Source organism: Cajanus cajan, chromosome 8 (genome assembly GCF_000230855.2).
Source record: "Cajanus cajan strain Asha chromosome 8, NIPB_CcT2T_4, whole genome shotgun sequence".
In the NCBI taxonomy this organism is placed as follows: domain Eukaryota; kingdom Viridiplantae; phylum Streptophyta; class Magnoliopsida; order Fabales; family Fabaceae; genus Cajanus; species Cajanus cajan.
The window spans coordinates 56,623,354-56,695,442 of NC_138524.1; the positions used below are offsets into that span (position 1 = coordinate 56,623,354).

Sequence of the window (72,089 nt, forward strand, 5' to 3'; positions counted from 1 at the left end):
CAACTATGGAAGCAACCTATTGGGATACTTGAAGTAGGCATCTTAGGAGCACAGGGGCTTCTCCCAATGAAGATGAGAGATGGCCGAGGAAGCACTGATGCATACTGTGTTGCCAAGTATGGTCAGAAATGGGTCCGAACTCGAACACTTTTGGACACTTTCAGTCCTAAATGGAATGAGCAATACACATGGGAGGTTTATGATCCTTGCACTGTGATAACATTGGGAGTTTTTGACAACTGCCATCTTGGTGGAGGAGAAAATGGAAGTGCTGCTCGAGATTCACGAATTGGAAAGGTAAGGATTCGGTTATCAACACTTGAAGCCAATAGAATCTACACCAATTCTCACCCTCTACTTGTTTTACACCCACATGGTGTTAAGAAGATGGGGGAGCTTCAGTTAGCAGTGAGGTTCACTGCACTCTCATTAGCTAATATGGTTCACATCTATGGCCAACCCTTGCTCCCCAAGATGCATTACTTGCATCCTTTCACAGTTAACCAAATAGACAACTTAAGATACCAAGCCATGAACACTGTGGCAGCGAGGCTAGGCCGTGCTGAACCGCCTCTGAGGAAAGAGGTGGTGGAGTACATGCTGGATGTTGATTCCCATATGTGGAGCATGAGAAGAAGCAAGGCTAACTTCTTTCGCATCATGTCACTTTTCTCTGGTGTGATGACACTGGGAAGATGGTTGAATGATGTTTGCCATTGGAAGAACCATGTTACATCAGTCCTAGTTCACATTCTTTTCCTGATACTAATATGGTACCCAGAACTAATACTGCCAACTGTGTTTCTCTACATGTTCTTGATTGGTCTGTGGAACTACAGGTTCAGGCCTAGGCACCCACCTCACATGGACACCAAATTGTCATGGGCTGAAGCCGTGCACCCTGACGAACTTGACGAAGAGTTTGACACATTCCCCACTTCTAGAACGCAGGATGTAGTGCGAATGAGGTATGACAGGCTTAGGACTGTGGCAGGTAGGATTCAAACAGTTGTTGGGGACATAGCTACACAAGGGGAGAGGTTTCAGTCTCTATTGAGCTGGAGAGACCCCAGAGCAACCAGCCTCTTTGTGGTGTTCAGCTTTTGTGCAGCTGTGGTTCTCTATGCAACACCATTCAAAGTGGTGGCTCTGGTCACAGGCTTATACTTCTTGCGACATCCGAGGTTTAGGAGCAAGATGCCTTCTGTCCCAAGTAATTTCTTCAAGAGGCTCCCAGCAAGAACAGATAGTTTACTGTGATCTTGTTTTGCTTAGAAGAGATAGTTTGTTATACTTATACATATAGTTACTGTTTGCAGTGTATCCATTTCCTGCTTTAATATCCTTGTTACTTCAAAATAATATAGTCCCTTCAAGCTCCATATCCTCAGAATTTGACTTGGCAAACACTCTAGAGAACTACCAATTCTTCACTTTGCATAATTATCAACATTAATGACCTAAAACATGTGATCACACTGTCTCTCATAATATTATGTTGCGGGTTGCATCAATTGTCCCGTGGCGGAAGTTAGGTGGGTCAAGTCACTGTCGAATCATGGCGCTTGGGCTGCTGCGCTCTTAAGTAAAAAGAGTTGCGTCCTGACTATCAACTATAATTTTTGGCCTAGTGGTAAGCGCTCGATCCAACATATTATAAGTCATTTTCAAATGCAATTGAGATAACAAAAATAGCAAGTATTTTTTTTTACAAGAATTTGAAAACTCAGAAGAGGAAAAGGAGGTTAAAGATGTGTAGAAAATGCTTAATAAAACCTTTTGAAATATCATATCTATAATGAGGATATATGTTTCTCGACACTAGCTGTGAGACCAAGTCACCAGATCAAGAGAATAAAGTGAAAACAATTTTTAGATAATCAAATCAAAACACGATCTAAAAACAACTTTTAGATAACTAAGTCAACAAGACAAAGTTAATTAAAATATTTATTTGATAAAAACTAAAATATTTTTCTAAAATTTCATTTAACAAATATATTAATCATTTTCAAATATCTAATCAAAATATATACAATAGCAATACTGCATCACGCAAGATTCACAAGAAAACGTTGTAGTAATATTCCATACTATATGCATTACAAAATAATCACAAGAAAACATTGTAGGCAGACCCCAATTAGGCTCAGTAACATCCCAAAAACATGACCAGAACCAACTCGACTAGGACAATAAAGTATATGCCAAACCACGACATCTCGAGAGAACAAATGGAAACGAGGGAGACAGCAATAAGTGGCGAAAAATAAAGTTCTTAATGTTAAGATGGCCAGCCACTAAGCATGCCAAACAACAATAAATCAAAACTTGAGAGCCATTTTGCAACCAGAAAGGCTAAGATCAACTAATCAACTGTCTATTTTCTTTACTATGTTGTTCTTCATTTGTCTTTAACACAATGGTCTCACCCAAATATCTGATTTATAAAACTAATCATTAATTTTGTTAGTCCCTTAGCCTCAATTAACTTAAGAGGGGGGGTGAATTAAGTTTACTAAATTTCCTCTTATAAAATTTTTTTCAATTACTTCTTTATCAATTTATTTCCTTAGACAAATTTGTATGTAAAGAATGAATGATGATGCAAACTACACAATTATAATTAATAACAAGAAATTAAAAGTGTAAGGAAAGAAGAATTGCAAACTTGATTTTATACTGGTTCGGCCAATCCTGCCTACATCCGGTCCTCAAGTCTCCCACTTGAGATTTCCACTACTCTTGTAAACCTTACAAGAAAATGAATCCTCCAACACCTCGGAACTCCCTTTCCTTGTGTTGAGATTCAAACACCAATAAGGAGAAAAACTCTTTCTCCTTTACAGATCCAATGATCTATTAAGTATTACAGAATGACTCTCTTGAAGAGTGGATATTACACTTTCATGATCTTTGATGAACTCTTTAGAGATTTTGCAAATGATTTTGGCCAAGTGATTTTTAAAGATTATTTTCACAATAGAGTTCGTCACTTTTCTCTGAAAAATTATAGGTATTTATAGACAATTGTTTCTTGGGTTATGTCTTTTCATGAAGAGTTGTAACTCTCTATAATTTTTTAGAAAATAGGATCCGGTAATCGATTACAAGACTTGGTAATCGATTACAACGATTAAAGTTCAAAATGATTGAAACGTTGTATAATTCAAATTCAAATTTTGAAATTTTCTCTTCTGGTAATCGATTACAATGACTGGTAATCGATTACAATGACTGGTAATCGATTACCAGAGACCATTTAACATTTCAATTTTGAACATAGAAGTTTCCATCCTCTGGTAATCGATTACATGCCCTAGTAATCGATTACCAGACTGATAATACCAAAATTAGCTTTATGAAAACTTAAGATATAGAAAGCTTTTATTTTCCAGTTAAGAATATTTTTGTTTAATCTTTTGAATACTCTTTTGCTTTCTTTCAAACCACTTATTCTTATATTAAAAAAGATTAAGTTTAGGTTTTCTTGAAATCCTTATTTTAATGGCCAAGTGAAATTTGCAAATTCTAACAGTTCATTTTACATACTAAGCTAAGCAGTCAAGACTTATCTAGTTATTACTTGAGATCTTGCTTCTTGATCAGCTTGCTTTAACTTGACCTTTATTTTCTTCAATGCTTTGGCATCATCAAAACTTTGTGCATATTTTCTTCCACAAATTTGATTTTGGATTTAGTTTAATGCAATGTCAGTGTAAAAAAGAGCAAGAAATTCTACATTTTCAAATACAGCTATAAAATCAAATCAATATAATTCCGAATTTGTTCCATAATCATAACTAGATATAGACATGATAAAAAAATAGATTAAGTAAATTAGAAAATATATTCTTTTATTAGTTAATTAATGCATTAGTTTTAAATATAAATTTATTTATCTATGTTAATGGTAAAAAATTGAAGTAGTAAAATTCTAAATTCGAAAGTAATAATGTATGTGTAAATTATATTTTCACGAAGTCTAAACCTTCATTATTATCTGGATCTGGAAGCATACCAATCTATGCAGGCAAAAAAACAGAATAAGTTTCTATATATTCCTGAATCCGTTGGTGAGTCAGTTACTTACTACCTAAATATAATATTTTAAAAACTTATCTTTTAGCATCGAAAATTCTTCATTAATGTGTCAATAAATAAATAAATTCAAATGTAAACAAAGATATTTAATATTTGTATAATTTGTAATCTCATTGTAGTAATTAACATTAAGTTAATTTTGTATAAATAAAATTACAGGTTAATACAATTGAAGTTTCTCTTTGCAGTAAATTTCTTTTGAAAAAAATTACAATTTAATAACGTAACTATGTAAATTCATATATATTAAAATAACAATTATGATTGTGTTGGATATTGAAGACATGTTGATTGTAAAAAGAAAATACAAGCATAAATAAAATAAATTTATGTGTCATTTTTGTATTTTTTTTATTATGTCACTTTTTCAATTAAAGTGGATAAATAAACTTAGTATTTAAGATAAAATATGTTATTTTTATTATTAATATTCCTAAAACATTTTAAAATGAATATTACGACATTAAAAGGGTCATTTTTTTATTAAGTCACAAAAGGAATATATACTTTATATTAAAGCAAACAATTATTATTTCAAAATAATTACAAAATTAAAAATTAATCGATGAGCTTTTAATTATTATAAAAATTAGAAGTGAGACCTGAAAGAAACATTAAAAAGCTAAATATTAACATAGAAATTATATAACATATATTTGAAAGTTAATATTTTATAAATTAATATTTACCCCAAGTGATAAAATTAACACTGAAACTTTAACTTTAACTTGGTATTTACATTTATATATATATATATATATATATATATATAATATTGTTATATAATGTTTTTTTTTATATCAATTATCATGCTTTGCAAATCAAATTTAAAGGAATATTGTATTATGCTATAGTATTTTGGCAATTACAAACTTATTCATCCCTTAAAAAAATTAACTCGTACTCATGTTAATTAATTTTAATAATGTCACTTGTGAAAAAAATCAAGTAATAGATGTCTCAATATCACAAATTAAAAAAGTAACAAATGTTGAGAGATATAATTTATGATAATTGGAGCAAAATAATTTTGATTAAAAAATATAAAGTTAAAGACCCTTATTATGTCAGTACAAAAACGTTATAAAGAATTTAACAAGGACTAAATAGAATTAAAAAGTTAATTATAAAAATTAAAAAAAATATGTTTTAAATTATAAGACTAAAAAGTAAAATAAGTAAAATAATAAGAACTAATTTTTTTTTTTTTTTTATTCTTCTCTACTTCTATTCTAAAACAACTAACATAAAAACTACTTTTTTTCTCATCTCATTTTTTCTCCTATATATCAACTTTTACAAACAAATAAAGAAATACCTTCTCTAAAAGGTATATTGGTACCAAATATTTACCAATTTTACTAATAATTAATTTTTTTTTAAACAAAAGACCTCCTTTTTAACTATATATATTTTATTTTTTCATTTACATTATTTGAACTCAAAATCTTACTTAAAAAATTGAGCAAATTATGTTATTCTATATGAGAAATAAAAGTGTTATTCTCTTATGTTAAAATATATGACTTAATTCTTTTATTTTGATATAAGAATGAACAGTGTTGTAATATTTATATATTTTAAAAGATGTTAGCATAAAAAATGTTTCGAATAATAACTTTTCTTTGTCAATGTATGTAATCTAGTGTCTCAAAATTGATAATGAATGACTAATTTAAATAATAACTTTAAAGTTAAAGGAAATTATAAAAAATAGGTGAAATATCATATATTAAAATTTATTAAAAAAAATAATTTTTAATATGAGAGAATAATAAGGACAAAATTTAAGTTTAAGTATAGTAATATTATTTTTTGATCAAAGTTTTAACTTAATATTATAAATAAATATATATTAATGAGAATAACATCTTTCACATTTAAAAGTTATACTCAAATTTTATGTATAATATAACTTTTTAAAATGATATATACTAGTAGTGTCTTAAAATTAATAATTAACGACTAATTTAGTGGTAATAGAATATGAGCTCAGCATTATGAGTAAGCATGACAATCTAATCCGCTCGCGTGGGTATCCGCTCGAACCTGCCCTGATTTAGACGGAGAAAATTCATGTTTATCGGGTTCGAGTTCGGGTATGAGGGCGGGCCCGCCTCCGCCCCCGTCCCGCTTAATAATATAACTAAAAAATTGTTTTTATATATATAAACCAAAATTATAAATATTTAATGTAAAAATTTGTATTATTTTATTTTTGTTTTATTTTTTTAAAATTGTTCATATTTATTTAAAAAAAAAAAGAAAAAAAAAATAAAGGTGGGGTGGGGACGGGACGGAGAAACCTGAACCCCGCTGGGAACAAGGATGAGGACCCAAATTTTATCTCCAACAAATATCAAAGGCAGTTTAAATTTATAGGAAACATAAAACTCGCCCCTGCCCCGTTATGCCTATTCCAGAGAGATTTGCCCAATCGACCTTTCATTAGTTTAATTTTAAAATAAATTATATAATATTTAATCTATACCGTATAGTTGTATTGTATCTAACGGATCCTATTATCGCTGGAGACTAGAGGTAGGCCCGAGACTGGGTTGTACGAAAGATCCAAATTCCAAAGTTTCGTGATTCTCGCGATTAGATGTACCTTATTATTATTATTAGGCTTAAATATGGTTCTAGTCCCTCAAATTTAGGGTAAATATTTTTTTGTCCCTCAAATTTAAAATTGTTATTTTTAGTCCCTGTAATTTTAAAAAATCTTATTTTAGTCCTTATATTCAAATTTTATTAAGAAATTTATTAAATATTATTACATAAAATCTACCTATTCGTGTCCCTATTAGTGAAAATATTACATTAAATTCGATTAATATTGCATAACTGTCTTAATTAGTCACTTTTAAATATATTATTAGTAACTTAAGGGACTAAAATAAGATTTTTAAAAATTACAGAGACTAAAAATAACAGTTTTAAATTTAAGAGATTAAAAATAATTTTATCTTAAATTTGAGGGACTAAAAAATATTTAAATCTTATTATTATTTAAATTTTAAAATTTAAATTAATCGAATCCAAGGCTTTAACGTGAACGCGTGTCACCCAAAAAGAAAAAGTGAACATGTGATTCTCGCTAATAGATCTAGCTATTCATTATTTATAAGTCCAAGGCTTCATTCGATACAACACATTGGTTATGGAGTGCGAACTCATACCAATTAAGCACATACTTGCAAAACTCCCAGGGAGTTCTACAACATGCCACCAACGATGAGTAAGTTCTTCATTTTTTTTTAATTTATAATTATAATTACCTTTATAGCTGATTGAGTTTAAACCATTTTATAGTTTTTAATATGATTCTCACTGCAATGTCCCCCAAGAGTTGTAAATTCTTAGATCTGAGATACATGCTCAGTTAAAATTCATATATTTTGTTTGAATGTGATTATTTCATCATCTTTGTTATTGTTTAACTCAATGTAGTTGAACTAGTTGTGAATTCTCAAGATCTGAGATATATTGTGTTCCTGTAGGTATGAGAGCCTGTGGTTAGCAAGAAGATTTTTAAAGACACCTCTGCTGAGAAATATGTGGCAAGGAGTATATATGGGTTTTGTTGAACTGGCCGTTCATGTTGTTTGAGTGAACACATATCCACTTCTTTTGTGTGATGCTCCCAAGCAATGAAATTCAAATCACCTTGCTTCCATGGTTTGAATGATATGCAAGGCCGAAATTTGTAGTACCCGTTGAATTTTTTGTTAAACTTGCAACTTCTACAAATTGGAACAACATAATTCATTTCATTTGAATGTAACCCCAGCAACATGAACCCTAGTTGCACAGCAGTTCAGTTTTACTTACTTATTTACTAGTATTGATATTGACAACAAATTAACAATAGATAAATACTGGCTTTATTGGTTATTGTCCCAGCGAATAGATGAATGAGCAAGTTCAAAAAAGGGAGATAGGTTGGCCTTTGAGTTAGAGCTCATAGGGGAGAGTGTCATAGCCCTATCTTCTGTATGTGTTAATCCCAATTTCACCAGGATGAAATTGGAATAGAAGTACTTGAGATAACTTAAAGACAACGAAAATCCATATCTGGTTTTCTAATGGTGTGAGATCGCTCAAGACAATTTTCATTTCCTGCTGCTTCACATCTTGGGCAGGGAGGGAGCATGTCAGTTTTTAGTCTTAAACACCATTTATGGGATGTGAAGTGGAAAATGGAAATTATCTTGAGCAACTTAACATTGTTAGAAAACTAAATAAACACTTTTCATTCTCTACAAGTTGTTTCAAGTGGGGAACCTGGTATTATCACTTATATTTGTATTACAAAAGGTCTGATTCTATCTCCCCTCCCCGCATTTTAGCTCTAACTTTACACCAAACACCGTTATTGCCTCTCACTTTCTTGAACTAGCTCACTCGTACATTTTCAGGGAGAATAACCAGCAAAGCAGCATCATTCATTTGTCATCGTCATATCAATAGCAATATTAGCAAACAAGTGAAACTAATTGGCTATGCTAGTAGGCTTCAAGCCATTGCATTTACATTCAAAATGTGAGAGAATTTCTTATTCCAATATTTAGAAGCAGGAAGTTATAAAATTCAACAACATAGGAGTATTGCAAATTCCCACCCTGCATATCACTCAAACTATGAAAGTAAGGTAGCAGAATATCATTGCTTGGTAGCATCATAGAAAGAAATGGAAAAGGAGCGTATATCGGAGATGAATGGAGGAACAAACAGGTTCAATATGAATCAAAATTGTCATTGAGTGGCTGGGGAGTTTGTGTACAAGCAGAAAACAAAAAGTAATTATTGTAGATAGTTGTTGGGAACACAGGGCTCAGAGATTTTAGTCTCTACTGAGCAGGAGAGACCGCAGGGCATCTGGCATCTTTGTAGTATTTAGCTTTTGTGCAGCTGTGATTCTCTGTGCAACACTTTTCAGATTGGTGGCTCTGGTAATGAGTTTATATCTTTTGCAACATCCAAGGTTTAGAAGCAAGCTGCTAGTGCAGATAGTTTACTCTGATCTTGCTTTGCATAATTTTAGTTTGTTATACATTGTTACAGTTTGCAGTTTATACATTTTCTGTTTTAATATCCTTTCTTACTTCAAAATTATTAGTCCCTTTAAGTTCCATATCATCAGAATGTGACTTGGCAAACACTCTAGGGACCAGATTGCGATAGTGTATGAATGATTCATCCTTTTATAGCATAATTGCAATGATAGCTATCCGTGAGACATGTTTAGACAAATGCCTTCATTTCTGAATTAAATCATTGAATACAACATCAAATACTAGGGCAGAATTTCACGTAATTATGATTTGGTTAAATTTCATTTCTGGTCTCTCTATCATATCAAATCTGCAATTTGGTCTTCTATTTTTAAATTCACAATTATAGTCCATCAATTTTATAAAACTCGTAATTTTAGTTTCGTCGTTGAATGTTCATTCGTTTATTAGTTAAAATTGTAACAATTGTTGTGATCTAACATTATATAGATAACATAATAATTAATATTTAATAATATTTATGTTAGATTGCACTTTTAGTTTTCATTTTCATTTCATTTCCATCTCATTTTATCACCTTTATGAGATCAAAATGAGAACTAAAAATAAAATTTAGCCTGAATATTATTAAATATTAATTGTTATGTCATCTACTTAATGTCAAATGTTCAAATACAATTTTAATGATTAATAGATGAACATTCAATGAGGGGACCTGTGACACCCTCTACCCCAACATACATATACAATAGTTATAAAAATAAAATTTTTCATCATTAAAAATCAAATCTCCAACCATATAAAGGTAAAGAGTTCACATTCATAAACTTAATCCAAATAACATGTTAGTGAAATTACAAGAAATAAAACTGAGTTTTCAAATAGTTAATGGAAATAACATCCTAAACTAAGCCTAGCTATGTCCCAATGTCACATATCCTATCAGAGTATGTCCAACTGAAGCCTAAGCCTCATCACCAACATCTTCACGCCGATGATTACTTACAACACAATTTAAACACCTACAAATAACAAGGGAGTGAGAAACATCTCATTCAGGTTCAGGTGCAGAAATAAAGGTTAGATAACACACACATATACAAAAAACATATTACAAGTTACAAGCACCAATCACACATAAACAATACACATACATAATCAGTACCACATGTACACTCATTTATCATGCAATGATGTCATGAACTCGACTCATAAATGCATGTGGCGCCAGTCACGTGTCTCATAATCACATTTCTCATTATTTCATCACTGGTGACCCAAGGTACATCTTGTTAGCTTGTTACATCACCAATGACCCTAAGGTACACCTTGTTAGCTTGTTACATCACCGATGACTCTAAGGTACACTTTGTTAGCTTGTTACATCATGAGTGACCCTAAGGTACACCTTATTAGCTTATTACATCACCTGTGATCCTAAGGTACACCTTGTTAGCTTATTACATCATGAGTGACCTTAAGGTACACCTTGTTAGCTTATTACATCATGAGTGACCCTAAGGTATACCTTGTTAGTTCATATATGCACATGATGCATGTCACACGTTCACGAACTCATGGATTCATCATTTCACTTGTCACGGAATTTCATGTCTTATCACATTTCACATTCTCATAGTCATAGTGTTCACATTAGCACATTCTCATTCACATCATGTCTCATGTCATTTGTTCACATATCACATAGTCATTCATACTCATAATTGTTCTCATAGGGTTCTCTCAAGAACCCACAGAGCACTATAGTTCATATCAAAACATATTTATTCTCAAAATTAATTACATATTCACACATTACATCCAACATGAAACACAACAGAACAATCAGAAGACAAAACAAAAAACATTCATATTTTGACTGTTCCTAGAAGCATGCATCAGGCAAGGGATTGGGGGCTAATCCTACTACCTAACAATTATTTCCACACTCCCGAACGAAATTTCTCACTCCCCCCTTACCTGGATAAGTAGAAGATGAAGCTAGAGCAAAATCTGACTGATCTCCTTCTCTGAATTTTCCTTGGTCTCTAGAGAGTGTGTCCAGAAACAGTGCTAGAGTGCTCTATTTATAGATTTCAGGAGTGGTCAGAACAGTCTGTTTCGAATCCAGAATGGCCCGTTCTAGATACTTTCAACATGTGTAAACTTGGCATCTGGAACGGCTCGTTCTAAAATTAGAACGGCCCGTTCCCAACTAGGGTTATAGACCATTTTGGTGGTTTGGAACGACTCGTTCTAGTTTGGAAACGGCCCGTTCTGGGCTACCAAAAATAAGTCTTTTTAGTAGTTTGGAACGACCCGTTCCAATTTGGGAACGGCCCGTTCTGGACTACTAAATCACCCTCAATAAATCTTATAAAAATTACTAAATTACCTTCCATAAAAAGTATGAAAATTGGGATGTTACAGGACCAAAATTGCAGATTTTATAAAATTGAGAAATTAAAATTGTGAATTTAAAAATAGGTAGATTAAAATTACAAATTTGATATTATAAAGAGATCAAAAGTGCAATATAGAATTATGATTTTGATTGTGCTAGACTACTAAAAGAGGGCTAAACTAGGTAACTTAATTCTACAAGGGAAATAACTAGTAAAAAAGAAAATAATGCTAAATTCATTCATTTTCTTCATATTATTAATTACATCATAATGTTATCTTACATAACCAATAGCCACAAACCTAATTGGATGACAACCTTACAAGTGTCATCATCTAAGGGAATTAAAAGAAAATTTAAAAAATAATACAATATAATATATTTAAAATAAACTAACTTCATCCAATAAAATCTTTAAGCCATTTTATTTTGGGTCTAGAGCTGGGTTTAAAGATTTTATTGAATGGAGTCAGTTTATTTTAAATATATTATATTTTATTATTTTTGTAATTTCTTTTTGATTCCGTAATAGTGTTTGGTTGGAGGGGAGGGAAGGAGTGAGATTTTTTTAAATTTGTCTTATTTGGTTAAAATATTAGGATAGGAGGGGAGCAAAATCTTTCTTAACCCAATTTTAGCTCCCCTCCAATATTGGGAGGATTTGGAGGGGAAGAGATTTTAAAACATGTGTAGTATAAGTATAAAGTATACTTATGTTCTTAAATTTAAAATTATAAGGATACAAAAATAAATTGGTTTTTAAAATTCTTTTCCTATCCTTGTAAACTAAACAAGCAAAGAGTTATCTCACCTTCCCTCTACCAAACAAAATTTCTAACTGCTCCCCTCCACTAAAATCTCTCCTCTACCTTCCTCTCTCCTTTCTTCCTTTGAACCAAACAAACTGTAAGAGATGACAGTTGTAGGGTTGTTATCCAATTAGGTTAGTGATTGTTGGTTATATAAGGTAACATTATGATGTAATTGAGGATATAAAGAAAATGAGTGAATTTAACATTATTTCCTTTGTACAATTAGGCCATCTAGTGTAGCTCTCTATTAGTAGCCTAATTGATTGTCAATGATAAAGATGCATCCCGTCTGTATCATGCAAGATTCACAAGGAAACATGGCAGTACAGACCCCAGTTAGGCTCAGTAACATCCCAAAATGAGTCCAGAACCAATTCAACTAGTAAAAAAGTTAAATGCTGAACCACCAGATATAAAGAGAACTAGTGGAAACGAGGGAAGCAGTAAGTAGCATAAGATAAAGTTGTTAATGCTCAAATTACTAACTGTTAAGCATGCCAGACAACAATAAATTTAACGCCATTATGCAACCAGCAAGGCTAGATCAACTGTTTATTTTATGATATTTACATTGTTTTTCATTTGATGCTGTTTGGATAAACTTTTTTAGAAACATTTTTAAGAGAGAAAAATAGGAAGGAAAAATGGAATTAGCTTCTCTGTAAGTTAAAATTAGCTTAAGCACAACTAATTTGTAGAAGCTCTTTGCTATTTGTGGAAATGTTTCTAGAAAAGTTTATCCAAACCCACTCTTAATACAAGCCTCACAAAAATTTATGATTTAAGAAATCAATCATTCATTTGCCTTTTAGCATCCTGAGGCTCACAGAATATCTAATTTGTAAAGTTAGTGACTAGTAACAACCACAACCCAATTAAAAACCTTTATCAACAATTCGCACGAGAAAGATTGAGCCGCAATCGGCACATAATACATTTCTTAACATGATAAATGATTTCTTTGGATGTTAGTTTCCAACAAAGAATGATCACGAGAATAGGACCAGAGTACTACAAAACCAGAATACCCAAAACAAGTATAAAATATTCCCTTTTTGTAAAACATTTCTAGTATACGGTTTTCCCTTGTTTTATACTTCTACAAAATATTTTTCGTTATCATCCCATTGCATTGGAAATTTCCTACAAATTTTCCAAGTAATCGGGCAACCTTAACCGGACAAAAGTAGAATGATTTGGAACAGGATCACAATTTAAGGAAATGGAATTGATATTGTAATAGTCTTTATGAATCTTTTCTGGATTGTTTCCTTACACGGAATTGAAAAAAACAAAACTCAATGCAAAAGAAATGACATATGCAGAGAAAAGAGAAAGCACAGAAAGATATGAAGATTTACCAGAGAGAAGAAAATGACAGTACACCACCCCTCTCTCCTCTAACGAACTTCTATTTAATGCGCTCCTGCCCAATCATAACCTTTGAGCCTCACATTATTTCTCCTCACGCGCCTGTCTCCACGTGCTTCTTCCACCCTCACGTTTTCTGACCTGCTTTCGTGATCTTTTCCCTCCCTTTCCTGACCTTCACTTGTTACAATTCCTCCTCCTTTAAAATTAACCTTGTCCTCAAGGTTGAAGTTTGGATAGGCTGTATGTAAGGCAAACTCATCTTCCCATGTAGGAGGTGATTCTTCTAACCCTTCCCATTGAATCAAGAACTGTTTTACTGTCTGGTTCCCTTGCATAATTCTACGGACTTGAAGCACAGCAGCAGGATAGATAATAGGGGGAGTCTCGGAATCGATAGTGATTGCTGGAACATATTGTTGAGTATGATCTCCCCTGCAAGGTTTTAGCTGAGAACAATGGAAAACTGGATGAATTTTTGCTGTTGGTGGAAAAAGCAGCTTATAAGCGACAGGGCCAATTCTTTCAATGATAGGAAACGGACCAAAGTACTTCATTCCTAACTTCTGATTCTTGCGAAGAGCCACTGAGTTCTGTCGGTAAGGTTGTAACCTGACCAACATCATATCACCAAGCTTAAAGTCCATGTTCTTTCGTTTTGGATCAGCATATTTCTTCATGTGTTGCTGAGATCTTATTAAATTCTGTTTTAGTTTGCTGATCATTGTCTGTCTCTTACTAAGCTCTTCTTGGACTGTTGGAGGATCATGAGAATTAGCAGTGTACTTAATCAATTGTGGAGGATCTCTCCCATAAACTACCTTAAATGGGGTCATACCACTACTGTGATGATAAGCAGTGTTGTACCAAAACTCAGCCCAAGGTAAAAATTTGACCCATTCCTTAGGAGACTCATAGGTATAGCACCTTAAATACATCTCCAAGCATTTATTGAGAGCTTCTGATTGACCATCCGACTGAGGATGATAAGCTGTGCTCATATGCAATGTAGTTCCACTTAATTTGAATAAGTGTTGCCAGAATTGACTTACAAACACCTTATCCCTATCTGAGACAATCGTCTTAGGGAATCCATGTAATTTTATGACAGTTTTCAAAAAGGCTTCAGCTACCTGTTTGCTGTTATGATCAGCTTTCAAGGTGCAGAAGTGAGCATACTTGGATAGCCGGTCAATCACTACCATGATCACAGTATAGCCTTGAGAATTTGGAAGGCCAGTGATAAAGTCCATAGCCACATCCTCCCAAATCTGATTTGGCACTGGTAAAGGTTGTAGTAACCCCAAAGGAAGAGAGTTGACTGATTTTGCTTGCTGACAGATCAAGCAATTTTGAACAAATTGTTTCACATCCTGATGCATTCCAGCCCAATATAATTGCTGAGCAAGTCTATTGAAAGTTCTAGTGATTCCAGCATGACCACCCAGTGGAGAATTATGAAATTCTTTGAGCAACTTTTGAACTAAATCCTGAGATGCAGGTATGACTAGCCTATCCTTCCAGTAAAGTAAGCCATCATGGATTGCATAATGTGGAACAGAATGCCTGTTGGCTACACAATCATCAATGATCTTCCTCACTTCTTCATCTGTAGTTAGAGCTCTTCTTAATTCTGGTATGAAGTCTAATTGAGGCTGACCATGCCATCATAAAGGATCTGGATAAAGAATCAGCAACCACATTGTCTTTTCCAGGTTTATATTCAATCCTAAAGTCATACCCTAGTAGTTTATGTATCCATTTCTGTTGTTCAGGTGTTTGAATGGCCTGCTCAGTGAGACTTCTCAAACTCCTTTGGTCCGTTCTAATCACAAACTTATGTCCTAAAAGATAATGTCTAAACTTGGCCACAGCTTCAGTAATGGAAAAAAACTCCCTTACATAAGCAGATTGTCTTTGCATTCTCGGATTCAGCTTCTTTGAGAAGTATGTAAAGGAATTATATGTGAGAGAGAGAGTAAGAGAGAGAGAGAGAGAGAGAGAGAGAGAGAGAGAGATGAGAGAAGATTTGCAATAGGCAAAGAATGTAATTCATTAACTACTAAAAACAGAGTACAAGACAGGTATTTATAGAGCCAATTAAGATTGGTCTATAATAACCTAATTATCTATAATAACAGAAAGATAACCTAATTATCTATAATAACAGAAAGATAACCTAAGTATCTATAATAACCGAAAATAACAATAAAGGAGTAAAACTATACTCCAATAGCCCCCCGCAAGCTCAAGTAGGATGAGGAGACTCAACTACTTGAAGCTTGGACCGAAGTTCACAAAACCGCGAAGGTGAGAGAGCTTTGGTGAGCACATCAACACACTGATCAATAGCTGGAACATGAACAACTTGAAGACACTTGGCAGCCACTTTCTCGCGAACGAAGAATAGGTCCAATTCCATATGTTTGGTGCGTGCATGAAGAACCGGGTTGTGAGCGAGAGCAACAGTGCTCAAGTTGTCACAGAAGATAATTGGAGTAGAATGAGTGACTTTAAGTTCAGATAGCAAGGTTTGTATCCAAGTAACTTCAGTTGTAGCGAGGGCAAGACTTCTGTATTCGGCTTCAGTACTAGAGCGGGCAACTGCAGTTTGCTTTTTGGACCACCAGGACACGAGATTTGGTCCAAGGAAGATGGAGGCACCAGATGTAGATCTCCTGTCGTCAGGATCAGACGCCCAGTCTGCATCACAATAGGCATGGATTGAGAGAGAGGAAGGAGAAGAAGCAGGTTGTAGACGGAGACCCCAGGATGTAGTGCCCTTTAGATACCTGAGAATTCTTTTGACAGCTGCCCAATGATGTGTAAGGGGGTGGGACATGAATTGACAGACTTTGTTTACAGAGAAGCTAATTTCAGGTCTTGTAATAGTAGCATATTGTAATGCACCTACAACTGAACGATAGAGAGAAGCATCCAAGAAATCTTTAGAGCCTGCTTTTGATAGTTTGCTTCCAGAAATCATGGGAGAAGAAATGGGTTTTGAGCCTTCCATATCAGTACGATTTAATAGGTCACGAATGTACTTGCTTTGAGTAAGAATGAGAGAACCATCAGGCTGAGACTTTACTTCAATGCCAAGAAAGAAATCAAGATCACCGAGATCTTTGAGGGAGAAGATTGAATGAAGTTGAGAGACGAGTGTATGAAGGATTGAGGAATTATTGCCAGTGATTATAATGTCATCAACATACACTAGAATGTAGATGACATTATTGCCCTGAGAGTAAATGAACAGTGATGGATCACATTTGCTGGCATAAAAGTTTAATCGCAGTAGAGTTGATTTGAGCTTGTCAAACCAAGCACGAGGTGCTTGTTTGAGCCCATAAATGGCCTTGTGAAGTTTGCAGACGAGATTTTTATCAGAAGCTTCAAATCCAGGTGGTTGTTGCATGTAGACTTCTTCTTCAAGTGTTCCATTGAGGAAGGCATTGTTAACATCGAGTTGTTGAATGGTCCAACGATGAGTGAGGGCAAGGGTGAGAATGAGTCTGACAGTAACTGGTTTGATAACAGGGGAGAAGGTTTCATGATAGTCAAATCCAAATTGCTGATTAAATCCTTTGGCAACAAGGCGTGCCTTGTACTTTTGGACCGTACCATTAGGATTTTTTTTGACGCGGAAGACCCACTTGCAGCCTATAGCAGTGCGATGTGGTGGAAGAGGAACAAGAGACCAGGTGTTATTGTAAAGAAGAGCATTGTATTCTGTTTGCATGGCAGCAGACCAGGTAGGATTAGATAAGGCTTGTTTGGTGGTTTTTGGTTCTACCTGAGTTAATAAAAGGGTGGGTTGTAGGCGTGGTTTAACTATACCATCTTTGGCTCTTGTGGTCATAAGGTGCACATTGTGAGGGTGAATAATAGGAGATGAGGAAGGTTCAAGGTTGGAGGATGTTGGAATGGATAGAGTAGAGGGAGAGGTACTGGCAGCAGTATTGGGGCTGTAAGAATTAGAGGTTGGGTTTGGTGAGGTTGCAGGTGGATTGGGAGAGGTGGGTCTGGTCGCATGAGTGGGTGTGGGAGTGGGATTTATAGTAAGAGGGACAGAAATAGGATGTTGGGAGTCACTAGTCTTGGAAGAGGAGAAAAGTTCCTTGTAGGGAAATTTAGTTTCATTAAACACTACATCTTTGGAGATGCAGAGACGTCCATCAGCAGCAAGACATTTGTAACCTTTGTGAGAGGTAGAGTAACCAAGAAAAACACATTTTTGGGATCGGAATTGAAGTTTGTGTTTGTTGTAGGGCCGAAGATGTGGGAAGCAAGAGCAACCAAAGATTCTAAGAGAGAGATAATCTGGTGGTTGATGGAAGAGTTTATGATAAGGGACAGCATTTTGAATGGATGAGGAGGGGAGTCTATTGATGAGATAAACTGCAGTGAGAAAGACATGATCCCAAAACTGCATAGGTAATTCAGCTTGAGCCATCAACGTGAGACCAAGTTCAACAATGTGCCTGTGTTTTCTTTCAACAACTCCATTCTGATGGTGAGTGTGTGGACAGATTAGACGGTGTTGAATTCCAACTTCATTCAAATAATTAGTGAAGGAACGATATTCACCACCCCAATCAGTTTGCAATGCTTTGATTGGGTGGTGATATTGATTTTTAACCATAGCGTGAAATTGTTTGAAAATATTAAAGGTTTGAGCTTTAGACTTGAGAAGATAGATCCATGTAAAGCGTGTGTGAGCATCGACAAAAGTTACATAGTATTGATATCCACAAGTGGACGTAACCGGAGCAGGTCCCCACAAATCGCTGTATACTAAATCAAAGGGTGTATTGTAAATGGTTCTAGACAAATTGGAAGGTAATCTGTGAGATTTACCAAGACAACAAGGAGTGCAGAAATTTGATTTATTATTGTGCACAAGTTGAATGTTGAAGTTCCGAGAAACATGTTTCATTACATCAACATTGGGATGTCCTAATCTAGAGTGCCAAGTAGCAAAGGAAACAGGGCTTGTTGCTGCAGTATTGACAGAAAAGGTCCTGGCCGGTTGCACTTGCTGGACAGATTGCGTACTGGGAGTAGGAAGGAGGGCAGGAAACTTGTACAGGCCATCAGAACCAACTGAGCCTTGGAGAAGAACTTCTTTAGTGTCCTGTGATTTGACCAAGCAAATGTGGGGGTGAAATTCAAAATATACAGAATTATCCTTGGAGAATTGACTAACACTGATTAGATTTTTTGTGATGGAGGGCACAAATAGAAGATTGTTTAGAGCGAATTGAAACTTAGGGTTGATTGGAGAATGAAAAGTGGTAACACCTGTGGAGTTAATGTGAAGCCCTTGTCCATTGCCAACATGGATTTGATCAGGTCCTTCAAAAGGAGTGAATTGATGAATATTTTGAGAAACGTTGGTAACATGATTTGATGCCCCAGAATCCGGATACCAATTGTTGTTGCTGGAAGAGGAGGATGATGCAATCATGGCTTGAGGTTGTGGCTGGGTGGAGGTGAATTGGACTTGAGGAGTAAATTGAGGTCTAGGTCCAAGAATTCCATGCTGATAAGGAGAAGATAAAGTAGGTTGATTGTTGTACCATGTGCCTGGGTTAGTATGCAATGGGATGTTTGTTCTGAATAAGCACTGCTCCAATGGCTGATCTTGAAGCATCAGTCTCCAGCACAAATGGAATGGAGAAATCAGGAAGCATCAGCACAGGTGCTTGAGTAATAGCAGCTTTTAGCGCTTCAAAAGCATGAGTTGCTTGTTCATCCCATTTGAAACAGTCCTTTTTTAGAAGATTAGTTAAAGGTCCAGCAATAGAGGCATAGTGCCTAATAAATCTTCTATAATAACCTATGAGTCCCAAAAACCCTCTCAATTGTTTAAAGTTGGTTGGAACTTGCCATTGCATAACTGCCTTAATTTTGTCTTGATTCATGGCCACACCTTTTCCTGATACCGTATAACCCAAGTAATCCACCTCTTGTAAGCCAAAACTACACTTTGATAATTTAGCATACAATTGCTGGTGTTGTAAAATTTGCAGGACTGTCTCTAGATGCTTTAGGTGTTCTCCCCATGTTGGACTGTATACTAAGATATCATCAAAGAAAACTAAGACAAATTTTCTTAAAATACCTTGAAAAATGTCATTCATGAGGGATTAAAAGGTGGCAGGAGCATTAGTTAAACCAAATGGCATTACTAACCATTCATAATGCCCTTGATGAGTTCTAAAAGTTGTCTTGTGCCTATCCTCCTCTTTAACCAGTATTTGATGATAACCAGACCTTAAATCTAGTTTAGAGAAGAATTGTGCCCCATACAACTCATCAAGTAACTCATCCACAGTGGGAATAGGGAAGCTATCTTTGACTGTTATAGCATTCAAGGCTCTATAATCAGTGCAAAATCTCCAAGTATCATCCTTCTTCCTAACCAGTATGATTGGTGAAGAAAAAAGGCTTGTGGATGGAATGATAGTTCCTACCCGTAGCATTTCCAGGATCATTTTCTCAATTTGCAACTTCTGGCTATGAGGATACCTGTAGGGGCGTACCTTCACAGAGTTAGCACCTTCAACTAAAGGAATAGAATGGTTATGTTGTCTCTCTGGGGGTAGTCCTGTTGGAAGATCAAAAACAGTTCTGTATTGATGGAGCAACAACACAAGTTCAGGCTCCATATTAGTTGGAAGATCCAGCCATTGATCGTGTGGAGTTGGGGGGCTTTGAACTTGCAAAGAGAATAACTCAGCAATAGCATTTGTGTGGCACATTCTCTTGAAGTGATTGAATTGAGCTGGCTGTGGAAGGGTGGGATGATCGCCATGAAGAGTCACAAATTGATCCCCAACATAGAATTTGATAGATAAGCTGCTATAATCAGAGACATGAGGTCCCAAGGTTGCTAGCCAAGCGGCTCCTAGCACCAAATCAGCTCCTGAAACCGGTAGTAAGTATACAGGTAACTGCAACATGTAACCTTGAATTTTGACTTGTAGATCCTTGATGAGTCCTTTAGCTACCAAGGCATTACCATTGCCAACCAACACTTGAAAGTTAGGTATAGGTTCCACTGGAAGTTTCAAACAGTGAGCAATTCGGGGCTGAAGAAAATTATCTGAGCTTCCACTATCTAATAGAACCTAAACCATCATCCTATTAATAGACCCTTTAAATTTCATAGTGCCTATTCCTGAAGAGCCCTTTAATGCATTGTACGAAAGGTGGTGTTCCAAGATTGGTGAAAGTTCAGCCTCCACAGTGCTCTCCGGAGGGTCATGTTGAACATCAAGTAAAACATCTTCATCAACTTGCAAAACAAAATACTGCTTATTGGGACACCTATGAAACATGGTAAATTTATCATCACATGTAAAACAGAGCCCCTTCTCTCGACGCAATTGCATTTCTGCAGCAGTAAGTTTTTTAACAGGATTGGTTTTGGTGTTTGAAATGGATGTAGATGACTGAGGGACAGATAACAAGGGTGGTAAGCTGGTTGATCTTATGGATTGTGATGTAATTGAGCTTGTGTTTGTGGCTTGTGTTTTGGGATAATAGGGAGTGTTATGTAGCTTGGTTTTAGGGGTGTACTTCTCCTCATACAACTTAGCTAATGAGACACACCGTAGCAGAGAAGTAGGGTTTTGGGCAATAACATCACATTTGAGCTCTGGTTTTAGGCCTCCTACAAAGCAATCTAGGAGATCCTCAGCAGTGATGCCTTGGACACGGTTGGCTAGGGAAGTGAATTGAGTATAATAATCATGGACAGATGAAGTTTGGGTGAGTTTAAACAAAGTAGCCTTGAGACATTCATACGGTGAAGGACCAAATTCCGTTTCTAATGCACGAGTAAAAGCTACCCAAGTTGGAAAGGAATTGACACGATTTTGCATCTAGAACCAAGGAATTACCTCTTTCTCCAAATGAATTGAAGCTATGATCAAACGCTGGTCATCTGGTGTGCGGTAATAGTTGAAGAACTGCTCCGCCTTGAAGATCCATTGGAGGACTTCAGTACCGTCAAATCGCAGAAAATCGAGTTTCACATTACGCACTTGAAATGGTTGCTCCGTTGATGGTAGTGGCTTCGTTTGGAGCAAGGAACCCATCGTTGATTCTAAGGTTTGGAATCTATTTTCCGCGTCTTGTTCGCGTAATGTCAAATACTCCATCCACTTTTGTAACTCGCGCTCACGCCGTTCCATGGATTCTGCGATGCGACTAACCTCCGCCAGAAGGTCCTTTAGACGAGCTATTTCAGTAGCTAGTTCTTTCATTCTAGTGTTTTCAGCCATGGTTCAGATGATGAAAGCACTAATGGAACAGGATCATAATTTAAGGAAATGGAATTGATATTGTAATAGTCTTTATGAATCTTTTCTGGATTGTTTCCTTACACGGAATTGAAAAAAACAGAACTCAATGCAAAAGAAATGACATATGCAGAGAAAAGAGAAAGCATAGAAAGATATGAAGATTTACCAGAGAGAAGAAAATGACAGTACACCACCCCTCTCTCCTCTAACGAACTTCTATTTAATGCGCTCTTGCCCAATCATAACCTTTGAGCCTCACATTATTTCTCCTCACGCGCCTGTCTCCACGTGCTTCTTCCACCCTCACGTTTTCTGACCTGCTTTCATGATCTTTTCCCTCCCTTTCCTGACCTTCACTTGTTACATGATTACAATGAAATTCATGAGCAAACCCTGATTCCTTTACAAAAAGAATCTACCAGAAAAGTAAAAGAATTTGGAACCATCCTATATTTCTTCAATGCCATTTTCCATGAGTGTGTAACCAGGTGGTATACAAACTGTAGTGAATTTGCACCTATAAAGGAAATTAAATCTCTTGGAGCCTGAGGGGTTTTATTCTTTACAGTGCCTTTACTAGCTACATCTAACATTCTCCTTTCCATTGGTAGCAATCCTTCACAAAAGTATTGTCGAAGAAATCATTCTAAAATTTTTTCTCCTTACCTCCTTGTTTTGTCGTAACCCCAATATTGCCTTTTCTTTCAACTTCAGTGTATTCTCCATTGTCCAATTTAAATTTTGAGACAAATGATGGATCCATACCAATAAAAAGCTTTTCTATTTCCTTTTATATGATTGCTGTAGCCACTGTTCCAAATACCCCACATTTTTATACACGAGTTGCCTATTGAATGGTGACTTTAGATTCAAATACACTTTGACTGAATTTTCAATGGGACGTAACAATCTTTGCTCATAGGATCTAAGTGATCCATCAACACGAAAACAATCATAGTTGAAAAATCCTTCGGTTTCTTGTATAACAGCCACCATAGGATCAAATTTTTCGGTCAAGCTGATCAGAACTTTATCAACAATTCTTCGGTCATCCATTGTATCTCCATGCGACTATATTTGATTCACTAATTCAGACAATCTATTTGAGTACTAATTAAAAAAAAAAATTCTTTCATTCTCAAAATCTCTCGAGAGATTGAAACCTTTGAATCTCATTTGAACTCTTGTTGAAGAGTTTCACACGCCTTCTTGGCTATTTTTGTCCCTGTAAGAAATACTTCTAGTGAGACTCTTATGACTCTTATTTGAATCATCCCAAGAACTCTAACATTAGTGATTTTCTTTTTCAATTCTACAGGTTACGCAACTATTGCTCCTGTTGTATATTCATATCATGTTTTTACTAGTTCATCGACATCTAAAGAGGTGAACAATGTCTACATTTTACAGCCCAAAAATCATAATTTTCTTTTTCAAATAAAGGAATTTGGATATTACTTTAGATTGTGCTGCTGGTTGTTGGTTGGTCATACTAGGTTGTTTGGGAAGCCATGGCTCTTCTCTATTGTTTGCTGCAAGGATTTGCAACTCTGATAGTGCTACCACTTTGTTGGTGGTATTCTAGAGGGGGAAGAAACTAAGATATATGGTGGGTTATAACTACTTCAAATTATGCAGAAATTTAGAACACGAGGAAAGTGTTTAGGATTGAATATTTATCCGTTTTATTACTTTTTTTTTTCTTGCTTTCTGCCGCCATATATTCACATACATTTATGGGTTGATATATAACTCTTAAAACACTAGAACAATTACAAATACCAAGAGTCACAATTATTCATTAAATATTCCACTAAACACTTACAACAAACCATTACTCAACACTAACGAAGAAGGGTCATCATATTGGCTTTTTAACCTTAATAAATTAAAATAAAAAACTATTTTTTAAAATAAATTATTTGGAAAATAATTTACCGAAGTAAATTGTTTTCTTCACGTTTATACGCACAAAACATCACTAGGTCAGATGTTTTGCATGCATGCCAAAGAACGATACACAAAACATCATGCACATTGACATCTTCCGTGCATGGTCACTTCATGTAGTGTCACCGACCATAATGCAATGCTGAAGTAGCCTCGATACAGAAAGCTTCAGGCATGGTGACGCCTTCAAAGCACTGAACCAAAAACGTCAGGGCTGGTGGTGATGTTTTCAAGCATAGTCGCCTTGGTTTGTCATGCATGCCTGGTGCTCGTGCAGTGTGGAGGCTCGTTATGTAATGTGCACAGTTTGAACGAAAGACGTCAACCCATGCGACATTTTCTGTATACGGTGTGTTTGAACAGAAAACGTTAGTCCCTGTGACATTTTCTATTGCCCTCCCTCTCCCAACTAGTAGTTTAAGTTCGAAGAGAGTGAGTGAAGAAGAAGAAATAGAAGGAGAAGAAAAAAGAAAGAGAAGAGAAGGACTCAAGTGAAGCAAAAAAAGAAAGAAGAGAACTGAAGGACGCGAGTAAAGAAGAAAAAGAAAGAAGAGAAGAGAAAGAGAGAATAAGACATTTGAGTGTAAGAGAAGATAAAAGAAGGAGAGGAGAAAATGGTAAATAAGAAAATGAGAGTTGTGTGAAGAAGGTAAGTTTTTTTAATTTTTAATTTTTTAATTTTTTTATATATTAATATCTTGATTTTATGTATAGTTTTAGCTTTTAGATTTATTTATGTGGAAAATTTGTTAATGATGTTAATGATTCAAATTTTTTGTTTTGTTTTACTTAGATATTCAAATATGTAACCAAAAAGCACAGATCCTCGGATCTGTCTATTTCTTATATTATGAATGGAAATGAGTAGGATTACAAGAAAAGCTGAAGAGCCTAGAGGCCTAAGCCATTACATCAAGCTAGAGTGCAATCAGGAAAATACATTAAAATATTTAAAAACAGAAGAGGCTTTCTAAATAAGCTATTCTAACACTTCCCCTCAAGCGGGTGCATATAGATTATATGCACCGAGCTTGGAACATAAAAATTGGATTCAAGGCCCCCTTAATGACTTAGTTATAACATTTGCAAGTTGTTCACTAGAATTGACAAATTCATTAATGATTTCCTTGGACAACAACTTCTCCTTCTCAAAATGACAATCAACCTTTATGTGTTTGGTTCTCTCGTGAAATACTAGATTGGAAGTAATGTGAAGAGCGGCTTGATTATCACAATACAATCTCATTGGATGATCCTCACAAAACCTTAACTCTCGAATGAGTTGCTTAATCCATTCAAATTCACAAGTAATCAAGGCCATAGCTCGATATTCAGCTTTAGCACTAGATCGATCAACAACATTTTGTTTTTTACTCTTCCAAGAAATGAGATTTCCACCAAGGAATACATAGTATCCAGTAGTAGAACGTCTATCTATAGGACATCCTGCCCAATCAGCATTACAGTATCCAGAAATTCTAATTGTCTCCTTTGTCTTCATACAGTAATCCTTGTACTAGAGCCTTTTTGATATATTTAAGAATACGCAGAACAACATTCCAATGATCGATATGAGAGGCATGCATGAAATGACTAACAATCTCTACTGCAAAAGAGAGATAAGGGCTTGTGATTGTAAGATAAATGAGTTTCCTAACCAATCTCCTATACCTTTCTGGATCTGTGAATGGTTCACCTTGATTAGTCATTAACTTTTGGTTAGGATCCATAGGACTATCAATGGGTCTACAATCAGTCATGCCTGTTTCCTCCAAAATGTCCAAAGCATACTTCCTTTGAGAGATCACAATGCCTTCCTTTGATTGGGCAACCTCAATACCAAGAAAATATTTTAGATGTCCCAAATCTTTGGTCTAAAAATGGCTAAACAAATGTTTCTTCAATTGAGAGATTGTAGATACATCGTTTCTTGTAATCACTATGTCATCCACATAAACAATCAAATAAACACATCTCCCAGGAGAAGTATGACAATAGAAAAATGAGTGGTTTGCTTCACTTCTTTTAAGTCCAAAGTCCTGTACAACATGACTAAATTTTTCAAACTAAGCTCGAGGAGATTGTTTGAGACCATAAAGAGATCTTCGCAATTTACAAACTAAACCAGACTCCCCCTGAGCAACAAATCCAAGAGGTTGCTCCATGTAAATTTCCTCCTCCAACTCACCATGAAGAAAGACATTTTTAATGTCTAAATGGTAGAGAGGCCAATGACGAATAACTGTCATAGCAAGAAAGAGACGAACAGTAGGAAACTTGGACACATGAGAGAAAGTGTTACTATAGTCTAGGCCATAAATCTGAGTATACCCCTTTGCCACCAATTGGGCTTTGCATCCAACTAGTCGTTTTCCAGGAGAAAGTGGAACTAGCTCCCATGTACCACTATGCTCAAGAGCTTGCATTTCAACAATCATGGCTTGTCTCCATCCAGGATGACCAAGAGCCTCATGAACATTTTTAGGAATGGTAAAAGGAGATATAAAAGAGACAAAGGAGAAATACAAGGGAGATAATCGATGATAACTCAAGAAATTATAAATAAGATGAGGGTTTTGAGTAGACCGTATACCTTTTCGAAGAGCAATAGGCCATCCAGAGTTATCCTCACTAGGATCCTTAGTAGGCACATCTGATGCTAAAGGACATGAAATTGATGACTCTTTAGATAATATTGGATCAATTTTTCGTGGTCGACGTTGATATGTGACAAGGGGAGGTGGAGGAGCTTGAATAGGAGTAGTTGCGGGAATAATAGAATGGGTAACCTCTTGGTTATGAAGTAAAATTTGAGGTGGAATGGAAACATGAGAACAAACTGGTAGCACCTATTGTATTGAAAGAGATCACGAGTGGTTCATGAGAAAAATGGAGTTTGTTCAAAGAAGGTGACATCTACAAATATGTAGAATTTTCTGGTATATGGGGAGTAACACTTGTACCCTTTCTGAAGACAAGAATAGCCTAAGAAAACACACTTAATAGCTCTAGCAGATAGTTTTTCCAAACCAGGAGAGACATTATGTACAAAACATGTACACCCAAAGACTCGAGGTGAGACATGAAACAAGGGTTCCTTTGGATAAATAATGGAGTAAGGGATTTTATTTTCAAGGGAAGAAGAGGACATTTTGTTTATTAAAAAACAAGAAGTGAGGATTGCATCAGCCCATTGAGATACAAGAGCATTTTCATTGAGCATTAGGGTGCGTGTAGTCTCCACAAGGTGCCTATTTTTTCTTTCTGCTATTCCATTTTGTTAGGGTGTATGTGGACATGTAGACTGATGTAAGATACCCTATGAGGATAGGAAAGAGGATAATTCAGAAGAGAAATATTCTTTTGCATTGTCACTTCTAAAAATTTTAATTATTCTCCCAAATTGGTTTTTGATCTCATTGAAGAAAGACATAAAAATAGACAAAAGTTCATAATGATCTTTCATTAAATATACCCAAGTACATCGAGAAAATTCATCAATAAATGTTACAAAATATCTGAAACCAAAAGATGTTACACGGCTTGGACCCCAAATATTAGAATGAATGGTGGTGAAAATCGAGTTACATCTTTTATCAGTTTGCTTGGGAAAAGACGACCTGACATGTTTGCCTAATTGGCATGATTCAAAACCTAACTCTTCTAAATTTTTAAGAATAGGAATCAAAAGTTTCAACTTGGATAGACTTGAGTGACCCAAATGATCATGCAAAAGTTTGAGTGACAAAACAACAATACAAGATACATGTGGTTGCATTTCAAAATAGTAGATACCACTAGATTCATGTCTTGCGCCAATCTTCCGACCCATACCACGTTCCTGAATAACAAAAGATTCAGCATTAAAGGTTATTGAACAATTTAAAGATTTGGTTAACTAACTTAAAGAGATTAAGTTGAAAGGAAAATTAGGAATAAACAAAACAGAGTTTAGATTTAATGAGGGAGACAAAGAAACTTAACTGATTCCTTTAGGAACAATTCTGGATCCATCTGCTAAGGTAATAAGGTTAGGTGATTTAAGTGGGAACATGGAAGAGAACATAGAATTATTACTGGTTATGTGATCAAAGGCTCCTGAATCAATGATCCATGGACTTTGATTTGTAGTTAATGAGAAATTCAAGCTGTAGAAATAGTAGTGGTAGAGGAAGATTGAGCTCGAATTCATAGACTTCCGTTAAAGATATTCTTGATAGTCATCTTTAGGGATCTTCATATCAGATTTTTCTAATTTCTCAAACTTGGACAAATTTCCTATCTTCTCTGGAAAATCATGAAGAGAATGACAATTCTCTTGGGTATGACCCATCCTCTTGCAGTATGAACATTGAGGACGACCATTTTTACCTCCTCTTCCTCCTCGATTTCCATGACCACCTCTACCCCGACTAGAAACCATTGCAGAAGCTTCAACAGTTCCACCATAGTTTTCATTCTTCTCTTCTGTAGGGACACGAAGAAGTCTAACTATTAGGCTGTCCATTGAAGGAATCTTGTGGCCGGTCAGAATCTGGTCACGAACATGATTGAAATCTGGGTGCAATGTTCTCAGGATCAGCACCATATATAGCCTATCAAGTTTCTTATTTATTCCATCTAATGAATCATCTGTCAGGAACATTTTTAGTTCTTCTACAACAACTTGGGCTTCAGCAATGTGAGACGTCATTTCATGATTAATTTGTTTCAAGGATTCTATTAGCATCATACAACCGCTGAATATCATTTGCATAAATATTTTGAGTCTTTTTCCAAAAAGAACAACAAATTTTGAAGGCTCTAAGTGTTCCCAAAATATTTGGCTTAACCGACTGCCACAACACAACACATAGTTGAAAATCAAGCTTCTTCCATTTAGCTTGACTTTCATCTGAACCCTCAATGTCTTCCATTTCTAAGTGATCGTGGTACCCTTGACCAAGGAACCATAGTTCCACAGAGGCAACTCATGATAAATAATTATTTTCATTGAGTTTCTCCGTGGTTATGGTCGGAGTGCCAGAAATAGGCAAAACAGGACCTGGAGATGCCATAAGAAGATGGGTCGTGCAACAGGGATTAGAGAGAGAAGAGCAATAGAAGAGAAACGTAGACCCACACCTTAAATGGTGGTTAAATCACAAAACTGAGTCTAGAAATATGCTCATGTATATTTTTAGGTTTTAGATTTTTATATGTGGAAAATTTGTTGATTATTCAAATTTTTAGGAGTTTACATTTTTTAAGTGTTTAGAAATAGAAGAGTGAATAGTTGTGGTTTTGCATGGTTTTATTTTTTTGATGTTGATGTGAGAAATAAAAGAGTAGTTAGTTGTAGTTTTGATTTGGAATTAATTTTGTTATATGTTATATAATTTAATTTATATGAAATTAAATTTTAAGTAAATTAAATTGAAGTTTAAAATTTTTTGTTTCTATGATTTTAATTATTTGATCTTCATGTAGGAGGATAAGATTATTTTGTTTAGGATTTAATTAATTATTCATTATTTAGGGACTTAAATATTTATTATTTTAATTTTACACGCACACTTCTTGATTGTGTATAATGAAGTTGATTAATTTATAGATTGTGAGTTTATATTTGATAATTGTGTGTATACATACCAATTTAATATTTATTTATCACTTTAATTTTTAATTTTGATTTAATAATTGTGGATATTGTGTAGTTAATAATTATAATTTATGTGTATACAAGTATTTAATATTTTTATTAAGATTGTTTGCATGAAATATGTATGTTATGTAGATACAATTTTATGCACACACTTCTTAATTGTGTATAATTAGGTTGATTAATTTATAGATTGTGAGTTTATATTTGAAAATCGTGTGTATATATACCAATTTAATATTTATTTGTCATTTTATTTTTTAATTTTGATTTACTAATTTTGTGGATATTGTATAGTTAATAGTTATAATTTCAAAATGCCCCAACAAAGATTTAATATGAGACCCATTGATGATTCATTGTTGAGTATGCAATCAGTTCACATCTCTAAGCATGTATGGAATGGTTAGTCCGATAGAGTTCTTCGTGCTAGAAGAGTTACCAAAAGTGGCCATTGAGATGGATCAATTATTGATGAAGTTAGACCTTTTCTTGCACAAGCAAGGATGCTGGGAGTGACAAAGATGCCATGCTTTCCTATTGACCACCACTTAATTTCAACATTAGTTGAATGGTGGAGACCCGAAACACACTTTTCACATGACATTTGGGGAGTGTACAATTACCTTGGAAGGTGTTTCAATTTTGTTTGGTCTTAAGGTACATGAAGACCCAATTATTGATTGTTCAACGTATAGATGGATTCCACTTGTTGAAGATTTGGTTGGGAATTACACCACCACCAAATGCAATTAAAGGTGGAAGGATGAAGATGGGTTGGGTTGATCAATACTTTTATTGATGTTTTCATGCATGTGCACAACGTGCAACAAATGGAACGGTATACCCGAACTTATATTTTACAGTTGCTTAGGGCATGCTTTTCTCTAAGAAGTCTTCAACATTAGTACCAATGTAATATTTGATAATGCTAATTAATTTAGACCAATGTGGTCAACTAAGTTGGGGATCAATTGTGCTTGTTGATTTATATCGAGAACTGTTCATTGTCACCAATTATGATCAAAAGGAAATTAGTGGGACATGTGTTCTACTACAGTTATGGGCATGGTATCGAATGCCATATTTTACACCCTTGATGACACCGCTAAATATTGTTGGCTTCCTTAAGGTGCAAGGTAATATTTTCAATTAAATTAACTTATTAAATATTAGATTTAACATTAGATAAATATTTTTAATTAATTTGTTGTTTTTCATATTTTTAGGTGGAATAGTGCCTTACATACACCAAAAGAACATAAAAAAGCCATTGTTCAGATTTGCGATGCTTTAGATAAGATGAAAGATAGAGATGTATAGGGAGAGTTGTTGTTTACAATTTTGAAGTGTATCTCTTGAAATTAGTATTAATTTATGAGTTTTTTTGTGTGCAATTTGTTTGATAGTCATACCTTCAGCATTTTCATTCGCTACCACCATATTGTGTAGAAAACACAAAGGCAGTGCCATTGATACTTTCATATAATTGAGTATCACCATCCTGACTGTGTGATGCATCAGTTTAGCATGGTACAACATATTTCGTGTCCTCTACGTCAACTAGATAATTTGCACGATCTAACTTTACGTGATAAAGAAGATATTGATTGGAGTGTTCAGCATGATGACGTTTTCTTTGTAATATTTGTTCAGGCACAAATTGTCACCCCTGTTGATGTTTTGCTTCCAGATGTCCACATGGCCAAAATAATTTATTTCGATAAATTATTTTTTAAATAATTTATTTTTGAAAATATTTAATTTTTTTCATTTATTAAGGCTAAAAGGCCCATCATATTCGTCTTAATTGTACAGCAGTAGTAGCAATGTAGCATAATATGATCCTAACAAGAACCTTGGGAAAACAGAACTTATACTGATATGAAGTAGTGCTTGAAGGAAGCAAGAGAGGAAGGAGGACACTGAAGCAACATATAAAGAACAGTCAATTCAAGTTTTTTAGGTTGAATAGCAAATGAACTAATACATAATTATTTTTAGATGGGTAAGACACTTTGTACAATGAGCATGCATTGAAACAATACAACAGTAGAAAAATCTAATGACATCTTTCATTTCTCTCCATATATTTCTTCCTATCACATCATGTCATTGACTATATGAATCAGCTCTATAAGAAACACTTTGATAAGTTTAATTGACAAATACAACCGTAAGAAAATCCATAAGCCTTTCCATATAAATGATAAATCAAATTTAATTAAACGCTCCAACCAATTGGAGGTACGACCAGCATCATGCTCAACCCTTAACTTGCCGTAGGACATGGTCTTGAAGTTAGTTCCCAACAATCCCCGTGGGAAGAAACGAAACATTAGCAACATCGACCATACGAATTTGATGGTTGCCCATGTCCATTTCCCTTCATCCCAAAGTTCTTTTCCCCCCAAGAATGTTGCTTCTGCCAAATATTTGAAAGAAACAAATTCACGACCATTGGTAAGCAGAACAATAGAGGCAGTCAATTTCCCATTATATTTATTCAACCTCAAACACATAGCATCTTCTGCTATCCTACTCATCAATTCTTCCAAAGCAGGGTCGTACTCGTGGCAATCACGTTCTTCCGGTTCCTTCCCCTTCTCAGTGGTTGAAGCTTTCAATAGAACAATGAATGTGATGTCCAGTGGAGCTATGTTGCTTGACACTGATGAGCTCCACACAACTCGGGATACTGCATCGAACCCTGGTTCTCCATGTTTTATGTGCAACCTTCCCCAATAGCGACGCCGACGAAGATGCCGACTTGGATCTTCCTCATCATCCTCTAGGATAATAAGCATATCATGGACAAAAGTGTCTTGCCCTTCTTCCCTCATAAATTCTATCCGAGCCCTTAAGTTTTCTTCCATCACTCTGTATCCATGTTGCATGGCATCATTAGGGTATGTATCACGAACATGTTTTGGTGTGCTCTCTGTTATAATCTCTATGACTCGCAACACATCCCAGGTAGATTCCTCATGATATTGTTCTATACTTGCCCCGTAATCACAGGCTGAAACTTTTCCTTTAGAGTCAGCAATAGTGTGCCTCACAGACCTTAAAAGAAACTTTGTAAATGCATGTGCCTTGTCAAAAAGAGACAAATAATACTGGCCTAAAAGTTCTCTCGGATTGAAGTTTGCATAGAAATGCCTGCATGTTTGCTCAAACTGCTCTTTTGGAACCAAAACTGATGATGGGATAGGGATGCTAGAATTCTTAAATCGGATATCATCAATGTTTGTTTTCTGCTTGTACACAAATACTCCCCATTTTCTCAATGGCAAGAATGAGTGATATTGAACCTGAATGGCCCTCCATTCATTTCCAATAACATGTGCATCAAGACCTTGCCATTCTTCGTCACTGAACAAAACCCGTAGATCACACAACAGCACGTGATCCTCCCCAACGCTGCAATAATGGTTCTCTTTGCGGCATATTTCTTGGCCGTTTATGAACAAGTGGACTCCAACTGTGTGGGACAGCTCTACCTGGACTTGGGGCAAGCCCAATTCTGTAGGGGGGAAGGGAAACTTTTTCATGACACTCTTCTTGTCTTCGCCCACCACAAATGCTAAAGCAATAGTAGGGAACTTATTGCGAGCCCAGATCAACGGAATACCTTCCTTGCTAATATAATCAAACCATTTTGGAATGTTTGTTTTTGGCATCACAAATTGAATTCTTTCCTTTTCTTGGCCAACCTGTAGCATCAAAATTGCAAGTTAAGTAGACTCATATTGGGAGACATTATTAGCTAGTCCAGTTCCATCATGGTTTCTATTAATCTTCATATGACACATAATAAAGTTTTTATTAATTCTTTAAATGTGTTATGTAAACATTGTTTGGGATCATGAACAAGTGGTAGAACTATCAAAAAGTTTCATAAAATAAATCTAAGTTGACTGATGTATATATAATTATATAGTTTAGGTAAAAAAATGATCAAAAGTAGTGAAACCTTAGACAACAGCAATTTTGATGCCTGTGAAGTTAAGCCCCAACAATATCTCGCATTTACTTTTTGGATACTTGGAGGGAGTTCTGGAATGCTCCTGAGATTGTTGCAATGACTCATATCAAGACTTTTTAAGTGCAGGGATCCTTTGATGCATGCTGGGAGAGATACCAAATCATTGTAAGAAACCTTCAAGGCTTCCATTTTTGGAAAACCTTTTAGAATTGCGCACAATTCTTCATTTGATAAATTAGTCTCGCTTAGATGAAGTGTCGTCAAATTTGGCCAACCATTTACTATTGAATGCCTTTCTCTAAACCTTTTAAATGATTCTCCAATTTGTGAACACCCATCAACTAATAAGGTCACAAGTTTTGGCAATAATAGCAAGTTGCATGGTAGATTCTTCAGTCTTGTGCAACTTGAAATATCCAAGTACTCAAGCCCTGTAAGGTTGCTGATGGACTTTGGAAACTCCTTAATGGCAGTATTTACCAAGTAAATCTTTAATGGCTTATCCATCTTTTGCTTTACATCTGGGAAGCGTTCAAATCTTGTGCAGAAGTTTAATGAAAGCACCTCGAGGTATGGTAAATTCATGCTGCACACAAAACTTTTGAGCTTGTTGCACCTGGAAGCACTTAAATACACAAGCTTAGGCATAAATCCAATGGATTTATCAAATCCTTCCACTTTATGGCATCTGTCAAGTGTCAACACTTTTAAATTTATAGCTCCAGACACATTAGGAATTCGAGTTATGGACTGACACTGTGATAGGTTGATGAATGTCAAATCCTCAAATTTCTACGAAAAACAAAGTTATCAAAATGATCAGGAGCATATTCAGTAATTTTAAGTTTTAGATCATGTTATATATCTATACCTATATCTATATGTATATTATACAGAGAGAGAGAGAGAGCGAGAGAGAGAGATGTACCTGAAATGGCTTTTCCAACATTAGAAAACTATGAGGTAGCTTGAAATCAACAATCCTTTGGGGATAAAATTGTGGTGGGAAAGACTTGGATGGGTAACCTTTCCAATCAAGCAGTCGTAAAGTATTTGGTAGATAACTAGGTGCCTTTGAAAATGATGTGTTCCGAATAATTAGAATTCTTAGGTTCTTCATCATCTCAAAAGCAGTATCTGTCCACTCATATACATCTATATGACTGGGGGGATCAAGCATTATTCCTTCAATTCTGTTGCTTCCCTGCATATAAAAACATGTACGGAGTTATCACTAATTATATTTGTCATTGCACAACGACATATAAAGGTAACTAATTAAGATAAGAGTAAAAAATATTAGATTCTTACCGAGTTTTCTTTAAGTACTCGAAGAACTTCCTTATGAGACCATAGTCTGCTACGGTCACCAACATTTGATGACTCCTTTCTAACAATCTCCCTACCCATATCTTGTATTAGATCATGCATATCCAGGCAGCCATTTTCATCTATAGTTATGAGACATTTCGCAATAAATATTTGTATACTTGGGAAGAAATCACATGCCCTTAGTATCCTTTCAACATATTCCCATTTCTCTCCTTTGAAGAAACAAGCAATGTCCAAGAAAATTTTCTGGTCCAAGTCATATAAGCTATGGTAGCTTATTTCAAGTACTTTTTGAATCTTGTCATTTAGAATATTTTCATATTTGTTTAATTCCATTTTCCAATCCTTTAGGCTCCTATCCTTTAGATTGGAGCCTATTACTTTTAAAGCTAACGGAAGACCTTTTGCATAAAGCACTGCAAGATTAGAAACTTCTTCAAAGTTTTTTTCTGGTGCACTCTTTTTGAAGGCATGCCAACAAAAGAGTTCAAGAGAGTCACGTTCATTTAGCTCCTTCATTTCATATTTTTGAATGATAACACCATTAATGACATGCTCATCTAGCAGTGTTGTATCCCTTGTTGTTATAATTATCCTACTGCCAGTACCAAACCAGTCACCTCCTCCAACTAGGGACTGCAATTGTTTTATCGTACCAACATCATCCAAAACTAAAAGAACCTTTTTACGACTAAGTCTGCCTTTGATTTCATTGGCCCCATTAAAAGTATTGCCCATCATGATTTCTGTTTTTTCACCCATCTCAGATAGAAGTGTCTTTTGAAGATCTTCGAGGCCTTTAGAGCTTTTGTTTGATTTTTCTCTGACATTAGCAAGAAAACTTCCAGCTTGAAAATGATGTCTGATATTGTTATATATATTCAAGGCAAATGTAGTTTTGCCAATTCCGCCAGCTCCATAAATTTCTAAGATGCAGACAGTATCATGAGACTCAATATTTATGATTGGTTTCACCTCTTGAAACCGAGAATCAATACCAACTACATGTTTAATAGGTAAGGGGATTGCAGGTAATTTAGCATAAGTGTCTTTAACAATCTTCTCAATAAGTCCAGGTTCACACCTACAGGAACACAATACTCTTTTTATTTATTCATAGTATACTAAACAAGAAAGAAATCCTTAAATGAATAAAATCATGTTAGAAACATGGAGAGAAAAAATATAAGACTCAAATAGAAGTGTATTGAATATATGAGAAAGACGATTACAAAGTGATTATGAAGCCTTTATATAAGCTAAGACAGAAACTATCCACTAACAAACTCTTAATCTTAACTAATTCCTAACCAATTACATCTCTAATTAATCATGAACGATCATACAAAGAAAGATATTAGTGTTGCACAATAGTATACATCTTTCATAATCAAAAGCATTCATGTACGTCAGTACTTTTTTCATACATAAAATCACCTTCAAATACACTTGATGAGTGAGCTGTTTGGGAATGTTTAAATTCCTAATAACAATTGTTCTTTTTTGTTAGTTTAATTTTGTCAAAAACTTGACATAAAAGACATTATTTCTGTAAAAATAAGTTAATCTAAATACTGATAACTTAATATTTTATTTCAAGAACACAAGCATGTTAAAAACAACAATAAATTAATTTCACTTCATGCTAAAATGGTATGAAAATTGAAGTCTTAAGAACATACAGGTCGTCTTTGCAGTGTTCTGCGGTCAGGTGGCGTGTTTCGGACAAAGCCTTCCTCCATATTTTGACCTTCTCCTCAAAGTCTTTTCCGAATCTCTTTTCATGTTCAATCATGGCTTTTGCGTACTTTTCCTTCTGCTCCCACACATGAGAAGGTTCCACTTTGTAAAATATGAGCAGAATTTGTTTCCCTTTGTTAGCATGATAGCAGCGAATGATGTGTGCAAGTTCGTCAAGGCACCAAGTGGAAGAGGCGTAGTCTTCACAGAGCACAACAATCCACATTCTAGATTTTTCTATTGCCTTCACCAGCGAGGGCCTGATTTCTGCCCCAATCCTAAGCTCGTTGCTGTCTCTGAAAATGTACATTCCCTTTTGCCGCAAAGCCTCGTACAGATCATTCGTGAACCCGTAACGGGTCCCTCCTCTAAAACTCAGAAATACATCATAGAAGAAATCATCCTCATTCAGGTTTGCCATGACAGTGCTAAGTAAACGTTGCACTTTGAGAGAGGTTTTGCAGCTAGTGCTTTATGGGGATCACTTGATTAGAACTGTCGTTAAATTCATATAATTGGGATCACTTACCACTCTCATGAATACACCTACAGAGTATTTATCAACTTTGTTGATAACTAATCTCAGAAGATATGAAATTTTAATAAATTAAAATAACTACTAAATAACTTGACCTTTTAATATACAAAAACATGTGTATGATTGCAACTAAGATAAGAATGATCTAATATCTCAAATGCAATGACTCTAATAATATCAACGGATTAAAGTCAAAACAAAACTATATGAAACAAGTTGTCCGGAGTTACTTAGGTCCCTTAATCTTTTTTCATATACTAAAAACAATACTGAAAGGACAGGCTCGATAGTGAGTGCCCACCGTTCCTTAGAAGCTCCGCCCTCGAGTGTGATGTTGTAAGCGTTGACTTTGAAAACTAGCAGGAAATTTCTTATGCCATGGGTAGGAATATTTTATACAAGTTTGAAAGGAGGAAACTCCTACTCTACAAAGTCAATATGCAACTTGCATAATTCTAGGAAATAACTATATACAACCATACATATGTAACATTTCTTATTTATTTATTGTCATGTATTTGTCCTCATATTAATAATATAAAAAAATAGAGAAATAATTACACTAACATTGATCTCCACCTGTGGTTTGAAATGTTGATGATAGTTAAAATGTCAGTGATCACTCCCAACTATGGTCTCTTAAGTGAATCTTGAGTACTTAAAGAAAACTCAGCAAGAATCGTATCACTTGTACTCTTATTTTTAATATTTAACGTTATTTGTTTTTGTAAGATGATAAATATAATCAGCGGTAACTCTACAAATTTTTATGTATAGGGAAGCAATAAAATTGAAAACATAATGCTTGATCCTCCAGACAGGAAGAAATATATGATTGGATAGATACTAGTTATCTATCTTATACTTTAAATTTGCTTGAGTGGAAAGGGTACCCCATCAAAGTCTTTTCTACCATATTTTTATCCCCACAGCCACAGGATTGTTGATTTCAAGTTATCTCATACTTGTCTAATGTTGGAAGAACCATTTCAGGTACAAATTATCTCTCTCTCTCTGTTTTATAAACATAAGAATATTGTCATTGTAATTACCATTTTATTTTTTTGGATAATAGTAGAGACTAATCTTCATCAAAGACAATAAACGCACATAAGTAAATATTTTCCTTTCGATATAGTCGATTCCATACTTAATATTAGGATTTGAATCCTAAACAATTAGATTAAGAAACATAAATCATTATTATTTATGTCTTTAGTAGTCATCACCATATAAAAAAGTATGCCCCTAATCAATAACTCAAATACCTGATGTGTTTCGAGTTATAGATTTAAAAGTTGACACCTGACAGATGCCATGTGGAATTCAGGATTTCATAAAATCATAAATCCATTGGATTTTATGCCTAACCTTGTATTTTTAAGTAAATCAGAGTGCAACAAGCTCAAAAACTGTGACAAAAATGTATTTGCCTTCTCCCAAGTTACTTTAATTTAACTTATGCAGAAGGTTTGAATGCTTTTCACATTTGTCCGTAACATAGTATTTTGGTTGGAGGAAAAATAAGGGGAGGAGAGAGGTTTTCAAAAACTTTTCTTATTTAGTTCAATTTTTAAGAGGGGAGGTAGGGAAGAAAAATCACTCATAACTCAATTTTAACTCCCTTCTAATATTGGAGCAATTTGGAGGGTAGGGAGGGATTTTAAAATATTTTTAATATAATATCTAAAATATCTTTATTTATGTTATTAAATTTAAAATTACAAAGATGCAAAAGTACATTGGATTTTAAAATCTTTTCCATCCCCTTGTATATCAAACAAGAAAAAGTTATCTTTCCTCTTTTCAATCAAACAAAATTTCTAAATCCCCCCCTTTCAATGAAGTCTCTTCCCTCCTCTTTTGACATACCACACATTTACTTTCATGTAAAATTTTTTTTTATATTACATATATGTTACACATTTTTATTTCAATTAAAATTGATAATTTATTAAAATATTTTTTAATTTTTATTACCATTATTCTCCTACTTGTTTAACAAATTGTCTAACAACATACACATCATCATTTTGTGTTTTAATTTTTTATGAAGTGCACCAACATGACTTAATTTTAAAAATTATGAAACCAAATTTAAGATAAGAAAATTTAGGGAACCAAAATTCATATTTATAGGATCAAACGTGAATTTAAACCAAAATAAAATTAAAATCTTATTCTTATCATAGGGTACTTTTGTTGTATCTCACTCTAGCATCTTAATGTTTTGTATTTATAGATTCTCGTTAATCTTTATGCACTAATTTTCAACCTCCAAAATCAGTAGTTTTAGGATATACTTATGAATCTTAAAAAAGATAATTTAAAAAAGATAATTCGAAAAAGACAATTTACCTAATTTTTTTTGGTCAATTCGTAAAGTCAACTCGAGTACATTTTTATGCATTAACATCCACGGTGAGAATTGATGATACCAACCAGGCCTACATCTGCAAATAGAAGTCTCAACTTCAACGTTCAATTATTATTACTACTACTATGGCAAATGGTTATGCAACAAAATTATCAGATTTCAGCTACGATGTTTTTCTGAGTTTTAGTGGCGGAGCCAGCAATGCTTTTGTTGATCCTCTATGTCGAGCTTTGCATCACAGAGGAATCAACATCTTCAGATCAGAAGATGGCAAAACCAGACCCGCCATTGAAGAAATTGAAAAATCCAAAATGGCAATGGTTGTGTTGTGTCACAACTATGCATTTTCCAAGGAGTCCCTTGATGAACTAGCCAAGATCAGTGAGTATGTTGACAATAAAAGAAAACAGGTTTGGGCAATTTTTTACAAAGTGGAACCATCAGATGTACGAAAACAAAAAAAGTCCTATAAAAAAGCCATGGATGGTCATGAAATGAGATACGGAAAAAACACGGAGAAGGTAAAAGCATGGGGGAATGCTTTGACTAGAGTATGCGATCTAAGCGGAATACATTTCAAGGATGATATGTAAGTTACTCTTACCAAATTCTATATCATTTGGTTGTTATTAATGTAGTCAGCTATCATTGGACATAGCCGCTATGTGCACTTAAAAAAATTTGCCAAATGCAAGATTTTAAATTAGTGGTGGCAATAGTGGTAGGGGTGACCTCATTGTAATTTTTTATATTACTAAAGAGAAATGCCAACAATGCACTATTTTGAACTAATTCTTTATTATTGACAAGAATGTTAGAAATCACAAAATTTTATTGTATCACTGCTTATCTAACAAGTACCACTTGATGATTTTGTAATTTCCAGTAAACTTTAATCAAAATAAAGAGTTTGTTAGAAAATGTGTTACTAGCATATCTCCTTGTGGTTGATGCAGCCATAATTGCAGTCACAATGTTACCTAAGAAACTCCCAAAGGCCAAAACCTTGCTGCTGTGGCTGCAGTTACGGCTATAAACTGTTTTTTAAAGTTTGGATAAATGTTAAACACTAAGTTGCATGGTTTTAATTAAATTAAGGTCAGCAACTGCAATTGTGGGGGCTGCAATGGTCACATTTGTTTGCAATTTTTCGCAATGTTAATAATTACAACGCAACTGCAATTTAAAATCATTTAAGTTGATATAGTTGTTTCATTTTAGTTCGTCTGTCATATTGAACGTGATTATATGTTAAAAAGAATGGAAACGCCTGAGATCTTTTATTGTATGAGTATGGTCTTTGCTAGAGTCTAATTTTTCTTTCCAGTATAAGTGCAGGATTTTAACTATGCGTTTTTTTTTTTAAATTAGTACTATAATGAAATAGGAAGAGTGTTATACTCCTGTAGGTTTGAAGCTGAACTTGAGAAGATTGTTGAAGCAGTGTTCTCTAAATTAGCTCCCGTGCCTGTACAAATGAACCATGTAGTTGGACTCGATTATCACTTTGAACAGGTGAAATCATTTTTAGATGTTGAGTCTAGTGATACCGTTCGCATGTTGGGAATTTATGGAGCTGGAGGAATAGGTAAAACTACACTTGCAGTCTATTTATATGAAAAGATTAGGCATTATTACTTTGAAGCTGCTAGTTTTCTGATTAAAGACAGAGAAAACCCAAACAAGAGCAATAATCTCTTGGAAGATCTTCAAAAGAAACTTTTATCTCTAATGGGCGTAGAGACAGAAACCATGATGGGGAGTACAAATAAAGGAGAACTTGAAATCAAACGCAGGCTTGGCCATAGAAGAGTTCTTCTAGTTTTGGATGATGTTGATACAAAAGAACAATTGGAATCACTGGTTGGAAAACTTAATTGGTTTGGTTCGGGTAGTAGGATCATTATAACAACAAGAGATGCAGCTGTGCTGGATTATGATAATGGAATTAAGAAATATAAAATGGAGGAGCTAAAAGATTGTGACTCACTTGAACTTTTTTGTTGGAATGCCTTTGATATGCCTGGACCTGCAAAAAACTTTGAAAATATTGCTCATCGTGCAATAGGTTATGCAAAGGGTGTCCCTTTGGCTTTACAAGTATTAGGATCCAATTTGAAAGGAAGAAGCATAGAGGAATGGGAAATTGAATTGGGAAAATATAGGAAGGTTCCAAATGCTGAGATTCAAGGTGTCCTAGAAATAAGTTATTATAGCCTGCCTGAGCCTGAGATGAAAATATTCTTGGACATTGCTTGTTTTTTCAAAGGGGAGAAATCGAATTATGTTAAAAGGATATTGATGGCTTCTGATTTAAGTATTCAAGTACTTACTTCTAAATGTCTATTGATAGTTGATGAAAATGGTTGCTTGGAGATGCATGATCTAATACAAGACATGGGTAGAGAGGTTGTCAGGAAGGAATCACCATATAAACCTGGTAACCGAAGTAGATTATGGTCTCATGAAGATGTTCTTCAAGTACTGAAAGAAAACTCAGTAAGAATCCTGTTTTCTACCACCATTTTTAATTAATTTTATATGTTTTTCTACTATGACTAAGGTAATTAGTGTTAACTCTTTATAAATGTTTCACAGGGAAGTAGTACAATAGAAGGAATAATGCTTCATCCCCCTAGGCTTCAAGAAGTAGAAAATTGGACTAATACCGCCTTTGAGAAGATGAAGAATCTCAGAATTCTTATTGTTCGGAATACAAAATTTTCAACAGGACCTAGTTATCTACCAAATAATTTACATCTCCTTGACTGGATTGGATTCCCATCGAAGTCTTTTCCACCTTCTTTTTATCCTGAGAATATCGTTGACTTCAAGTTATCTCATAGTCCTTTGGTATTGGAAAAGTCACTTGAAAAGGTATGCATATGCACATTTGCTTTTCTAAATTTTAAAACATGTAGTAAAATTGTCATTGTAATTATCATGATCTAAACTTTAATATGATTGAATATGCTCCTATTCTCCTAACCATTGTTACAATGTTGTGTTTAATAGGTATTTCAGGATTTGACTTTTGTCAATCTTTCCCATTGTCAGTTCATAACTCAAATACCGAACATGCATGGAGCTAAAAACTTGAGAGTATTGACAATTGACAAATGCCTTAAATTGGAAGGGTTTCATCAATCCATTGGGCATATGCCCAATCTTGTATACTTAAGTACATCAGAGTGTATCATGCTCAGGAGTTTTGTGCCAAGAATGTATTTGCCATCTCTGGAAATGCTTTCATTTAACTTTTGCAGTAAACTTGAAAAACTCCCAGAAGTAGTGAGAAAGATGGATAAACCATTAAAAATACACATGAAAAATACTGCTATTAAGAAGTTTCCGGATTCTATTTGTAAACTTACAGGGCTTGAGTATGTAGACATGTCAGCTTGCACAGGACTCAGAGATATATCAAGTTTTGTATCACTGCCAAAACTTGTCACGTTAAAGATGAATGGATGCTCTCAACTCGCAGAATCATTTAAAATGTTCAGAAAGAGCCTTTCTGAAGCAAATAGCCTGCCGAATTTAAAGGCATTACATGTAAGCAGGGCTAATCTGTCGTATGAAGATCTTTCCATAGTTCTTCATATATTTCCAGAATTGGAGTACTTGAATGTATCCCACAATGAAATTGAATCCATCCCAGAATGCATCAAAGGATCTTTGCAGTTGAAGAATCTTGATGTAAGTTTTTGCAGGAATCTTGGGGAAATTCCAGAACTTCCATCAAGTATTCAAAGAGTAAATGCAAGATACTGTCAATCCTTAACTATAGAGTCATCAAGAGTGCTGTTATCCAAGGTTAAGTACATTCTCCATTATTTCCCTTTTCTCATTTTCTTAGTTTGATTTCTGTTTGCAACTGTTTTTTCTCCTTGTTATGCTTTTGAAAATTCTTTCCACTCTAATATATTTTTGACCCATTTTGACAAAACCTATATTTATCAAACAACCCAGATTTAATCTTTCTAAAAATCAATGTTTTTTGTAACTTGGTGTAAGAGCATTATTTTTTTTAAAGCTATTTGACTTAACAAGGTATTCTACTAAATATTTATTATTTGTCTTAGCTTCGTAGTTTGCTATTTTTTTCATGTCACAGGTTTATAAAGAAATGGAGAGAATACATGTTGTGATGCCAAAAACTGGAATTCCAAAGGGGTTTCAATGTATTGACAGAGAAGATATTCCACTTTTTTGGGCTCGCCGGAAGTTCCCTGTTGTTGCTTTAGCATTTGTGTTTAGGGAAGTAAAAACTAAAGAGGATATACTGATGGATACCTCAGAATTGTTGCCTGGAGTTGTATCTGCTGAGGAGTCCTACACTGTCGGCCTGAACTTGTTTATAGGTGGCCAAGAAATCTGTTGCAAAGTTCACAATTACTGCAGTGTTGGGGATCATCACATGTTAGTATGTGATCTACAGGTTTTGTTTAATGATGAAGAGTGGAAGGGTCTTGATGCATATGTTGGAGATGACTGGAAAGCCATTCAAGTTCAATGTGAATCAACTTTGAGTCTGAGTCATTGGGGAGTTTATGTGTACAAGCAGAAAACAAACACTGATGATATTCTATTTAGTTTTCCCGATTCAACAAGTTTGGTTTCAAAAGCAAGTCCACAGAAGAAAACAAGACATATACAATGTTACGATGCAATAGAAAAATTTGGCCAGAACTTGAATTCATTTAAAATAGAACAAACTGCCTCAGTTGCAAACATGCTATTGAGATGGTGGAGGAATGCCAAGGCTAATATTAGAGGGGATGTTTCTGCCTCTACATATGACGCAAGTTTATTGCAAGAGCATGAAGATGTTGTCTGGGATCTGGCACACATTTTGGAGATGTTGATGGAAACATTGCCAAAACATACTAATTCAGAAGTTCAAAGAACAGGCCAATTGGTGGTTGAATTATTGGTTGCACAGGCACAACATATAAAGGAATATTACCATGAGAAGTTTCACTACAATCTAACTATGCCTATTATTCTAGTGGAATCTCAATGTCACCCTTGCACAGATTTAGAAAGAGCTCAAAGCCTTCGTTATTGGGGAACCGTGGAGCTAGAAGAAGGAGATCCACTTGTGTGGAAAATATGGAAGAGAAATGAAGCATTCAAGGAGAGGCTAAATTACACTGTTCTGTTGAAATGTGAGCATCATTCTACTAAGGAAGCTTCAAGCTCTAGCCATAGGGATTCCTTGGTGGAAGAATACAATGATCCTACATTGCAAGCATTGATGAGGAGGATAGAAGAAGATACTGCGAGGTTGAATAAATCTTATGCGAAGTTGAAGGTTTCTATTGTTCAAACGAATGTCCCAGTTTCTGAAAAATATCTTCTGGAAATGACAATCATTAGAGGTCTAGAAAGCTTGGGAAGATTAGGGTCTAATTTCTTCAAGACAACTTATGGGAAATTGAGGATGGAGCATGATGCTCATAGCACTACTCATGTGCAGCATGAGTTAAGGATGGACCATGGTGCTCAAAGCTCTACTTTGAATAAGGAGCAACATAAGTTGGGGGTGGAGCATGATGCTCAGAATTCTAATCAGGAAAAGAATAACTTGGTTTGGATCAGATTATTATTTGGTAGATTTTGGAGGCAAAGATAGTGAAAGATAGAACAAAGTGGTTTACCTCACCATGTGTTATGATTTTTTCTATTCTGGTGAGTTGTTCAACGAATGGAATTGCTTTATGATTGCATGTTAGATGTTTCTCTCGTTTACACTATTAAATTAGTTGGTTTTCATATGATGTTTACTCCTTTATTGTTCATTGATTGGTCTAAACCTTCACTTTCATTACCTTTGTACCTTCATGTTACAAATTTTTCAGGATGGTTCCACCAAAGACACGCCCTGTGAAAAGAATCAAGACTATTGCAGGGCGAACATCCCGTGCACCTGCATTTGACTACACCTTCCATCATAAGGAACATTAGAATTTTTATCCAAAGTTGGAAGAGAGAAGTATCTAGATGGAGAGGATGGTTCAACTTAAGCCTAATGAATACCCTGAATTCTAGGAAGAAATCAAAAGAAGGAAGTGGGAAAAGCTAGCCTCCTACATGGCCCCTGCCAACATTTCTATTGTGCGGGAGTTTTATTACAATGCTGGGGTTCTTAGCAATGAGTTTCTTGAGTACACCAGCTATGTTAGGGGTGTCACTATCAGGTTTGATGCAAACACCATTAATGTTTTTCTGGGCACCCATCTGACAGAAGGCCTCAGGTATTTTGAGTATTCAGATTGGATATCCTCCAACAAGGATTATCAGTTGGTGGAACAAACTATCTATAAAACAGGAAAGAAATTTTAGTACACAAGCAGAGGAAAGATATCTCATATTCTGAGGGAAGATTTAATCCCAATGGCAAAATTTTTGGTAGCTTTTATTCATGACAATCTTGCTCCGTGTTACCACACTTCTGATGTTTTGGAGCCAAGGGCACTGCTTCTCTATGCTATCATGGATAAAAAAAGTTATTGATGTAGGGGCACTCATAGCTGAAAAGATTAGAAGTTGTGCATTAGGGGGAGGTGATGCAGCTGATGATGAGGAGCTTCTAATCTCTTCAGCTATGAGTGCCCCTACATTAATAGCTTTTTTATCCATGATAGCATAGAGAAGTAGTGCCCTTGACTACAAAACATTAGAAGTATGGCAACATAGAGCAAGATTGACATGAATAAAAGCCACCAAAATTTTTGCCATTAGGACTAAATCTTCCCTTAGGATATGAGATATTTTTCTCCTGCTTGTGTACTAAAATTTCTTCCTTGGTTTACAGATAGTTTGTTCCACCAACTCATAATCCTTGTTGCGGGATATCCAATATGAATACTCATAATACTTAAGGTCTTTGGTCAGATGGGTGCCCAAAAAATCATTAATAGTGTTTGCATCAAACTTGATAGTGACACCCCTGACATAGCTGATGTACTCAGAAAACTCATTGCTAAGAACCCGAGCATTGTAATAAAATTCCCGCACAACAGAAATGTTGGCAAAGGCTATATAGGAGGCTAGCTTTTCCCACTTCCTTCTTTTGATTTCTTCCTGAAATTCAGGGTATTCATTAGGCTTGAGTTTAACCATCCTCTCCATCCAAAGACTTTTCTCTTCCAACTTCGGATAAAAATCCTAATGCTCCTTATCACGAAAGGTGTGAGAGTCAAATGCAGGTGAACGAGATGTTTGCCCTACAATGGTCTTAATTCTTTTCACAGGGTGTGTCTTTGGTGGAACCATCCTAAAAAATTTGTAACATGAAGGTACAAGGGTATGAAAGTGAAGGTTTAGACCAATCAATGAACAATAATGGAGTAGACATCATATGAAAACATCTAATTTAATAATGTAAACAATTAGTAGCAAAGCTGCCAGTGAGACGCTAAGCTTCATTAGCACGCCTAGCGTGAGAAGTGCAAATGCAAGGCAAAAGTTTCTACCAAAGCCATGTTGAACACCAGGCCCACGCTCAACGTGAGGGATTGTAGCAGTAATGCTCCCCCGTTTTCCATTTTTATAGTAACCCATAGGAATAGAGCAATCCTATAACTAACTACACTTAGAAAGCATCAATCTTTGAATGAGATTATTAAAAACAAGATTTCTTAGGGTTTAAAGAAGATGAGTTTAAAGAACAACACTACAAATGTGCAAACATCAGTAATGGGCATAACGGTGAAACCAAAAATCAAAAACACCATGAATGTAAGGGTTTCCATGAAAATGGGTAAGGGGATGAGATGAATAGAGAGACAGAAAGATAAACCAAGAAGCATAAGATGGAAGGAAGTGTCAGAAAAGTTGGCCTTTGATGCCTATCTCATTCCCTTCTTCTCAATAAATAGTACAAAGATGTTTTCAATTATTTATGATAGAATAAATCTAATTCCTAATTTGTAGGAAGTCTAATTATATGTAATAAATAAATTGATTGCTATTCCTAAAATACATAATATATAATAGGAAACAGTAATCGTAATTGATTCCCTCATTAACATCCCCCCTCAAATTGATGCGGCTGATCAAGAAGCATCAATTTGTGAACTAGAAATTGATGTCGTGGACGAGGAACAGCCTTGGTAAATATGTCTGCAAGCTGAAGTTGAGAGGTGACATGAGGAAGGGAGATAACATGATTGTCCAAAGCTTCTCGAATAGAATGGCAATCCACTTCAATGTGCTTAGTGCGCTCATGAAAGACTGAATTGGTAGCAATTTGAATGGCACTAGTGTTGTCAGCATGGAGAGGTGTTGCATCTGTTTGAGGGAATCCAAGCTCAGCCAAAAGACCACGAAGCCAAATAATCTCAGAACAAGCTGTTGACATAGCCCGATACTCAGATTCGGTGGAGGACTTAGAGGCACGAGACTGCTTTTTACTTTTCCAGGAAATCAATGCAAGCCCAAGGAACATACAATAACCAGTGACGGATCTCCGAGTATCAGGACAACCAGCCCAATCAGCATCACTATATCCCACCAAGGTAGTTGGGCAATCGTTGGGAAAGAAAAGACCACGCATAGAGGTACCTTTCAGATAGCGTATAATGCGACGAACAGCAGCTAAATGATGATGACGTGGAGTGTGCATAAATTGACTCACCTGTTGGACTGCAAAAGCAATGTCAGGGCGGGTAATCGTCAAATAATTAAGACTACCTACCAACTGTCGATATAGTAAAGCATCCGATAGAAGATCACCCTCATCACGATGATATTTAACATTAATCTCAAGAGGAGTATCCACCGGTGTAGTAGAGTGGAGACCGGCGAGAGAAATCAAGTCTTCAACATATTTATGTTGATGGAGAAAGAGACCTGTAGAGTCCATGGAAACCTCGAGACCTAAGAAATAACGAAGAGGACCGAGGTCTTTCATATGAAAAGAAGCCTTGAGCTGCTCTTTAAGATGCTGGATGGATGTATGATCAGAACCCGTAATTACCATATCATCAACATAAATGAGAAGAAGAACAATACCAGTTGTCGTATGGTGAATGAATAAAGAAGAATCATATTGACTTTGAACAAAGGAGAATCCAAGAAGAGTGGATCGAAACTTCTCAAACCATGCCCTAGGTGCTTGTCGTAGGCCGTATAAAGAGCGTTTTAGCTTGCACACGTTAGGGGAAGGAGAAAACAAGCCCTGAGGTGGAGTCATGTAAATATCCTCTATGAGGTCACCATGAAGGAAGGCATTCTTCACATCCATTTGATGAAGTGGCCATCTTTGAGAGGCAGCAAGACATAGAATTGTGCGGATGGAAGTCATTTTTGCCACTGGGGCAAATGTCTCGTCATAATCCACCCCATATTGTTGTTTGTTACCCAAGGCGACCAATCGAGCCTTATAACGATTAAGAGTGCCATCAGAATTCAACTTCACAGAATACACCCATTTGTAGCCGATAGGCTTAACACCAGGTGGGCAAGGAATAATGTCCCATGTGAAATTCTCCTGTAAGGCTTGAAGCTCCTCTTGCATTGCTTTCACCCAACGAGCATCCTTAACTGCTTGTGAATAACATGTAGGAATAGATATACCAGATAAAGTAGCAGTAAGAGAAATAGCCCCAAAGCCATACCTATCTGGGGGACGAATAATGCGTCGGGATCTACGTTCTGCTAACGAAGCAGGTTCAGGTGGCGAATCAGCATCACGAAGGGGCGGGGTAGGCTGTTGCCGAACATAAACATAACCTGGTTTAAAGCGTTCTATAGGACGAGAACCACTAGAAAAATTTGGAAGGGAAACAAAGCCATTAGAAGTAATAGGAGACTGAAAAAAATATTGATGATCAAAGAAAACCACATTCCGAGATATGCGTAAGCGAGAAGCAGTGGCATCATAACACACAAATCCTTTGTGAGTAGAACTATAACCAAGAAAAGCACATTGGACAGATTGAGCCCCAAGTTTATGACGATCAAGAGGTGGTAAGTGGACAAAACAAACACAGCCAAAAGGATGGAGATTATGGTAATCAGGATGAACCTTAAATAGACGAAAGTAAGGGGAATCAAGCCCAAGAACCTGAGAGGGAAGACGGTTGATCAAAAAAACAGCCGTGGATAAGGCTTCAACCCAAAATTTAGGTGGAACAGAGCCATCAAGAAGTAGGGACCGAGTGACATCAAGCAAATGGCGATTCTTACGTTCTGCAATGCCATTTTGTTGAGGTGTATAGGGACAAGAGCGTTGAGAGATAATCCCATGTTGTTGAAGGTACTTTTGAAATTGATGAGAAAGATACTCCCCGCCAGAGTCACTACGCAAGGTCTTAATCTTGGTGTGAAATTGGGTCTCAACATAAGCTAAAAAGGTCTTAAACATGGTGAAAACCTCAGCTTTGGATCTAAGAAAGTAAACCCAAGTATATCGACTATAGTCATCAATAAACGTCACAAAATATTTGTATTGAGCATGAGATAAAACAGGAGACACACCCCAAACATCACTATGAATAATATCAAAGCATTTATCAGCACGATGAGCAGAAGAGGGAAAAGGTAGAGTTTTGCTTTTGGCAAGTTTACACACAGAACAAGGAAGTGACGAAGAAGAAATAATATTTTTATTGCCTATCAAACCAGATTTTATTAAATGCGACAAAAAAATAGAGTTTGGGTGTCCCAATTTTTTATGCCAAGTCACAAATGTGTTTGGAACATTATTACAAACAAAGGATGAAAAACTAGGAGAAGTAAATTGAAGCGGAAACAATCTCCCCACCTTAGGCCCCTTCGCGATCACTGTCTTCGACACCTGATCCTGCACCAAGCAACCAGCCCGAGAAAAATGAACATCACAATTAGTATCCACCAATTGACCAACTGAGATTAAATTGGACGATAAACCAGGAGACACAAGTACATTTCGAAAGAAAGAATTAATGTCTCCAACAGCAGCTATAGAAAGAGTATTACCGTCCGCAATTTGAATTTTTTCGGTGCCATTGTAAGAGTGAACATTGTGCAAATGTTTAGGAGATCCAGTCATATGATTAGAAGCCCCAGAATCAACAAACCAAGGGGAAGAAGTGGCAGTAGACTTACCCGTGATGCCTAATGCAGAAAGAGCAGATAGTACCACTTGTTGCACCATATCCGTAGTCAAAACACTATTGTCGGAGGGTGTAGGAACAGAAGAGGGACATGCTGAACCAGCCGTGGCAGTAAAGGCTTTCAAGGGACGTTTTGCTGGTCTTGTGGGGCACTCGGTGATAATATGACCACGCTGTTTGCAGTAGTTGCAAAATTTTTTAGTGCAATTTCGAGCAATATGACCGAACTGTTTGCAGGAGAAACATTGGATCTGCCGCATGTCACGACTTTTGCTTTGACCTTGAGCAGAATAGGCGATCGTATTATCAGAAATATCAGACATGGAGCCTTGGGTAAGTAGGCGTTGTTCCTCCCTAAGTAATTCACCAACGCAAACTTCTAGAGAAGGAACCGGATGGCGGTTCAACAGTGCAGCACAGGCAGCTTCATATTCTGGGCGAAGTTTCATGAGAAATTGGTCACGTTTACTAACCTCGTAAACAGCTTGAATGGCAGGTAGTGATTCGGTAGGAACCTTAGAATGTAAGATGGCTGAATGCTCTGCCCATAAATTAAGAAAACCAGAGTAATAGTCCTGAATGGACATATCACCCTGTTTATAATTTGCAATGTCAAGCTCTAGCTGAAAGCGTTTTGCAGCATTATCTTGATTGTAAAGCTGCTTCAAGTAATCCCACATGGCTTTGGCAGTCGAAAACGAACGCAGATTATTAACCAATTGAGACTCAATGGAACCAAGAATCCAAGAAATAACTTGTGCATCCTTGGTCTCCCAAGCTGTCAAAGCAGCGTTGTCTGTGGGGACAGTAGAGGACCCGTCAATGTGACCCCACATCCCCTTCCCTTTCACGAACATCTTGAACTGAAACTCCCAGGCAGCATAATTTTTGCCGCTGAAACGGATACAGAAATTCTCCATAGCCATGAAGACACGAACAAGAACGGGAGAAAACAAAAGTGAACCTCGAACCAGAAGCACGAACAAGAAGTGAAACACGAACGAGAAGCACGAGCCCTAAACGGCTGAGAGAAGCACGGACTGAGACACAAACCAGAGGCACGAGCCCTAAACGGACTGAGAGATAATTACAGGCTAGAAAACCAGACTCGTGATACCATGTCAGAAAAGTTGGCCTTTGATGCCTATCTCATTCCCTTCTTCTCAATAAATAGTACAAAGATGTTTTCAATTATTTATGATAGAATAAATCTAATTCCTAATTTGTAGGAAGTCTAATTATATGTAATAAATAAATTGATTGTTATTCCTAAAATACATAATATATAATAGGAAACAGTAATCGTAATTGATTCCCTCATTAACAGGAAGCACACAAGGTTGGGGAGGGAGACTTACCTTCGCGCCTTTGTTGAGCATAAAAAGAGAAATGCAGCAATACCCACACCAAAAGAAAGAGATAACCCAAGAAAAAGAAAAGTGTAGCCTAGGGTTTGAGAAAGTGATTGTGAGAGGTTAAATAAAGGGGTAGAGGAAAAGAGTGGGCTTCAGGAAAGAGAATGTTAGCATTTATTGTAAAAATGACTCATAGGCTTAGCGTGAGAGTTCCAGACCCTTAAATTCTCTGCCAAGTCCACGCTTAGCGTGAATCCTGAGCTTAGCGTGGGAGTTCCAGAGAAAAACCTCTATTTTTCAGTTCATTTTTTGGGGCTCAACATGAAAATTAGGCTGAGCGTGGCACTTCCAGAGAATCCTTCTTTTTCCTCTACACTAATATAGCTTAGCATGGACTTCATGCTAAGCATGAAATTCATAATTACTGTAAAATTTTCAAAATTTTTAGGTACAACTCAACATGAAGTTCTTCAAGTCATCACAAGCACAATGTTTTCTCAACTAAAAAGCAAATACAATGATTAACTATGTACCTATACCTAAAACACATGAAACACAACATAACTGAAATTAAAAGCATTCTAACTTATTTTTGGATTAGGAATGATAGGTTGCCTCCCATAAAGCGCTCATTTTACATCACTAGCTTGACCTGCCAAGACTTCAAGGGTTGCTCAATTGAATGGTGGAATAAGCTTGCTCTATTTCATTGATTAGGTAGAGTTTGAGTCTTCGGCCATTTACCATCCAACTCTTTTTGGAGGTAAGATCCTCCATTTGTATTGTTCCATGAGACCTAACTTGCTTAACTCTGAATGACCCCGACCACTTTGACTTCAACTTCCTTGGAAATAGTCTCAACCGAGAGTTATAAAGGAGCACAAGTTGTCCTAATTGAAACTCTCGTTTTAGGATCTTCCGGTCATGATATAGCTTCACCCTTTCCTTATAATGCTTGGCTGACTTGTAAGCATTGAGTCACAATTCTTCCAATTCATTCAGCTACAATTGTCTCTTTTCAATTGATTGGGTTGGATCAAAATTCAAGAACCTGATAGCCCAGTATGCTTTGTGTTCCATCTCAATTGGCAAGTGACATGTTTTTCCATAAACCATCTGAAATGGTGACAGTCCAAAAGGCGTCTTATGTGCGGTGTGTGATAGGCCCATAATGCATCATCCAACTTGTGAGCCCAATCCTTCCTACTTACATTCACCGTCTTTTCAAAGATATGCTTGATTTCCCGGTTCGAGACCTCTGCTTGCTCGTTTGTTTGCGGATGATAAGGAGAAGCTACCTTGTGTCGCACATCATAGTGTTCCAATACTTTCTTTAACAAAGAATTGCAAAAGTGAGTTCCTCATCACTAACCAAAACTCTTGGGATACCAAATCTAGAGAAGATATTTTTCTTGGGGAACATGATCATTGTCTTAACATCACTCTTTTGTGCAACCATAGCCTTAACCCATTTGGACACATAGTCTATAACCACTAATATGTATTCATTTGAATAAGAGGATGGTAAGGGCCCCATGAAATCAATCCCCCAACAATTGAAGACCTCCACTTCAAGCATGCTCTGCAATGGTAGTTCATAGCGCTTGGAAATATTTTCAATTCTCTGACATCTATCACAGCTCTTTGCATGATTGTAGGCATCCTTAAACAATGTTGGCTAGAAGAACCCCGATTGTAGGACTTTTGCTGCAGTTCGTTCACCATTGAAATGACCTCCTTAGGGGGAATTATAGCAATGCCACAATATGTTTTTTGCTTCCTTTTGAGATACACAACGCCTTAGCAAATTATCAACCCCTACCTTGAAGAGATATAGGTCATCCCAAACATAGTAATTGGCATCACGGTAAATTTTTTTCTTTTGTTGTCAGGTCCAATCTTCCGGAATAATACCAGCTGCCTTAAATTTCACCATGTCAATAAACCACGGACGTTCTTGCACTAACAAAAAAAAACCACTAAATTCTTAGACCCCTTCTTATCCTTTATCTCCAAATTGAATTCTTGTAGTAGCAACACCCAACAGATTTGTCAAGGCTTTGATTTAGCTTTGGTGAGTAGATATTTAATGGTTGCGTGATCTATGTATACAATGACCTTGGAACCAATAAGATAAGCTCAAAATTTCTCCAAGGCATACACAATGGCTAGTAACTCTTTCTCTATGATGGTTGCTGTTGGGATTCAAACAAGTCCCACATCGATAAAATAATACAACAAATAACAACTTATATAATACAAACATACTTCAATGATTGAGAGGCCTTTTGGGTGATGACCAAAAGCAAAACCGTGAAGGCTAAGGCCCAAAGCGGACAATATCTCATCATTGTGGAGTATGTTTGTGTAATAACCTTATAAAAATAACTCATAAAATATCTTCTCAGACAAATACCATAAAAATAACCTCATCAGTGGTATCAAAGCCGCAGGTTGGATTCGGTGACAACCAATAACCCCATAAAAACTCATAAAATATAATGTGCTATATAAAAGACAGATTCCGCTGCATGAAAGGTTAGGTCCCTTGTTTGAGAGGAGGATTGTTGGGATTCAAACAAGTCTCACATCGATAAAATAATACAACAAATAACAACTTATATAATACAAACATACTTCAATGATTGAGAGGCCTTTTGGGTGATGACCAAAAGCAAAACCGTGAGGGCTAAGGCCCAAAGCGGACAATATCTCATCATTGTGGAGTATGTTTGTGTAATAACCTTATAAAAATAACTCATAAAATATCCTCTCAGACAAATATCATAAAAATAACCCCATCAGTTGCATAATTCAGTTGTGCTCCATTCAACACTTTGCTGGTGTAATAAATATAATGAAACACCTTATTCCTCCTATAACATCCTAAAATTTAGATACAATATTATTATTCTTAAAATAGTAATCAATTTTTTTTATTATATTTTAAGAACAAATAGAGAATAAGTATGATATTTTATAATTTTAATACATTAAAATTTTTAGTCAAATTTTCAGAAATTAAAATGGAAATATATAATATTTAATTATATTCAAAAAAAATCCTGTTTATAATATATATTATTTTTATTTTAATTATAAATTATATATAAATTACTACAATATATATATATATATATATATTTTGTAAATTTAATTTTAGAATAAACATTTGGATTATATTCAAATATATAAAAATACATATAAATATATATATATATATATATCTATACGCATATTACAAATTTTTTTCTTCTCCACAAAATTTATAGTGATTTCAAAAAAAATCCACTACAATAAATGCACGAATAAACCCAGCTCATAAATCTTTACTGATTTCAAATGATTCTAAGTTATCTATACGTAACTAAAAGAAGCAAATGGTAGTGAAAACTAAAATCAATTTACCATTAGATAGCAACTATGTAATCATTACCTTTCATGCTATATAAATAGGCCTCATCTGCAGTAAATTTTGAGACACAAGTGACGGAAGTAGAAAAAGAGAGAAGTAAGAAAAGAGAGAAGGAAGAGAAGAGAGAAAAAGAGAAAGAGAGCGAAGTAAGAGAATAAAATTTTTACATAACTACCTCTTGATAAGTCTACATTCCAAGGTAAGGGGGAGGAGAACTTTATCTCTTTAAAATTTTATATATTATTATGTTTATTTATTTATGTTATATTTTATGTCTATTTATTTAGTGAGGTGTCCCTAACCTCATTTATTTGCTTAACCTATGATTATTTTTATCCATAATAATTGTTAAGGTGTTCATATTTTATATTGTTTAATTATTTTATAATGATTGTTATATTTATTTATATCATTGGTACTCTTAATATATTCTTTTTACGTAAATATATTTATTATAAATATATTTATAATCAACTATGATATAGTTGTGATATCTTGGACTCGTTTTGTTGTTATTTCTTCACGTATTTATGAAAATAAATATTGTTCTATGGTCATAGAAGATAAAATTTGAATTATTTGTAGCTGGAAGTTCGACCTTGGAGATTTAAATGAGTAAGGACTTAAGGTGAAATATCCTGTTTGATATTTGGTTGATATTATAATAATGTTCATTTATCCTGACTAGTCGTTATTAAAATAATTCAAATATTATTATAACAATAAAAATTTAATTTTTATGTTTACTATAGACAATCTTGTTCTTTATTTAATTAATTATATTTATTCGATAAGTGTTCTCACTCCTTATTTCTTTTTGTGAAAAATTTAATATATCATAAAATAGATGGATCTACCGGCCATTCCAGGTCCTTTTACAGTAGTTATCACTGCCGTTTTTCCCGGGGGTAATTGGAGTGTAGACGCTATCTCCAACTCAGTCACGTTCCAATGCATAGGACTGTTTTCGTTCGTTTTCTTTCCCAATCAAGAAAATCCCACTATTATAGATGGACCCATTATAGTGACTTTCTTTTTACCACCAGCAAATCATGCAAATCCTATTGTAAACTTATTTCCACCACCAATGTAAATACTATCATAGTAGTAGTAGTAGAAAAAAAAATATAGCATGTAAGGCATGTACTCTAAATAATAGTAGAATAATATGTAATGCAAATATTGGAAATAATAATGTAAGATATGAGTAATTTATAATTACGTATATTATTGCAAATATTTAAGGTCATTATAAGTCAATTATGTGTATGTGAGTTTGAAAATTTTCTTTTATTACTTATTTGTCTTCTCAATCTAAAGAAATATATATATATATATATATATATATATATATATAAATTATATGCAAATATATAAACGTATAAAATTGGAGTTAATATTTATACTATTATACGTTACATTTTAATGATATCAGAGCAACGTTCCATGTGTAACTTGGGGAAATGTGCTAACCATGTTTCTAGTATAATAAACTAACCTATAAAAAAAATTTCAAATGGTAGGAAGAAGAAATACAGAACTGACTGAGGCTGTGAAATCTATTAAGGACATGGTTTCCGCCTTATTAAGGAATCAACGACCAGAAGGAATGGGAGAGTCACAAGGATTGGTTGAATTTAGGAGAAATAAACTGTTATCTCCCTTGGAAAGTGTACCAAATCGTATAAGTAGTTCAATGAAAGTATGAGTATCGTCTCCCAAGGGACTTGCGCAACACTTTGCAATTTCACTTGTTATACTTACTAAGCTACCGGAAAGTAATAAGAGTTTGATTTGCTGCAGTAAATAATGTAAACAAGCAATAACAATTCTTTTTGGTATTTTGGTAAACACTTAGAGTGCAAAACTTGATTCTAATGCAATATTAATAAATTGTTGGGGTTTGACTTCACTAAACCTTCCTCTCATGTTTCTCACTAAGCTCACAATAGTTATTGTTCAAAATTTATCAATCACTCTCAAAAGTAACCAACCCTAATCTCTTACAAGTTGGCATCTAAGTTGCTAACTGTGACACCCTTACTACCCCAACACATGTATTGTAATAATGAAAACTTAACAAAAACAATTTTCAGTTTCGGTAAAAGGGTTCACATGAGAATCTTCAAAAAATTTCTTCAACAACCACGACAATAAAAATGAAGCGTGAGAGTTTACAAATGATTTTCAAAAATAATATTTACAATTCTAATTCCATATAACAATCTATGTCCTAAAGAAAATCCTCTGCCCCGATGTCACAATATCAGAGCATACCCACAACTCAACCGTTAGCATTCTAGATGCCACTCGTAGCCGGATCTTCCTCACCTAAAATATCCACAAATCGCACGGTGAGAAAAGAAAACATCTATATATATAACACATAAGAAAACACAACATATTATCTCATTATAACTTAATATTCATAAATATTTCAACATATCGTATTTCAATCAATCATGCATCGTCATCACATCATAATTCTCAATCACACCAATCATCACAAATCTTGCACTTCACACTATGCCAAGGCCGTGCTCACCCCTGATATAACATTGTGTCAAGGTCACGTTATCCCTATTCCAGGGTCGTGCTCACCCTTGACATGTTAACCAAGGTCACGATACCCACGTAACAATCCAGAGCCGTGCTCACCCCTGATATAACATTGTGCCAAGGTCACGTTACCCCTAATCTAGGGTCGTGCTCACCCCTGACATGTTAACCAAGGTCACGATACTCATGTAACAATCCAGAGCCGTGCTCACCCCTGATATAACACTGTGCCAAGGTCACGATACTCATGTAACAATCTCAGGTCGTGCTCACCCCTGGTCATAGGTGTGAAGAACCACAATCACATCTCATTCACATCCACATTCACATTCACATCCACATCCACATCCACATCCACATCCACATCCACATCTCAATTCCACAATACACACACCATCCACACAAAATGGTGATTCACATACCCCTCAAGTAATTCATCATCTAGATCATCAAATAATATAACAATAACATTCATAAACTAATATAACAAACAACAGAATTATCAATTTAATATAATTTTAACGTAAACAGTAAAATCCCCAATTGTTCCAAAACCTAACTCACAGACACTTTTCTACAATTTTGTTCTCCCTCTCAGATCATCATTCTTACAAATTATTAGCATATTTATAATCCTCAACACATACAGAATCTAATGGGATCCTCAATTTCTCAAACAGAAATCATCCAATTTTTCACAACCTAACTTACAGACACTTTTCTATAATTTCGTTCTCTCCTAGAGCATCATTTTTACAAGTTAAACATATATTCGTAATCCTAAATATATACAGAATCACATAAGATAATTAATCCTCCAAACAGAAATAATTATAAAATTATTCATAACCCTAAGGACTCTTCCTCTGCCCAATTCCCTCATGTAACTCTATATATAAATAATCTCCTTTTCTCCCGTACCTGGATAAATAGGAACTCGGGCAGAACCTCCTCCTCTTTTTCCTTAAACAAAGATCGGAACTAAAACTGGAGCAAAACCTCATCCTCTGAGTTCCTCTTGGTCTTCAGAGAGAAGAAGAGGAACGAAAGAGAGAACATAAGAGAAGAGAGAGTGAGAATGAGAGGTGTGTAGAAATGAGAGAATTTGATGCCTATTTATAGGATTTTTCGCCCACCTACCACTACGGCCCGTTCCAAAATCGGAACGGCCCGTTCTGGGCCCTTCAAACCTACGTAAATTTTTCAACTGGAACGGCCCGTTCCCAAACCAGAACGGCCCGTTTTGCTTCCAGAACGGCCGTTCTCCAAACCAGAACGACCCGTTCTCCCATCAGAACGGCCCGTTCTGCTTCTACAATTTTGGCCATACTCTCTATTCCAGAACGGCCCGTTTCAAAATTGAAACGGCCCGTTCTGGGCCACGAATTGGGCCAAAGGCCCACAGAAAATGGGCTGTTACACTAACTTAAACTATCAATCTCTTGCTAAGTTTAACCAAGAAACCAACTTTAAAAACGAGAGCTTAAGAAAGACCAATGGAATTTACTCTATCTCTAGCAATAAGCACCATTAGCTGCTCTATTTCAAGTCAAAAGTTTAAAATCATTTCTGAATCTCTTAAAAATCTCAAGTTCAAGTTAAGGGTGATCAAACCATAACAAGCATTATGCATAGAAACAAAACAATAAAATTGAATAACAACTTAGATTGATATCTTAGAGTTTACACATGAGAATGAGTTTAGTTACATCAAACCCCAACAAGGGTGAGTTTAGCTACACATAGACATGTAGAACTCTACAAATGATGAAGAAAGGAAGAAGCTTGATCTTGAAGGTTCCAGAGCTCTCCAACCGCCACACAAACTCCAAGAATGATCCTCCTTGCTTCTCCCTTCGAAAATCCCACTTTTAGGTCATAAAAGCTTTTGTCTTATGTGAATAATGACATGTCAGCACAATCCATGCTAAGTGTGAGAAGCCACGCTAAGCTTGAGGATAGGTCTGGAGTTAAATGAGGTTCTGGGACTCCCACGCTCAGCCTCAATTCCACGCTCAGCGTGAGGATTGAATTTTTGTTCCAGTAATTCTCTGCCAAGCTGAGGCTAAGCGTGGATCTAAGGCTTAGCCTGGGGACTTAAACCAAAAATTCCTTCAACTTCGAATTCACCACTTTGTGCTTGACTTCCTTCCTTCTTTCCTAGCATTCTCCTAAACTACAAAACAACAACCAAATACTTGTAAGTTACCTAAAAACATGATTCAAAGACAAAATGTGATCACCTAACAATTTAGATATGTTTTGAGTTAAAAACAAGGTCTAAAGCAAGAAAATTGATATAAGTGCTTCAAACTAGGCCATAAACTTAATGAAATCATAGCACTTATCATAAACCTTCCCATTTTGACGGAGGATATAATCCTGAAAAAGCTGAATTATGGATTAAAGAAATTGAAAAGATATTCCGAACCATGAATTGTCCTGATAACCAAAAAGTGAACTATGCAGTATTTATGTTAGTAGGAGAAGCGGAATATTGGTGGGATAGTACTAGAAGGTTATTAGAAGGAGGGAGAATAATTATTACATGGGAAGTGTTTAGAGCTAAATTTTTTGAAAAATATTTTCCTAATGATGTTAGGAGGGCTAAAGAAATAGAATTTATGCAATTAAAACAAGGGAACATGACAGTGGGAGAGTATGCTTCTAAATTTGAGGAATTGGGAAAATATTCTGCTTTCTTTTATCACCTTGATGAGAGGATGAAGTGTATTAAATTTGATGATGGACTTAGACTAGAATTAAGAAAGGCAATAGGGATATTAGAAATCTCTGATTTTCCCACATTAATACACAAGTGTCAATTTTTGGAAGGTTTTAATCATAATAAGGATAATAGACCAAAATCTTTTGGCCCTCAGTTTAATAAGAAAAGGAATAATGAAGGAAAACCTTATGATCGTCCACAATGGAAACCTCAATCTTCTCAATTTGCAGGAAATTCCAGTAGACCCATGAATAATCAAGCTAAGTGTCTTAAGTGTGGACAGGGTCATTATACTAAGGACTGTCATCTCAAAGGACCTGTTTGTTTCAAGTGTGGAAAGTCTGGTCATGTATTTTCTGAGTGTGGACAACCAAAGGTACATGCGAATACTTCTGGAACCAAACCAAGACCTCCTACGACTGGAAGAGTTTATACCATGACCGGAACTGAAGCTTCTCAAAACAATGATCTAATACAAGGTAAATGTTTCATTAAAGGTAAAAACTTTAAATGTACTGTATGATTCAGGTGCAACTCATTCTTTTATCTCCAATGATTGCATTCAACATCTTCAATTACCAGTTTCTTCTTTAGAGAATAATCTAATTGTTTCAATCCCTACAAACAAATCTGTAATTGCCAATAAAGTTTGTTTAGATTGTCTTATTTTTATTGGTGATAGAAAATTTCTTGTAAATTTGATCTACTTACCTTTATCATAATTAGATGTGATTTTAGGTATGGACTGGTTATATATCTTCCAACCATGTCTTTCTCAATTGTGCCGAAAACTCTGTAATGTTTTCTGATTTTAAGGACCTATCGATTTCATTATCCAAATCAATAAGCAAGTTTTCATGGAGTAAAGTTCAAGGATATTTAATCTTATCTTATATGGAAGCTAAAGAAGAAGTTGACTCGAAAAACATAGCTGTTGTTCAAAATTTTCCTGAAGTTTTTCCTAATGATATTCCTGGTTTTCCACCTGATAGAGAGATTGAATTTTCAATTGATTTAATGCCTGGAACAGGACCAATTTCAATGGCACCTTATAAGATGTCACCTTCTGAACTAGCTGAGTTGAATAAACAATTAGAAGAGTTGCTTGAAAAATAATTCATACGCCCGAGTGTATCACCTTGGGGGGCTCTTGTTTTGTTAGTTAAAAAGAAAGATGGAAGTTTTAGGTTTTGTGTAGACTATCGACAATTAAACAAGTTTATCATAAAGAATAAATACCCTCTTCCTATGATAGATGATTTGATGGATCAATTAAGAGGAGTCACTGTGTTTTCTAAAATAGATTTAAGATCAAGATACCATCAAATCAAAGTGAAAGCAAAAGACATACAGAAAACTACATTTAGAACAAGGTATGGTCATTATGAATATCAAGTGATGCCTTTTGGGGTAACCAATGCACCTGCAGTGTTCATGGATTATATGAATAAGATTTTTCGTCCATATTTAGACCATTTTCTGGTAGTCTTTATAGATGATATCCTCATATATTCTTGAACTCATGAAGAGCATGAAGAACACCTTCAAACTGTTCTCCAAACCCTGAAAAATAAACAATTGTATGTCAAACTTTCTAAGTGTGAATTTTGGTTAGAAGAGGTTAAGTTTTTAGGACATGTGATTTCCAAAGATGGAGTGTCTGTGGATCCGTCTAAAGTAGAAGTAGTTCTACTATAGGAATCTCCAAAGACGGTGACAGAAATCCGTAGTTTTTTGGGTTTGGCAGGATATTATAGGAGATTCATTGAGGGATTTTCTAAAATAGTTATGCCTTTAACTCAACTCACTAAGAAAGGACAACCCTTTGAGTTGACAGAAAAATGTGAGAATAATTTTCAAGACCTTAAGAAATGATTAACCACTGCACCAGTTTTAGCGTTACGCAATCCTAATGGACAATTTGTCATATTTTGTGATGCCTCAAAAATGAGATTAGGGTGTGTTCTTATGCAAGAAAGGAAGGTAGTAGCATATGCTTCTAGATAATTAAGAACTCATGAAAAGAATTACCCAACCCATGATCTAGAACTAGCTGCCATTGTTTTTGCACTTAAGATATGGAGACATTATGTGTATGGTGGTAAGTTTGATGTTTTCAGTGATCATAAGAGTTTAAAATATTTGTTTGATCAAAGGGAACTAAATATGAGACAAAGAAGGTGGATGGAATTTTTAAGAGATTATGATTTTGAATTACATTACCATCTAGGAAAAGCCAATGTTGTGGCTGACGCATTGAGTAGAAAATCTTTACATATTTCTTCATTAATGAGTCATGCGATGAATTTGATAGAAAAATTTAGAGATATGAATTTTTCAACTGTGGTAAGTCATGATAAAATACATTTGCATGCAGTGCAGATTACTAGTGATTTACATGGACAAATTAGTGAGGCTCAGGCAGTAGATAAATTCATTTAGAAGAAAAAGAGATTACTGGGAAAAAAGGGTGGTTAAAAGTTTAATATAGATAAAAAAAAGGGAATTTTGAGATTTAATGATAGAATATGTGTACCAAATGATTCAGAAATTAAGAAAATAATTTTAGGAGAGGCACATAAGAGCAAGTTAAGTATACACCCTAGGGCAACAAAAATGTATCAGGATCTCAAGAAAATGTTTTGGTGGCCTAAAATGAAAAAGGAGGTAGCACAATATGTAGCTACATGTTTGATTTGTCAAAATGCCAAGATAGAACACCAAAAGTCAGCAGGAATGTTACAACCCTTAGATATACCTGAATGGAAATGAGACAGTATAGCAATGGATTTTGTAGTTGGTTTACCACGACCAACACATAAGTTTGATTCCATATGGGTTATTGTGGATAAACTAACAAAATCTGCTCATTTCTTACCTATCAACATTAGGTATTCACTAGAAAGATTGATTGAACTATACATAAGGGAGATTGTATGATTGCATGGTGTACCATCTAACATAATATCTGACAGAGATCCTAGGTTTACTTCTAAATTTTGACGAAGTTTACATCAAGCATTGGGAACTAAGCTTCACCTTAGCTCTACATATCATCCTCAAACAAATAGACAATCAGAAAGGACCACACAATCCTTAGAATATTTATTGAGAGCTTGTGTGCTAGAAGATTCGGGTAGTTGAGATCAATATTTGCCTTTGATTGAATTCACGTATAACAACAGTTTTCATTCTAGCATAGGTATGGCACCCTATGAAGCTCTATATGGGAGAAGGTGCATAACTCATTTGTGTTGGTTTGAGACAGGAGAAAATTTAATCTTAGGACCTGAATTGGTGCAACAAACCATGGAAAAGATCAAAATGATTCAGGAAAAATTGAGAACGACTCAAAGCAGACAGAAAAGTTATGCTGATAAAAGAAGACTACCTCTTGAGTTTCAGGAAGGTGATCATATATTTTTGAAAGTTACACCAATAACTGGTATTGGTAGGGTAATGAAATCAAAGAAATTCACACCTCAATTTATTGGTCCTTATCAAATCCTCAGAAAAATAGGTCCTGTTGCTTACCAAATTTCTCTACCTTCTTTTCTTTCTAATCTCTATAATGTCTTTCATGTGTCTCAGTTAAGAAAATATATTTCTGACCCTTCTCATGTAATAATGTATGATACAGTACAATTAAAGGATAACCTTACATATAATATAATGCTTGTACAGATTGCAGACAGGAGGATCAAATAGTTGAAAGGCAAACAGATTTCATTGGTAAAGGTTATTTGGAATGAATGAAGATACTGGAGACGCTACCTGGGAACTAGAAGAGAAAATTAGGAAAAATTATCCTTATTTATTTTAAGTAATAAAAATTTCGAGGACAAAAATTTCTGTAAGTAGAGGAGAATTGTAACATCCTAAAATTCAGATACAATATTATTATATTATTCTTAAAATAGTAATCAATTTTTTTATTATATTTTAAGAACAAATAGAAAATAAGTATGATATTTTATAATTTTAATACATTAAAATTTTTATTGTCAAATTTTCAGAAATTAAAATGGAAATATATAATATTTAATTATATTCAAAAAAATCCTGTTTATAATATATATTATTTTTTTAGAATTATATTTTAATTATAAATTATATATAAATTACTACAATATATATATATATTGTAAATTTAATTTTAGAATAAACATTTGGATTATTATATACAAATATATAAAAATACAATATATATATATATATATATATATATATACACACACACGCATATTACAAAATTTTTTCTTCTCCGCGAAATTTTGTGATTTAAAAAAAAAAATCCACTACAATAAATGCACGGATAAACCCAGCTCAGAAATCTTATCTACTGATTTCAAATGATTCTAAGTTATCTATACGTAACTAAAAGAAGCAAATGGTAGTGAAAACTAAATTAATTTACCATTAGATAACAACTATGTAATCATTGCCTTTCATGCTATAAATAGGCCTCATCTGCAGTAAATTTTGAGACACAAGTGACGGAAGTAGAAAAAGAGAGAAGTAAGAAAAGAGAGAAGGAAGAGAAGAGAGAAAAAGAGAAAGAGAGCGAAGTAAGAGAATAAAATTTTTACACAACTACCTCTTGATAAGTCTACATTCCAAGATAAGGGGGAGAAGAACTTTATCTCTTTAAAATTTTATATACTATTATGTTTATTTATTTATGTTATATTTTATGTATATTTATTTAGTGAGGTGTCCCTAACCTCATTTATTTGTTTAACCTATGATTATTTTTATCCATAATAATTGTTAAGGTGTTCATATTTTATATTGTTTAATTATTTTATAATGATTGTTATATTTATTTATCTCATTGGTACTCTTAATATATTCTTTTTACGTAAATATATTTATTATAAATATATTTATAATCAACTATGATATAGTTGTGATATCTTGGACTCGTTTTGTTATTATTTTTTCACGTATTTATGAAAATAAATATTGTTCTATGGCCATAGAAGATAAAGTTTGAATTATTTGTAGCTGGAGGTTCGACCTTGGGGATTTAAATGAGTAAGGACTTATGGTGAAATATCTTGTTTGATATTTGGTTGATATTATAATAATGTTCATTTATCCTGACTAATCGCTATTAAAATAATTTAAATTTTATTATAACAATAAAAATTTAATTTTTATGTTTACTATAGACAATCTTGTTCTTTATTTAATTAATTATATTTATTTGATAAGTGTTCTCACTCCTTATTTCTTTTTGTGAAAAATTTAATATATCATAAAATAGATGGATCTACCAGTCATTCTAGGTCCTTTTATAGTAGTTATCACTGCCGTTTTTCCCGGGAGTAATTGGAGTGTAGACGCTATCTCCAACTCAGTCACGTTCTAAGGCATAAGACTGTCTTCGTTCGTTTTCTTTCCCAATCAAGAAAATCCCACTATTATAGATGGACCCATTATAGTGACTTTCTTTTTACCACCAGCAAATCATGCAAATCCTATTGTAAACTTATTTCCCCCACCAATGTAAATACTATCGTAGTAGTAGTAGTAGAAAAGTAGTAGAAAAAAAAATATAGCATGTAAGGCATGTACTCTAAATAATAGTAGAATAATATGTAATGTAAATATTGGAAATAATAATGTAAGATATGAGTAGTTTATAATTACGTATATTATTGCAAATATTTTAAGGTCATTATAAGTCAATTATGTGTATGAGTTTGAAAATTTTCTTTTATTACTTATTTGCCTTCTCAATCTAAAAATATATATATATATATATATATATATATATATATAAATTATCTGCAAATATATAAACGTATAAAATTGGGGTTAATATTTATACTATTAGACGTTACACCTCCACTGACCCAAGACATCTCCAACAACATAGTCGCTGGTATCACACGTTAACTCAAAGTTTTCACTCTAATTAGGAGCAATAATCACAAAAGCTGTAGTGAGTTTATTCTTCAAGGTCCCTTTGGGAACTGTTGCAATACACTTTTGATATCAAATTGTGCGGGCACCACATTAATTGGTTGATCAAGTGTCAACATTTTCTTGTGTTCAACTCTTGGAAGACATGTATAGTTGTTTGTTGTTATTATCAGTGTTCGTGTTCAATTAAGAGGTTAGGTTGTGTGTTAACTTAGTTCCTTTATTTTTCTTTGCTTGAGGGACAAGCAAGATCTTAAGTTTGGGGTATTGATAAGTGTTATGTTATCATTAAGTTTATGACCCAATTTGGAGCGCTTATATCAATTTCCAATAGCTTGAGATCTTGTTTTTAACTCAAAACATATCTAAATTCATAGGTGATCACATTTTGTCTTTGAATCATGTTTTTAGGTGACTTATAAGCATTTGATTGCCATTTTGTAGTTTAGGAGAAAGTTAGGAAAGAAGGAAGCAAGCAAAAGACAAAGTGGTGAATTCAAAGTAGAAAGAATTTTTGGCTAAGTCTTCAGCTAAGCCTCAGATCCACGCTTAGCCTCAGCTTGGCAGAAAGTCAAAGAACAAACTTCAATCCTCAACCTGAGCATGAAAATTGGTGTTGAGTGTTAGTGTTCCAAAAAGTCACTCCCTTCTAAACCAATCCCTCACACTTAGCATGAATTATGCTAACATGTCATTATTCAGATAAGACAAACTTTTATGACCTAAAAGGGGGTATTTTGAGAAAATAATGGAGAATCTTTCTTAGAGTCTGTGTGGCGGTTGGAAAGCTCTAGAACCTTCAAGATCAAGCTTCTTCCTTTCTTCATCATTTTGTAGCGTTCTACATGTTTATGTGTAGCTAATCTCACCCTTGTTGGGGTTTGATGTAACTAAACTCATTCTCATGTGTAAACTCTAAGTGATTAATCTTAGTTGTTATTTAGTTTTATTGCTCTGTTTTTGTGCATAATGTTTGTTATGGTTTGTTTATGTGAACTTGAGGTTTTTAAGAGATTGAAAAATGATTTTAAACCTTTGAATGGAAATAGAGCCGTTAATGGTGCTTGTTTCTAGGAATAGAGTAAATGCCATTAGTCTTTCTTAAACTCTAGTTTTGAAAGTTGGTTTTTTAGTTAAACTATGCAAGGGATTGATAGGTTAATCTAGCAACTTAGGTGCCAACTTGTAAGGGATTAGGGTTGGTTATTTTTTAGAGGGATTGATAAATTCTGAAAGATGACTATTATGAGCTCATTGATAAACGTGAGAGAAAGGTTTAGTGAAGTCAAATTCCAACATTTATTAATATTGTTTTAGAATCAAGTTTTGCACCCTAAGTGTTTACAAAAATACAAAAAGAATTCTTATAACATTCACATTGTTTGCTTACATTATTTACTACAATAAATCAAATTTTTATTGTTTTTTGATAGCTTAGTTAGTATAACGAGTGATCTTGTAAAGTGTTAAACAAGTTCCTTAGAAGACGATATTCATACTTTCATTAAACTATTTATATGATTTGGTACACTTGCCAAAGAAGATAACATACTACTAGTAAGATTTTATTATTGAAAATTATAAGAGTTTCCATTTTCTCAAGGTTTTGTTGAAACTACCGAAATTTCTCATGTCAACAATATTTTGTGACGTGAACTTTTATCTAAAATTTTATGTTGTAGTTGTGTTCAGTATACTCTAATGCAAGACCCATGCATTTTGGAGTGTGTTTAGTTATGTAATGATGTTAGCCAGGTTATCATATCCGTTAAGTAGTTGAAAGTGTGTTGTTATGTATTTATGTATTTATGTATACTCTAAATATTCATCAGAAACTTTTCGGCAAAAATATCAATGAAAAACCCTTTACGTTTGTGATTTAAAAACACCTCTTGTGCAAACAGTTTTTCATATTCAATTTGTTTGTTGATTCATCTTTATCTCTATTGTGCATCACTTCTACCAGTCAAGTAAAGGGGAAAAAATTAACTATATTTTATGCTGCTTAACAGAAATACGCGAAGCTTCAACACTGATCTAAAAGATAAATGTTCTTTTACACTTTTTGAAAACCTTGTTCAGACAACTTATTTTTATCGCTATTCGTTGTTATTATAAAATATTGAATGATATGTTAAGCGTGTGTGACACCACAGGAGAAGACAAAAAAAAAAATAACACGACTTCGATATTTCATGTCATGTTCCCGAAACACGACTAAATCGAGGAATTTTTCAAAAAATTGCCCCCTTACAGAAAAGCAAGCAGTCTGTTGCTCACGATAAGCATTCATTGGTGATATTTTTTGGTGTTATTGTTTATAATATGCAGTTTGGTCATGCAGTATTTCATTCAAATGGCATATACCTTTGAGGTGATATTATTGGATTAGTGAATATGTTAGAACAAGAAATTATTATACAGATGAAGTTACATCTTATGTGGTCAATAGTTGAAATATTGTGTCAAGCTTCATTCTTTAATTTTATGTGTTCAGATTTTCAGTGTTGCTCAGCTGAGAGTCAAACCTTCTATCATCATGCAAATGATGCCATGGATCTTGCCAGTTATACATCACCTTATTTAAAGAAAACATGCATTGTCAATTGCAAGAAGCTAATTCTGGGTTAGCATGTGGGTATACTAATGTCGTTGTGAAATCAGAATCAAACAGTTGATGGGTTATTTATTTTTAAAAAAATTTCCATGACTACTTGGTGGTATATATTTTAAGACTTCTCTTAAGTCTTTTTATTTTAATCAGTGTTTTCTGATTAGAATTATAAAACAAATATTTACATTAAAAATCGATATAAATTACCGAATAAAACTCTAATTTTGATTAAAAACACTGTCAACCACCCAAGGAATTACGTGTAAGTTTTATCTTTTTCGATGGTTATAAACTGTAATTTCATTTCCTCTAGTAGATAATTATGAATTAAATTGAACTCACTGTCCTCCAATTTCCAAACATTGGTTCGTATAAAGCTTGTACCGATGGCTTATCTCTTGGATAACAGCTGGTGGTGATCAATCCGAGCTTTTTGCCAGAACATTCCACAAAGGTACCAGCTATACATTTAGAATGGCTGTGACTTGCTCTGTAGTTTGGAGTTTTATTTTGAATCTGTCATTTGGAATTTGACAATTGCAGGACTAGCAAAGTTGATTTTTGTTGATGTTTTGTTTGATCACCTTGTGCATCTGAATTCTAAAACAAGTGTCACACATCCTATTTCAAAGGAAAACGGTTCCAAATGGCACCTCAATCCTATCTTTGGCATAAAATGAAATAAGTTTCTGCTCCAAATAGCATCAGAGGTATTTTGTCTTGATTCTAATCAAAGATCATTCAAGGACAACGAATCATTTAATAGCTCCCAAGTGTTACCTGCCAAATGTTGTCCCCACCAATCTTAATATAATAGAATAGATACAAGGATTTGTGTTATGAGAAATTGTAAGTATGTCGTAAGGTGAATATTACATTACACCTGAAATATAATATTGCCAAAAACTTTTGTAATGCTTCAAACAGAAACATAGTATGGTAACAAATGTAATGTTTCTAGCCTTCAAGGTAACTTCTTCCTGAAGAACGCACACACACAACACCCTGATCTACAACAATCCATAAAAAAATTTGTACATCATTTTATGTATCTATCTCTCTCTGTCATTAAGAAATGTAATGGAGAGGGATGAAAAAAATGATGTATAAATTATTGGGAGATATTGTTGTGCAAGTATCATCTCCAGATCAATTTATTTAAATTAACCACAATAATGCAGTATGTTTCATGTTAATGAAAGTTTCCCTCAGAATATTTACAATATTTTCTTTCTTTCCAGATACTTTAAAACTAATCGAATCACACGTTCGGTTTCTTCTAATTTGCAACCTTTGATGCTAAATAAGTGACAGCACAAAGTGATCTTGAAAGAGCAAATAACTCTAACAAAATTGAGAATTTATACAGATATGTACAGCAGTACAAGGCTTGATAGTGTACTACAAAGAATTACACGTAACAAGAGTAAGTAAAATGTATCCTATACAAACTCTATAAAGAATCAAAGAATGATTTGCTATGCATTGATTTAGTTTAGCCTATCATCAACTGATGAAAATCTACTTCGCCTCGCATAATAACATACATACGTGTATTTAAGTAAAAATGTGAGTACCCCTGTATAGTGATAGCCATGCTTGACTTTATGTCTCTTAATGATGGTTCTCTTAAGAACTGTGGTTTCCGTGGAAGTGACCTCGAGTAGTTCACAAGGGATCAAGATTGTACAGGTTGCCGAAACTAGCATTGCATATCCATTTGCATGTAATCTTTGTACCAAAAGCTTTGATATCAAATGTGCAATTAGGAGGACTGATGATGTGAGCCATTGCACATGCACTCTGGAACAGGATACTTGGTGACATCCCTCCCAGCCTTGCTAGTCCTGAGTTCTGGCTGACCTAATGAATCCTGATGCAATTCCTTGATGATCCTATTGAACTCTGCTTCAGGGAGGGAAGAATTCAGAAAATATGGCAGCATCTGTCTTTTGTTTGGGGTTATATATTTCTTGTGTCCTGCATAGGCCCGGTGACCCTGAAATAACATTCAGTTTCAAAATTAGAAATTGTAACAGAGTCTAGATTAAGTACATGTGCATTATTACAATTTAATTATGCAAACATCCATCTATGAGTTTCTTAAAGTTTAAGCTATCTTTCAGTCAGTTAGTTGTTAAACTAATTAAAGAATTGCTTATAATCCTATACCTGAAGAGCATGGCCCATATTTCCTCCATGAGATGGCATGAAAACATCACTTTTCTCAGAGACTATGTAATCTATGGCAGCCATTAGGGAAGCCTTATTTGCAAATGGTTCTAGTTCTCCAGGCAAGGCAATATCCTCCTTACTGTAAAGATGTGGAAACTCATGGATTAATGGTTGCAAGGCCTCTTTTCCACCCAATGGTTGTCCTCCAGCCCAATAAATTCTTGCATTTTTTGGAGCTCCTAGAGCTTTAAGCAGCCTATAAAAGAAAAGGGGGAAAAATATCAGAAAAGCTTGTCACACTAATACTTGGGACATCTTGAAGTAAACTTATCTAGAAACACTTCTAGAAGGAAAAATAAAATAAGTTTTTTTATAAGCTAAAATCAATTTATACACGAGTTATTTAGTAGAATCTCTCCCATTAACTTTGCCAAAATCTCATTTTTAACTTTTGTATACACTAGTTTTAGCTTATAAAGAAGTTTATTTTGATTTTTCTTCATATTTTTTCTCCTGAAAGTGTTTCTGGAAAAATTTATCCAAACAAACCCTTAGTGGAAACCTAAAGCCTATTTATAGATGGAAGGGTTTATATCTACCTGGTAACCTCCATAGCA

General features: G+C 34.8%; 4 protein-coding genes and 2 long non-coding RNA genes across 8 annotated transcripts in view; 3 read left to right on the top strand and 3 right to left on the bottom strand.

The window, feature by feature from the left end:
- Nucleotides 1-1,456, top strand: part of LOC109787678 (FT-interacting protein 1) — a 4,135-nt gene extending 2,679 nt beyond the window's left edge. The window contains exon 1 of the mRNA XM_083062195.1: nucleotides 1-1,456. This exon is cut by the window's left edge and continues 2,679 nt beyond it. Within this exon, the coding sequence (XP_082918321.1) occupies nucleotides 1-1,260 (1,260 nt within the window). The 3' untranslated portion in view covers nucleotides 1,261-1,456.
- Nucleotides 1-4,056, bottom strand: part of LOC114915058 (uncharacterized) — a 7,348-nt gene extending 3,292 nt beyond the window's left edge. The window contains exon 1 of one of the 2 annotated variants that reach the window (XR_014428494.1): nucleotides 4,022-4,056. This is a non-coding gene — a long non-coding RNA (uncharacterized LOC114915058). The remainder of the gene's footprint in view (nucleotides 1-4,021) is intronic. The other variant, XR_003802899.2, reaches the window with a different exon arrangement.
- A 3,060-nt stretch (nucleotides 4,057-7,116) lies between these two features.
- Nucleotides 7,117-31,117, top strand: LOC145950726 (uncharacterized). Of its 2 annotated transcripts, XR_014428598.1 has the most exons (5): nucleotides 7,117-9,059; nucleotides 23,343-23,633; nucleotides 24,095-24,623; nucleotides 29,994-30,754; nucleotides 30,845-31,117. It is a non-coding gene; the product is annotated as an uncharacterized LOC145950726 (long non-coding RNA). The 2 variants fall into 2 exon arrangements; XR_014428597.1 differs by lacking the exons at nucleotides 29,994-30,754; nucleotides 30,845-31,117 and having other exon boundaries at nucleotides 7,124-9,059; nucleotides 24,095-24,762.
- Nucleotides 31,118-31,625: 508 nt separating this feature from the next.
- LOC109787684 (TMV resistance protein N) lies at nucleotides 31,626-37,205 on the bottom strand. The gene is made up of 5 exons (XM_029269073.2): nucleotides 36,618-37,205; nucleotides 34,915-36,019; nucleotides 34,532-34,807; nucleotides 33,592-34,395; nucleotides 31,626-33,331 (listed from the first exon to the last, which is right to left on the bottom strand). Exons 1-5 carry the CDS (start codon nucleotides 37,094-37,096, stop codon nucleotides 31,718-31,720), a joined length of 4,278 nt encoding a protein of 1,425 aa, XP_029124906.2. The 5' UTR covers nucleotides 37,097-37,205; the 3' UTR covers nucleotides 31,626-31,717.
- Nucleotides 37,206-37,979: 774 nt separating this feature from the next.
- Nucleotides 37,980-45,322, top strand: LOC109787683 (TMV resistance protein N). The gene is made up of 5 exons (XM_029269076.2): nucleotides 37,980-40,179; nucleotides 41,000-42,089; nucleotides 42,189-42,467; nucleotides 42,606-43,406; nucleotides 43,708-45,322. Exons 1-5 carry the CDS (start codon nucleotides 39,716-39,718, stop codon nucleotides 45,226-45,228), a joined length of 4,155 nt encoding a protein of 1,384 aa, XP_029124909.2. The 5' UTR covers nucleotides 37,980-39,715; the 3' UTR covers nucleotides 45,229-45,322.
- A 25,301-nt stretch (nucleotides 45,323-70,623) lies between these two features.
- Nucleotides 70,624-72,089, bottom strand: part of LOC109787679 (O-fucosyltransferase 20) — a 3,575-nt gene continuing 2,109 nt past the window's right edge. Inside the window, exons 4-6 of the mRNA XM_020346222.3 lie at nucleotides 72,072-72,089; nucleotides 71,470-71,728; nucleotides 70,624-71,296 (exon numbers count right to left, since the gene is read on the bottom strand). The exon at nucleotides 72,072-72,089 is cut by the window's right edge and continues 266 nt beyond it. Of these exons, the coding sequence (XP_020201811.1) occupies nucleotides 71,063-71,296; nucleotides 71,470-71,728; nucleotides 72,072-72,089 (511 nt within the window). The 3' untranslated portion in view covers nucleotides 70,624-71,062. The remainder of the gene's footprint in view (nucleotides 71,297-71,469; nucleotides 71,729-72,071) is intronic.

Coding starts and splice junctions, on each gene's coding strand:
- LOC109787684 (XM_029269073.2), bottom strand. CDS start 37,096: ATGGCAAACCTGAATGAGGATGATTTCTTCTATGATGTATTTCTGAGT. Junction 36,020..36,617: donor GAACACTGCAAAGACGACCT/GTATGTTCTTAA, acceptor GTGTTCCTGTAG/GTGTGAACCTGGACTTATTG. Junction 34,396..34,531: donor TGTTGGAAAAGCCATTTCAG/GTACATCTCTCT, acceptor TGTTTTTCGTAG/AAATTTGAGGATTTGACATT.
- LOC109787683 (XM_029269076.2), top strand. CDS start 39,716: ATGGCAAATGGTTATGCAACAAAATTATCAGATTTCAGCTACGATGTT. Junction 42,090..42,188: donor AAGTACTGAAAGAAAACTCA/GTAAGAATCCTG, acceptor AATGTTTCACAG/GGAAGTAGTACAATAGAAGG. Junction 43,407..43,707: donor CAAGAGTGCTGTTATCCAAG/GTTAAGTACATT, acceptor TTCATGTCACAG/GTTTATAAAGAAATGGAGAG.